The 72,089-nt window shown below is 49.0% G+C and overlaps 1 protein-coding gene across 1 annotated transcript; it reads left to right on the top strand.

Moving 5' to 3' along the window:
* The first annotated feature begins 16,302 nt into the window (after positions 1-16,302).
* LOC147102538 (protein ABHD15-like) lies at positions 16,303-67,488 on the top strand. The gene is made up of 3 exons (XM_085965059.1): positions 16,303-17,624; positions 61,519-61,871; positions 66,932-67,488. Exons 1-3 carry the CDS (start codon positions 17,166-17,168, stop codon positions 67,464-67,466), a joined length of 1,347 nt encoding a protein of 448 aa, XP_085821185.1. The 5' UTR covers positions 16,303-17,165; the 3' UTR covers positions 67,467-67,488.
* Positions 67,489-72,089: the final 4,601 nt, after the last annotated feature.

The following is a 72,089-nucleotide window of genomic DNA, read 5'->3' as shown; positions in this document are numbered from 1 at the left end:
GATTCCCTCGACTATTTGGAGGTTCTATGTTGTAGGTAATGCTGATTTTCTGCCAAAAAAAAGATATAACTTTGATGTTTTACTTTACCAAAACAATGTTTCACTGAAGTGTGCCTTCCTGTGTGTCTTCTCTTTAATTGCCAGTTTCTGACATTAACTGCCAGAGGGCTATATGCCACACTCATTTGCATCATTCCATTGTCTCGATTCTGCTTGTTAAAGCAGCAAATTTGAATAATTTCACCAACAATCTTATCTCATAGTTGCTGGTAAGGAAGTGGCACTGGGTCAGAATATTCAACACTCATGGTTCAATGGTAACGCCATAGAATGGTTGAGAGTGCCTTTACACCTGCCATTCCGAATGTCTGCTCTTGAAGTCTTGTACAGGCATTCTTATTTTTCTTCTCCCCCCCTACCTCCATAAATTCCTTACAACGACAAATTTATTGAACTAACCACATTTCTTCTTCAGCCAGAAGGATGGAGAAACTGCCAGAAAATGCACCTGAAAAAAGAAAGAACTTGCATTTATATAGCGCCTTTCACAACGTCGGGACGTCCCAAAGCGCTTTACAGCCAATTAAATACTTTTAAGAACATAAGAACTAGGAGCAGGAATAGCCATTTGGCCCTTCGAGCCTGCTCTGCCATTCAATAAGATCATGGCTGATCTTCTACCTCATCTCCACCTTCCTGCACTATCCCCATATCCCTTGATTCCCTTAATATCCAAAAATCTATCGATCTCTGTCTTGAATATACTCAATATTGAAGTATAGTCACTGTTGTAATGTAGCAAATGCATCAGCCAATTTGCACACAGCATGGTCCCACAAACAACAATGATATATTTGGCTGGATTTTGTCAATGGGGACGTGATGGAGGCAGGACACCCACTTTTTGGGTTGTAGTCCCGCTTCCATCGACTTGTGGTCAACCCACGTTATTTTCCCTTGATTGACCTTGTTAAGTCCACCCAGCGGGCTCAGCAGGCCAATTAAGGGACACCTGGTTACTGGTGATGTCAGCGATTGACATTTCATCTGTCAAGAGCTTTTGACAGATGAAGAATCAGCGTTTGACAGCTCGGTGAAGCTGTCAAACACTGACAATCTGTCTTCTAACTTGAGTCCTTCTACTCAGACTCAGTTAGCGATCTCGCCAGACCAGAAAGCAGAGGCTGCAGCTTTTGGTAGTTCAGCAGCCATTCTGCTTTCTGTGCCGGTGAGCTGAGGGACTCCCGAGAACTGAAGGGAGGAAGCCTGCAGGAGAAAGAAAAGGTAAGTAAAACTTATTAAAACACTTTACACTTACCTCACACACTTACCTGTGCACACATGCATCCATCACTCACCTGCACAATGGACATCTCGACCCCTCCAACCCCTTCAGACCGAAGTTCCACCTCGCTAACTTGGCGTGGTTCGGAGCCATCGGGAAGCCCACACTTCAGGGCTAAAGATAGGGATTAGGCAAAAAACTGCCTGTTAACAGGCAGTTAATTGGCACTAATACCCTTCCTGCCTCAGGGAGGCGGCTCCTAGCACAGGTCGGATACCCGCCTCCTGGGACATTGGCACGGAGGTGGGTTGGGGACGGGATGGGTTCCTGCCCCCCCGATTCTGCAATTTTCCCACCACTCCCGCCTCCACGGGGCTTGGAAATTCAAGCCCAATGACCGGATAATCTGTTTTTAGTGATGTTGGTTGAGGGATAAATATTGGCCAGGACAACGGGAAGAACTCCCTTGCTGTTCTTTTAATAGTGCTATGGGATCATTTGCATCAACCAGAGCAGGCAGACAGCTCTGTTTAACATCTCATCCAAAAGACAGTGCTCTGACAGTGCAGCTTTGCCTGAATACTGCAGTAAAGTGTCAACCTGGATTATGTGCTCAAGACACTGGAGTAGGACTTGATATCCTGTGGCTGACTTGATTGATGAAGGAATCGACTAGTTTAGAATTTCTAGGCTTCATTTTAAAAAGCGTAAATTCTAACTTTTATTTGTCCAAGATAATAATATGATCCTTAAGTTATAAGGGCCCCAATGTTTACGGGGAGGCGGGGAGAGTGCGGGTGAGGCCAAAAATGGCTGAAGAACCCGGCAAGGCCAGGGGTGTGGAGGTCCTTCCAAACTTAACGGCAGGACCTCATTAGCACTTTTTAGCTCCGTTTCCTGCCTGGCAGCCAGCGGGAGGGACCCCAAGCAGCAGGAGGCCACAGCCGGGGACCCTTGGGGGAGGTTGCCAATCCAATGGGGGGAAAAGGTCCGCAATCGGGAGTGGGGAGAGAGCATGCGATCGGGAGGGCTGGGGGGAGGTCGCCAGCCGGGAGGGCTGGGTGGGGGAGACTGGCGATCGGGGCCAGGGGAGGCCAAAGGCTTCCTTGAGGAGGTGGGGGTGGGGGGGAATCACTCCTGCTCCTCCTGACCCACAAGGAGTGCTGAAACAGCCACTTACTTTGTGGAGCTGGCAGCTCCTGCCTCCCTTTCACTGCCGAGTTTCCCAAACCCTGGGAAACCCCTGCAGCAACAGTAAATTTTAAATCAGGCTCCCAATTGCTATGTGGGAGACCGATTTAAATACGTTAATTAAGTGTCACGCCTCTCCACGCCAGGACACTCGGGTGCCCCAATATCCGCCACCCATCATGGAGGTGTTAATATTGAGGCCAATGTCTTAAAATAACTAACCAGTGCCTAATTACTGTTTTGCAGTTGTGTGTGAGAAAATGTTTAAACAGTTGGGCCTAGAAATAGGGCTGCAACCATTTTTGGGCACGCGGGGGGCACAGTTCATGCCTCCACCTGAATTGGCCATCCGGTCTATTTCAATGTTGCCAGCACAGCGTGAAGGGCTTGCCGGTGAAGAGAACGGATTTGATGGCAGGTGATGTGGCCAGCAATTTCCTTACTTCTGCAGCTAAAGTCATAAACAAGCTGGTGCTACAAGCCTGCTGGCTGCTCATCCACTAAGGAGAGCTTTGCTAAGGTAACTGCAAAAGGAAAGAGAGCTGTTCGGTGAAAACAAATGATCTTTAAAGTAGTATTTGAAGCCTCGCTGGAGCGATCAAGAGCTGCTGCAAATGTAGATTATGGTGCAGTATGTGAGGCCAGGGAGATCATTAGGGAGATGAAGCAGGATCAATACGTTCTGATCATCTGCAAGGGTGCTCAATTATACAGAAATAATCCTCAGTCAATTTTCTCTCGGCTAAAGTCTGTTGTCAGTGATGATCAAAAGGTTCATCTGGACTAGTACCAATGATTGACAAGTCTGGTGATCTCCCGCACAGCCATGGGGGGATCTCTGGGGTCTAGAGTGAGCGCTGTACTGAGTTGGCACATGACCTAACAGCCCAAAGCAAGGAGTTTTCTGCATAATAAAGGTAGTATAAATCGGTTCATGTGCACCACAATTAGGTGTTGGAGTAGAGTTTGCACTTTGGGCACAATAGGGAAATTGCACCCAAAATGCACTCAAAATTGCACTAGTGAGGTTACAGTTCAAGCTTCCGCTAAAATTCATTTGCATAATCACCAACGTAAAGTCTTCAATGAACCACGCAATCGAGCAGCACACGCCTGTAGCCTGGGTTATCATTTCTTTTTCTTCTTTCCATTAAAAAGTATTCCTTGATGTATTTAAGAGAGGTAACCTGGCGCAGTTTTATTACTACAGTTGAAATGGCAGAGTTTTATCACGTTAAAGTGCACCAGTACCATTGTGCACACTTGGGAGTTCCTAAAACTTGGCTCTGTCAACCTGCACCTAAGCTGTCCGGACTAGTTAAGTGGTGTGTGTCCCTAAGGGGAGAGAATATGCACTCTGCACAGATGTAGATTTCTCAGTAGCATGATTCGAAGATGCTTAAACATGGTTTATGCATATGCCAGATACCCAACTGACCCTCATTAATGTTGTATTGTACCCACAATGGATATTAACCAATAAGATACTGGACCAGGACAAGCCAACTGGACCAAGTCCAAACACAAAGGAGCTACTAATTAAAAAAACAAAAGCAAAATACTGCCGATGCGGGAAATCTGAAATAAAAACAGAAAATGCTGGGAATACTCAGCAGGTCCGGCAGCATCTGTGGAGAGAGAAACAGAGTTAACGTTTCAGAACTGACGAAGGGTCATCGACCTGAAACGTTATATATAACGTTCACAATATATATAAATGATCTGGATCAGGGAATTGGATGCAATATTTCCAAATTCGCTGACGACACTAAACTAGGAGGAGGGGTGGGCTCTGATGAGGATGTCAGGAGGCTACAGTGCGATTTGGACAGGTTGGGGGAATGGGCGGATACGTGGCAGATGCACTATAATGTGGATAAATGCGAGGTTATCCACTTTGGGGGTAAAAACAGGAGGGTGGATTATTATCTAAATGGCAATAGATTGGGAGATGGGGAAGTGCAGAGGGACCTGGGTGTTCTTGTGCACCAATCACTGAAGGAGAGCATGCAGGTGCAACAGGCGATTAAGAGGGCAAATGGTATGTTGGCCTTCATATCAAGGGGGTTCGAGTATAGGAATAGGGATACCTTACTACAGCTGTACAAGGTGCTGGTGAGACCGCATCTGGAGTATTGTGTACAGTTTTGGTCGCCCCATCTGCGGAAGGATACATAGATACATAGATACATAGAAGATAGGAGCAGGAGTAGGCCATTCGGCCCTTCGTGCCTGCTCCGCCATTCGATGAGATCATGGCTGATCCTTTAATTCAGTATCCCGTCCCCGCCTTCTCTCCGTAACCCTTAACCCCTTTTGCCCGTAGAAATATATCTAATTCCCTCTTAAATATATTTAATGAGCTGGCGTACACTGCCCTCTGTGGCAATGAGTTCCACAGGTTCACCACTCTCTGAGTGAAGAAATTCCCCCTCATCTCTGTCCTAAATGGTTTAGCCCTTATCCTTAAATTATGTCCTCTAGTTCTGTTCTCACCCGCCAAGGGAAACATTCCTTCTGCATCCAGTCTGTCTAGACCTGTCAGAATTTTATACACTTCTATGAGGTCCCCTCTCAATCTTCTAAACTCCAGTGTGTACATCCCTAAACTACATAGTCTCTCCTCATAGGTCATTCCCGCCATTCCTGGTATCAGCCTGGTGAATCGCCGCTGCACCCCCTCCATGGCAAGAACATCCTTCCTCAGATGAGGCGACCAAAACTGTACACAGTACTCGAGGTGTGGTCTCACCAGTGCCCTGTACAGCTGCAGCAAGGTATCCCTGTTCCTGTATTCTAACCCTTTTGCTATGAAGGCCAGCATACCGTTTGCCTTCTTGACCGCCTGTTGCACCTGCATGCTCGCCTTCAGTGACTGGTGTACAAGAACACCCAGGTCTCTCTGTACTTCCCCCTCTCCCAATCTATTGCCATTTAAATAATAATTTGCCCTCCCGTTCCTGCACCCAAGGTGGATAACTTCGCACTTGTCCACATTATAGTGCATCTGCCATTTATCCGCCCAATCGCCCAGTCTGTCCAAATCGCTCTGGAGCTTCCTGGTCTCTTCCTCTGAGCCCACCCCCCCTCCTAGTTTAGTGTCGTCTGCAAATTTGGAAATGCTGCATCCGACTCCCTGATCCAGGTCATTAATGTAAATTGTGAACAGCTGGGGGCCCAGGACAGATCCCTGTGGTACCCCACTTGTTACTGCCTGCCATTCAGAAAATGAGCCGTTTATTCCAACTCTCTGTTTTCTATCTGACAGCCAGTTCCCTATCCACGCCAAAACTTTCCCCTTTATCCCATGAGCCTCAATTTTCCATGCTAATCTTTTATGTGGGACCTTATCGAAGGCCTTTTGGAAGTCCAGGTACACCACATGTTCTTGCCATGGAAAGAGTGCAACGGCGATTCACCAGGCTGATACCTGGAATGGCGGGAATGACCTACGAAGAGAGATTAAATAGTTTGGGCTTGTACTCACTGGAGTTTAGAAGATTGAGAGGGGATCTCATCGAAACATATAAAATTATGGCAGGCCTGGACAGGCTGAATTCAGAGAGAATGTTTCCAATGGCCGGGGAGCACAGAACCAGGGGCCACAGTCTAAAAATAGCGGGCAAATCATTTAAAACAGAGATGAGGAAGAATTTCTTCACTCAAAGAGTGGTGAGCCTGTGGAATTCCCTGCCACAGAGGGCTGTGAAGGCTAATTCAATAAATATTTTCAAGAGAGAATTGGATATATTTCTGAAGGCTAAGGGGATTAAGGGTTACGGGGAAAAGGCGGGGACGGGGTACTGAACTGGTAAGATCAGCTATGATCTCAGACGAAGATCAGCCATGATCTCATTGAATGGCGGAGCAGGCTCGAAGGGCCGAATGGCCTACTCCTGTTCCTATCTCTATGTTTCTATGTTTCTATGTTAACTCTGTTTCTCTCTCCACAGATGCTGCCTGACCTGCTGAGTATGTCCAGCTACTAATTAAAATTGTTCGCTGGTAAACACAAGTGTTTCTGTTCAGCAGCTGTTCTCAGTAGTGAGAGGAATGCTTTTGGCAGACACCTGTAGCCTGAGTAACTACAGTTACTTCAAATGCTTTATTTTTTTTAAACAAATCCTGAAAGCCAACAATATGTGTAAATATTTAAACATGAAAATAAGAAATAATTTAATATGGTAGTGTTATAGTACATTTGGTCCAACTATGCTCGCATTGAGTGGTCAGGTGAACAAAACTGACTAAATATTTCAAAGTTCCAGCCCTTTGTTACAAACATCAAGAATTGCAATTCTATATTGATATAACAATCTAGCTAAGCACCTCTCGTCCTCCATTTTCTCCCTGACGATGTTGCTGGAGAGCCTGGGGATGGGAAGGAGGACTTGGGCCAAATAAGTCACCTTTGCCCTTTGTCAATGCTACTGTATGATTGGCCCAACAGAAGGCGCAGCATAAACACAGAAAAAAAAAATTAAATATGTTTCAAATTTACTGTTGGACGCTGTGCCGAAAAAAACAACCCATGCTTGCTGCTTCAAGTGATTCAACTGGTTTATGACATCATCCGAACTGTTTATGTAAAATGCTGTCTTATAACTACTCACTGGCAGTCACTTGTTATCATCTATATAATACACCGAAGCTACAGTATTCGCATGGATAGGATAGTAAAATGATTCTTGATATCACTGCACGCCACATCACATGGACAATGTCATTGATTTTCAAACTATGTAGTAGATTATCACAGTTTATCAAATCATTAATTGATTGGGTAAGATGCCATCAGTTGCTGCTTGCCATGATACCCATGACCTCTACCCACTTCGCTCCTCCCCAAAAACTAGGGGCCAAGAATGCGCAGTCGTTCTGATAGGTTCCCAAAGGGCCACACTGGGACACAGATTCACCGGATCCCAGCCGCAGGGCAAAGTTTCCGAGATGGCTTTGTGGGGGGCTGAGACTCGGCTCGTTCCTGCGAGGCCTCAACAGAAGGGGGGGTGGGGGCAGGGTATCTTCAAAGGTGTACCTTGCCAACAAGGGCGGATGTGGTGACCACCTGTGGGTCCAGAACACAATCTGGTCCTGGCTCCACCAAAGATGGGGGTGCAAATTTATTTAGGAAAGGTTACAAGTGGCCCCCTGAAACATAGGGGCCACTGAGGGCAACACTTTCCCCTTTCAGTGGGGAGGGGGGCGGGGGGACCCAGCAACTGCTCCCCTAGCCCGGCAAGTTTGGTTGAATTAAGTGACAGAGGATGCAGGCAGGTACATCTCGACATTTATGCCAGGATGCATTTAACAATTCACCATTTAGCCCTCTCCAGAATATAAATTTGGGAAAAGATATTCAACTTCAATGCGTTTATTTCACAGAAAATAAAGCCCTAGCTGTCAATATGTATCCTACGCACAAAGCTTTTAGCTTTGATTGAAAGAACTGAATAGAAATCACTGCATCAAATCAATAAGATATTACACTGCAATTTCATGGGACTCGATAATCTTTTTATCCCTTTCGGTTCATTTACTTATGGTGAATCCTATTTAATTGTGTCTTGCAGGAGCTTATCAGCTTCATTGTTCAGTCAAGTTGGCGAAATGGACAAAATAGCAGAAAGACTGAATTGAACTCTTTCCCCATGTTTTCGTATTGCATGTAGCAATTCCTAGTCAGATTCGATGTAAATAAATCATGAGTAATAGAAAATATGTAATGATAGAAAATTTGATAAAATGGTATGCTACTGATAGGATACGATCATTTTGATGATGGGGCGATGCAGTGGATTAGTAACCCTGGGAACTGGGCTTTGAATACTGTATTGGCAACTTGGATGAAAGTCTCTGTTTGCTGGCTGTGATGGCATTAAGTCAAATGTGTTTGGCTGGTCACAATACAATTTATAGCACTACAGCACAGAAGGAAGCCTTTCAGACTACTGTACCATAGGAACGTAGGAATTGCTAGATGAATAAAGACCAAGGTCCATCGAGTTTGCTTTCGACCATCCTGGTAGTCGCATGATATAATGATAATGGAGCTGTTAACTAAGCATAGCAATCAATCTCTATCAATTATTCTACAACAGACCCAGACATGAGGCGAGGAAAATCCCAATGGTGGAAAGCTTTGGGAACCATAGGTCCAAAGTCACCTGTTTATTTTAATTGATTCCTGTGATGTGGGCATCGCTGGCAAGGCCAGCTTTTATTGCCTAGCCCTAATTGCCCTTGAGAAGATGGTGGTGAGCCGCCTTCTTGAACTGCTACTGTCCGCGTGGTGAAGGTACTCCTACAGTGCTGTTAGGGAGGGAGTTCCTGGATTTTGACCCAGCGACGATGAAGGATCGGCGATATACTTCCAAGTCAGGATGGTGTGTTACTTGGAGGGGACCTTGGAGATGATGGTGTTGATATGCGCCTGCTGCCCTTGTCCTTCTAGGTGGTAGAGGTCGTGGGTTTGGGAGGTGCTGTCGAAGAAGCCTTAGTGAGTTGCTGCAGTGCATCTTGTAGATGGTACACACTGCAGCCACGGTGCACCAGTGGTGGAGGGAGTGAATGTTTAAGGTGGCGGATGGGGTGCCAATCAAGCGGGCTGCTTTGCCCTGGATGGTGTTGAGCTTCTTGATTGTTGTTGGAGCTGCACTCATCCAGGCAAGTGGAGAGTATTCCATCACACTCCTTACTTGTGCCTTGTAGATGGTGGAAAGGCTTTGGGGAGTCAGGAGGTGAAACACTCGCCGCAGAATACCCAGCCTCTGACCTGCTCTTGTTGCCACAGTATTTATGTGGCTGGTCCAGTTAAGTTTCTGGTCAATGGTGACCCCAGGATGTTGATGGTGGGGGATTCGGCGATGGTAATGCCATTGAAAGTCAAAGGGCGGTGGTTAGACGCTCTCTTGTTGGAGATAGTCATTGCCTGGCACTTGTGTGGCGCAAATGTTACCTGCCACTTATCAGCCCAAACCTGAATTTTCTCCAGGTCTTGCTGCATGCGGGCATGGACTGCTTCATTTCCTCTCAAGCATGTCTGTGCTAGCCCTTTGCTAGATCAATCCAAAACTAATTCCACTGCTCTGCTCTGTCCTCATAGCTCTGTAACTTTCTCTGCGACAAATATTTATGTACTCTTCCCTTAAAAAGATGCAATGGTCTCTGCCTCAACTGCTCCCTGTGGCAAAGCATTCCACCTCCCCCCTACCCTCTGTGTAAAGACATTTCTCCTAATTTCTCTCCTCACTTTCTTGGAGACAATCTTACATTGACGACCCATCATCGCTGACTTGTCAAGTAGAATCTCGGAGCTGCTCCTTCTCCAATGCCTTAACTACACCAGTTGTGCTGTGGAAACCCTATTTATGCACGTACTTCTCCGCTGCACTTCTGCCAAGGTTATAGCGATAGAGCGGGAGCAGCTCCAAGGAATTTCCCAGCCATAGTCTCAGTCTAGCTCAGTGGTGGCATTCTCACCTCTGAATCAGGAGGTTGTGGTTTCAATTGCCATTTCAGGACTAGAGCACATAATCTAGGCTGACACTTGATGCAGTACTGAGGGAGTGCTGCATTGTCAGTGTTGTCATCTTTCAAATCTGTGCCTGATGCTGATATTGTGAGTTCAATGTGGACGAGCCCGCCATTCCCCAGCAATGACATTCCTCGCTTTGATAATCAGAAAAATGCACCCCAAAATATAAAAATATGGAACACCATCATAATTTATCTGAACAAGGTGTTGATACACTGCCAAATCAAACATTTACCAATCTATATCTAGCTGAATATTATGCTTTAACAGTGAAATGTTTGACAATAAAATATTAGTTCAAATTAATTTTTCATAGAAGGTGCTACATTTATTTATCTGAAAGCCCTAACCTGTAATCAGGTTGCTCAGACTACTGCTCTTAAATTTTGAATGGCTTTTGTTTGTGGGAAGTAGGATTTATACTGAAGCACTTACTGTATACACATAATTCATCTAGACACCAAATATTCTTGTTAAGTGGCTGAAGATGATTTTTGATAAACCAGCAGGAATGATTGATGTTCCCACCTGAATGTCAGCAAGAAAAAGAAGTACATCGACAGTCACTGTCAGTGTGTCATGAAATCTGCACCAGTCTTCCCAGGACATTTACAAACCCATAAAGGCTTACAGCTAATTTGTAAACCCTGGGAAATTTGTACAAGAACTTATCGATTTATCCTTCCACACAAACATTAAAACTAGACAAATATAAAATGGGTCTTCTTCTTCTTCTTAGGCAGTCCTTCGGAACCGAGGATGACTTGCTTCCACACTAAAAATGAGTTCTCAGGTGACTGATGAGTCCAAGGCAGGACCGACAGTCTCTGTCACAGGTGGGGCAGACGGTGGTTGAAGGGGCGGGTGGGTGGGGTGGGTGGGGTGCTTGGGTTGATGTGCGCTCCTTGCGCTGCCTGCGCTTGGCTTCCGCTTGCTTCCGGCGAAGAGACTCGAGGTGTTCAGCGCCTTCCCAGATGCTTCTCCTCCACTTTGGTACAGTGTACATGATGAGTCAGTAATCCAAATTGCCCACGGTGCTTTCTCACAGTTTCGGACTTGATTGGGTGCTTTGCACAGCAATCCCCGTACAGTCATTTTTGCACTTAAACCTTTCCTCATAATAACTATTAGATTTGTAAATGCCTGGCAAATTTGCTTTCTAATCTGAAAAATAATCCCTGTTCTATGCTGCTGTGCAACTATAGTCTTGAGATGATTTTACTTAAAATCTCCAATCAATATAATTTCAACACTACTTTGTGCAATCATTAGCATTGCTTGTGTTTTATGAAAACATAATATATATATAAAATAATAAATGGTTGAGAGGGAATTAAAGGTTATGATTTAACTTCCTGATTCAAACAACATCCATAAATCACCCAAGCTTTACTGTTGTGGTGTACGGCAATGTAAATTCAGTTAAATAAAAGGAAATAAAAGGAATAAAAGGGACAGTGGCAGCATGGATATGAAATTGGCTAAGTGACAGGAAACAGAGAGTAGTGGTGAATGGTTGTTTCTCGGACTGGAGGAAGGTATACAGTGGTGATCCCCGGGGTTGGTAGGACCACTGCTTTTCTTGATATATATTAATGACTTGGACGTGGGCGTACAGGGCACAATTTTAAAATTTGCAGATGAAACAAAACTTGGAAGTATAGTGAACAGTGAGGAGAATGTGGAGGCCAAGTCACTGAATATATTTAAGAAGGAGATTTCTAGACACAAAAGGCATCAAGGGGTATGGGGAGAGAGCGGGAATATGGTATTGAGATAGAGGATCAGCCATGATCATATTGAATGGCGGAGCAGGCTCGAAGGGCCGAATGGCCTACCCCTGCTCCTATTTTTCTATGATTTCTATGTTTTCTAGGATAGTGATAGATTTCAAGAAGACATAGACAGGCTGGTGAAATGGGCGGTCACGTGGCAGATGAAATTTAACACAGAAAAGTGCGAAGTGATACATTTTGGTAGGAAGAACAAGGAGAGGCAACATAAATTAAAGGGTACTATTCTAAAGGGGGTGCATGAACAGGAAGACCTGTGGGTATATGTGTACAAATCGGTGACGGTGGCAGGGCAGGTTGAGAAAACGGTTAAAAAAGTATACGGGATCCTGGGTTTCATAAATAGAGGCATAGAGTACAAAAGCAAAGAAGTTATGAAGAACCTTTATAAAACACTGGTCCGACCTCAACTGGAGTATTATGTCCAGTTATGTCCAGAGTATTATGATCAGATCAGCCATGATCTTATTGAATGGCAGAGCAGGCTCGAGGGGCCGATTGGCCTACTCCTGCTCCTATTTCTTATGTTCTTATGTCCAATTCTGGGCACCGCACTTTTGGAAGGATGTGAAGGCCTTAGAGAGGATGCAGAAAAGATTTACAAGAATGGTTCCAGGGATGAGGGACTTCAGTTATGTGGATAGACTGGAGAAGCTGGGATTGTTCTCCTTGGAGCAGAGATGGTTGAGAGGAGATTTGATAGAGGTGTTCAAAATCATGAGCAGTCTAGACAGAATAGATAAAGAGAAACTGTTCACATTGGCTGAAGGGTCAAGAACCGGAGGACACAGATTTAAGGTGATTGGCAGAAGAACCAAAGGCGGCATGAGGAAAAACTTTTTTACGCAGCGAGTGGTTAGTATCTGGAATGCGCTGCCTGAGAGGGTGGTGGAGGCAGATTCAATCGCGGCTTTCAAAAGGGAGTTGGATAAGTACCTGAAGGAAAAATATTTGCAGGGCTGTGGGGAAAGGGCAGGGGAGTGGGACTAGCTGAAGTGCTCTTCCAGAGAGCCGGCACGGGCTCGACGGGCCGAATGGCCTCCTTCTGTGCTGTAACCATTCTATGATTCTATGAAATAAGAGCCTTATTATCCCTTACCAAACATCAATAATCAATGTTTAGAAAAATGTAAACATATATTGTTCTCATTTTTTGCACATACAGTGTATTAACATTGTAACTGCTGCTGTTCATATACAGCAACAATAAATATCACTCTGGACTCTGCATTGAATTCAACAATTTCAAACTATAACCCCTGCCCCCATTTTTCATGCTGTATGATTTTGCCATTCCCATTTGCAACATTTTATCTTTCCTGCCTCTTACAAAAGCACAGATTATTCCTTCAATTCCTCTCCCCCTCCTCCCCCTCCCTCCCCCCCCCCCCCCCCCCCGTCTCTGCACCTGCTTATCTGTTACATCTCCAGCTTTTTCCAGTTCTGATGAAGGGTCCCAGACCTGAAACGTTAACTCTGTTTCTCTCTCCACGGATGCTGCCTGGCCTGCTGAGTATTTCCAGCATTTTCTGTTGTTATTTCAGATTTCCAGCATCAGCAGTATTTTGCTATTGAATAAATATCACTCATTGCTACTCAATCAGTCTCCTGCCAAAAGCTGCTCACAGACAAAAATAGAAAAAAACAACAGTCTATTCTTGTAACGGTCTTTCTGCTTAATTCATAGTCTCTAATTCTATCTGCCTCCTCTCTCTCGCTGTTGGAATTACAGTTTTTTTTATTTTTCTTTGCTTGGCTCTCACACACTTTCCCTCACTGTCATCTCTGTACACCACCGAAGCTCCCTCTCGTTCTTTCTCTCTTTCTGTAAGAAAAATAAGCACAAGTACCCTTTTCAGCCATTTTAAAGGGACAGGGACAGTGCCTGAAGGAACAGATTGACAATGGCAGCAAGCATTAAGAGAAGGGGATGTTGTGTGGTAAGGAATTGTGTTTAGAAGTGGGTTGAAGGAAACAGGTGGTGGGCTTTTTAGAGGAAAGGGGTTGGGCTAGAGATGGGAGAGAAGCTTTGAAGAAAGAGCTACAGAGAAGGGCAAGCTACATAGTGTAGAGGGAATGGGGGCTGGTTTGGGAGGCAGGCTAGGAGCATTGAGGGAGGGGAGAAGAGCAGACAGCCAAGTAGCAGCTACAATGTTGAACAAAGAGGTTGATGAGAATCAGAAGTGAGGATAAAAGGTGCAGAGGGAGAAGTCTGAAGAGATGGTTACTGGTGGAGGTCTCCTGATCCATCATATTATGCTGAGGTTTCAGAAGGATTTGGTCACAGAGACCTGTTGCTGTGTGAGGTGGTTATGCCAGACTGACGATGAACAGACAGACCACTTGTAAGCCACATTCACTCTAGTCTTCAACCGATAGACTTGAGACCATGAAAGTAACTGTTATAGTGGGGGAGCATGAGGTGGGAGACCACCCAGGGTCTGTTGGGAACAAGGACATCAAACACAGAGACAGGGGAATAGAAACAGAAACTACTGGAAACACTCAGCAGGTCAGACAGTTCTGATGAAAGATCATCGACCTGAAACGTTAAATCTGTTTCTCTCTCCACAGATGCTGTCTGACCTGCTGAGTATTTTCAGCATTTGCTGTTTTTATTTCAGATTTCCAGCATCCGCAGTATTTTGCTTCAGTTACATAGACAGGGTGATTGCTCAGCAGTTCACCAGAGACATCAATGTCAGTGTGAGTGGCAAGCCAGGATGGAGGGGGCTGGGGAAGTGCTGGTGAGAGAAGTAGGGGGTAGAAAATAAGGGCACGAAGAAAGAGATGAAGAAAAGATCAGTCGGCCCTCTCAGAAATTGAGAAATTGGAGCTAGTGAAACCTTGTGTGATACCAAGCTCAAGAGGATAGTCTCAGTTTGAGTGGAAGAGTTTATGTGGATAGGAAAATAGATGCAGGAAAGGCAGCATAGAGGATGAGCTCAATTTTCCTCTAAATACTGACTCCTGGACCCTGCTAACTGTACTTAAACTGCACAAGTGTTTATATATCAGCCACATTGTATGCAGGCTGTTCATAAAACTGAAGTCAATGGGAATCAGGGGGAAAACTCTCCACTGGCTGGAGTCATACCTAGCACAAAGGAAGATGGTTGCGTTGGTTGATGGTCAATCATCACAGCCCCAGGACATCACTGCAGGAGTTCCTCAGGGCAGTGTCCTAGGCCCAACCATCTTCAGCTGCTTCATCAATGACCTTCCCTCCAACATAAGGTCAGAAATGGGGATGTTCGCTGATGACTGCACAGTGTTCAGCACCATTCACAACTCCACAGATAATGAAGCAGTCCATGCCCGCATGCAACAAGACCTGGACGACGTTCAAGTTTGGGTTGATAAGTGGCAGGTAACGTTCGCGCCACAGAAGTACCAGGCAATGACTATCTCCAACAAGCAAGAGTCTAACCACCTCCCCTTGACGTTCAATGGCATTACCATCGCCGAATTCCCCACCATCAACATCCTGGGGGTCACCATTGACCAGAAACTTAACTGGACCAGCCACATAAATACTGTGGCAACAAGAGCGGGTCAGAGGCTGGGTATTCTACGGCGAGTGTCTCACCTCCTGACTCCCCAAAGCCTTTCCACCATCTACAAGGCACAAGTAAGGAGTGTGATGGAATACTCTCCACTTGCCTGGATGAGTGCAGCTCCAACAACACTCAAGAAGCTCGACACCATCCAGGACAAAGTAGCCTGCTTGATTGGCACCCCATCCACCACCTTAAACATTCACTCCCTCCACCACCGGCGTACCGTGGCTGCAGTGTGTACCATCTACAGGATGCACTGCAGCAACTCACCAAGGCTTCTTCGGCAGCACCTCCCAAACCCGCAAGCTCTTCCACCTAGAAGGACAAGGGCAGCAGGCGGATGGGAACACCACCACTTCCAAGTTCCCCTCCAAGTCACACACCATCCTGACTTAGTATATCGCCGATCCTTCATCGTCGCTGGGTCAAAATCCTGGAACTCCCTCCCTAACAGCACTGTGGGAGTACCATCACCACACAGACTGCAGCGGTTCAAGAAGGCGGCTCACCACCACCTTCTCAAGGGCAACTAGGGATGGGCAATAAATGCTGGCATTGCCAGCGACGCCCTGATCCCATAAATGAATTTTTTTAAATCACGGAACCGAAACAGCTAAGTTAATTTTTCACACACCTAATTTGTATCTTTGGACAGATGTTTCCAGGATCTGTGATCAAAACAGTTGCTTTTTCAACGAAGCTCTGTCCTACAAATGGATTCCTTTCCCAAACTTTTGATGTTCCTGTAAAGCCTCTTTATACGCCAATGGTTACATGGGATAAAAGCGACTGAAGCTTGCATTGGAGAACAGGGCTGTACGTTACAGTCTGAGAAAGAGGAAAAGCTTGGCTGGAACCAAATGACCACAGAACGGGGGCTGGACATCTCTTAACTCTAGCTGCACGCACTCGAAAGTGGAGCTCGGGGGCAACATTTGCTCGCAACCTGTGAGGATGTCTTTCTAATATCAAGTTAAACTCTTCAAATTAGCTTTCTAACAGAACCCCCTCCCCCCAGTCCCCGGACTGGTTTAATTGAAGAAGTCACTTTATGATGGGAGTCACCGTGTCGAGGCTCCAGCTCCGAGCCACACAACTCTGAACACATCGCTGTCAGCCAGGAGGATGGCGAATGTCTGCAGAGCCGCCGGAGCTCAGCAAAAGACAGAACCCAAAGAGAAAGCCGCCCCATCACTTGTTTGGGGAGGGTGATGTGAAGCAGCCCGGAGCCCGGGGGGTCAATGACTTTGAGCAGCCGCGTTCCCATCTGCTTTGTACGGCGGCGCTCCCCAGTGAAACGTTACATAACCCCGGAGACTATCTGCAACGATACATATTTTCACGTACATCCAATAATAGTGTAAAGTGGGGAGCCGCCGCTCCCGGCGGCTGTGGGTGGTTTGGTCCAACGACAAGGGCAGCACTTGATTGATTGAGGGACCAGATGTTAAACGTCGAATAGGGAACCGGTGCGATCGCATCAACTTCCTTTCTGACTCTTTCGTGGGTGCAGGCAGAGGGCTTTAAAGTATCTGAGGTGTCGGAGCAGTGCCGCTGGTGTGTAAACACGGGCTGCTGTCTCTCCGTTCAGTTATTTCTATGAATGAAGGGGTGGAATCTGTCACCTGCCATTTGGAGCTGGCTGAGCCACTCTTCGCCTTTATGGTTCCATCAAATTCGACTCTCTGCAACCGAAAGGAAGGAAAATCTGGCGAAGGGACCAAGCAAGCGCTCATCTGCCTTTCGACTTGTTCTGCTGTCGTTCTCACTGCCTGGCAGTCGGTTGGGATTTTTTTGCAATGCCATTGTGGGGTCCCGCTATCTGCATCGTGTCCCTGGCCCTGCTCTACCTGTTGGCGAGGCTGTATTTCGGGCAGAGTTTGAAAGGGCGATTCTGCTGGACAAGTCCACGCGAGCGGGACCAGGGGGACCGCGACGCCCCCAGGCTGGTCTGCAAACCCTCGGCCCTCGCCAAGTACCTGCTCAAAAGCTGCCTGACTTTCAACTCGGGCTCCCAGTCCCGCTGGATCTGGAGGAAGCTGCCTCACCTGCAGACCGTCTGGAACGGGATCTGGCCGCCGGGCGCCGCGGTCCAGTTCGTCCGCGATTACCTGCAGTTGGCCGACGAGGGGTTGGTGGCTCTGGACTGGGCACTGCCCACCACGTCCAGCAGGAGAAGAGTATCCAGCAACTCGCCAGCGCCCATCGTCCTGGTCATCCCCAACTCCTTCGGGAAAATCACCAGGAATGTGGTAAAGGTGAGGTGCCCCCAGCTCGAATGTTACCCTATCCTAAAAAGAATATTCAAATAGAGTGATAATTATGGTCATGTAAGAACCAGCACTGGGGAAAGAGCAGGGGATCTCATTGAAACTTATCCAATTCTAACAGGACTGGACAGACTAGATGCAGGAAGGATGTTCCCGATGGTCGGGAAGTCCAGAACCAGGGGTCACAGTCTAAAGATAAGGGGTAAGCCATTTAGGACTGAGATGAGGAGGAATTTCTTCACCCAGAGAGTGGTGATCCTGTGGAATTCTCTACCACAGAAGGCAGTAGAGGCCAATTCATTAAATATATTCAAGAAGGAGTTAGATATATTTCTTAAGGCTAAAGGGATCAAGGGTTATGTGGAGAAGGCAGGGACAGGGTACTGAATTTGGATGATCAGCCATGATCTCATTGAATGGCGGCGTAGGCTCGAGGGGCCGAATGGCCTACTCCTGCTCCTATCTTCTAAGTTTCTATGCTCTCTCAGAGAGCTGGCACAGGCTCGAGGGGCCGAATGGCCTCCTTCTGTGCGGAATGGTTGTACGATTCTAAGAGACACCAAAGGGTGTGTATGGTGGAGTCTGGTGCTGCTGGAATGTGGGTCTGCTTGGTGTTGGTGCGGGACGGTGCTACCTCCTATTTTGCTCTTAAATCTTCAGAAAGGCACCAATGTGTCACCTCCATCCGCGCGTAGACCGTGGCCACCACTGTACATTCTGTGCAAAATTGCACCCGAAGCAGGTTTTTACACTCAGCTTCAGGAAAAGGGGGTCGTACTGTAGATGTGCACCAGGGGTGAGATATCTGGTCTCCACACACCCCCCCCCCCCCCCCTCCCCATATCATTAACTTAAACCGATTTTATACAGTTCCTCTCATTTGTATTCCGTGAATTTACAGGGCTCTCGGTCTTAGTGTCAATCACTGGGATATAGAAAACGGATTTTAACAGCACAGATGTAGAGAACCAACTTATCAAAAACTCGACGCCAGAATCCAAATATAAAGTAACTAAGCATAAAGGTAGCTAAAGGTGTTTTTTTAAATCTTGATGCTTGGTTCGATCACGGGAGAGCGATATCCGCGTGACAGCTCCCGGTTTTGACACTATGAAAATCTGACCGAATTGTGCTGTCGGAATAAGAAGCTGAAATCTTCTTGTTCTGCTCTCGGTACCATTCTAGCAGGCGGCGTGTGTATATCAGCGCTGTTTCATTGAAGATTGTGGGGGACTGGTGTCTGTGAGCAAGCTTCCTGGTGTTTGCAGTGCTAAATCCAGTTCCCTTATCTCAGACTTGTAGACAAATAAGTGTGTTCTGCACGGATAAAGGAGCCAATCTAGCAGTATAAACATTGACAACTGGATCTCGCATGCTGGGTTCTGCTGGACTACTTATTCCAAAAACAGCAGTACAATTCGGGGGAAATGATCCCTTAAACTGTACAATGCTTTGGTCAGAAGACAGCTTGAAGACTGTACACAAGGGAGCTGTTTAATCAGAGAAGAGCCACAATACCGATTCTCCCCCAAGGCTAGGATTTTCCACTTCAGCACTCCTGCCGGTGGCTGGGAAGTCCATATCAGGAAAGTTGACATCCCCTGCCTGTGATTTTCTGACCATTAAAAGTGATGGCCAGAAAATTGCTGTGAGGGTGTGCCGAGATTCCCACTGCCCCTCCCAGAATCAGCGCTGCCTTCACTGTCAAAGGAGTCCGCTGTGAGGCAAGGCCGGAGAACATCCTTCAAAAGATGTGACTGCGAACTGATCTTACAGAGGTAACTGAAATTGTAAACACCACAGAAAAGGTAAATCTGGAACATTACTCAAAATAAACCATGACTGTAGGACAGAGGGTTGTTCAAACTAACAACAGACAAATTCAGGCCCATGTCACCAAGCGCTTCTACCCACAGAAAGTGATCGGCATGTGGAATGGCCTTCCAGGTACAGTAATGGAGGCAAAATACAGGAATCGTTTAAGAAACAGGCGGATGCCATGATGGGGGGACGTGGCATCTTTTTATATGGTTGAGCTAAGGTGGTCCTCACCTGCTTCTGTCTTGTGATCATTAGAGATTTTTCTGTGTGGGTCTCTCTCATTCTTAGGGCTGAATTTTCTGGGGTGGTAACGGGCGAGATCGGTGGCGGGTCGGGTGGGAAAGTTATTCTTTTTGACAGCGGGTGGGGAACCCGCTGTCATCTCGCTCCACGTGCCTTTCCCCCAGGTGTGTCTGTCATCGCGGAGCTGACCTGACCGGCAGTGGTGGGCGACCCAATTGAGATCATTATCAGGTAGCTGACAGGCATTAAGAGCCTTTTTTCACTTACTTTTTTAATTTCCCTGCATGGCCACGGGATTCACGCTGCTCAGGAACCACGTCTGTCAACCTGAGGCGGGAGTTCTGTGGCCGTTGCTCCAGCTGATGACTTGACAACATGGAAAATAAACTAAAATAAAAACATGTTGATTACATCAGCTAACAGATTGATGGAGATTCTGTTCTACTTGAAACACTACCGGTAAATGTTAATTCAGAAATTTCTGAAGGGATGTGAGTGCTGAAGGCTCCCCTCCTACCCTGGATGGTGAGGGAAATACATTTTTCACTGGCCATTCTTGGCTGTTGCCTTCCTACTCAACAGTAATTGCAGTGAATTGATCTGTACTATAAAAAATGACATATACCATTTAAATAAGTTTCTGTGTTCTTTCTGGTCAGGTTTTTCTCACATTATACTGTGATTGTCCAGTTACACATTAAATCAAGTCATCAACTGTAACAATTTCAGTCTCATCACTCATTCCACTGGTTCAATTTGCTTTCAGTCCCTGAATATAAATAATAAATCTGAGACTTTAGGGTGAATTTCTGCAGAGGTTCTCTCACTTGTCCATTGTTAACTTCAATGGAAGAGCTGCAGAAATCCCAGAAACACATTGTAAGCACCACTTACACTGTTTGTCAGGGATTCCACAGCTCTTCCGCTAAACTTGCATAAGATTGTAAATCCACCCCTTTACATTTACATTTAAAATCTGCTTAACTTTATATATTACCTAGACACACACATCTTTTATTTGTACCAGTTACTGATACAAAATTTGAATCGCGCCCCCTTTGGGGTGCTAACTTCGCCAGGCCCGAAAAAATTAGTGCCCCCATGGCCAAAATTCATTAGAACCCCAGGAGGGAAGCAGGGCGCTACTGGAAGTGCCCTGCCTCCCTCTTGGGGTGCTGCGAGGGAATGTCGTGCCGCTACATGCGCTGTGGCGTGTCGCGTCGCGGTACTGCAGGCCTTCCTCCCCTTCTTAAAGGGGAGGGGCCTTGCGCAGCACGACCCAGGGCCCAGGGCCCAGCTGTGTCAACAGGGATCGGAGTGCCGGCAAAAGTGCAGCCGGCACTCCGCAGGGGGGCTGGTCAGGAGGCCGGAGACGGCAATGGGGGCAGGGCTGGCAGGCAGCCAGCAACAATAATGGCTGCCCGGCACCTCGCCTTTAATTAGTGCCGCCCCGGCCGTGGGTAGGCTCCGCTGACTCCGTCGGACGTAGCGTTCAGAGGTAAATCAGAGGGTGCTACCGAATTTTGCAACCAGGGCGCAAGCGGGGCGCTGCGCATGGTGATGATGTCATCACCGGCGGCGCAGTGCCGTGGGGCATTAACGGTTACCACCGCCACTAAACTCACGCTGAATTTCGCGGGAGGTGTTGGCGGCGCCGTGCCCGGGCGCTAGTTGCTTTGCGCCCCGTTAGCGCCCTCTTAGGACATTAACGGGAGATGCAAAGCAACAAATTTTTCCCCCTTGTGACTAAAGCACCAATAACTTCCCAATTAATGTACTTTTTAAATTATGTTCTTGATCGTATTTGTAGATAGCGTCATATTACTTAATGATATTATTTAAATATTTCTTTGTCACTCGTGTATAACTTTTATTATATTATTGTAGAGTAAAGATTCAACACCCACTTTGTTAGATTAAACTTAAAATGTAATGTGGTCATGGTCCCTTTAAGGATCCCAGCTGAAAACTCGTCATTGATGATGTCACCAGACCTGCTCCATCTAATTGGGCCGGGTAATGCACTGGCTGGGCTTAATAGGCCCAATTAAGGTAAGTTAATTTTCAGCAGTGGAATGGAGCCAGCAGCGAGGTTGTGAACTGCCACAGACACCTCCTGCACCGGACCTGGCCAGGTAGGCAAAATTCCGGTCTCAGAATCAATGGTTGGAAACCAAAAGAAAGAAAGACATGCATTTCTATAGTGTCTTTCACATTCACCAGACATCCCAAAGCGCTTTACAGCCAATGAAGTACCTTTTGAAGTGTAGTCACCGTTATAATGTAGGAAACGCGGCAGCCAATTTGTGCACAGCAAGCTCCCACAAACAGCAATTTGATAATGACCAGATAATCTGTTTTTAGTGACGTTGATTGTGGTATAAATATTGGCCAGGACACCATGGATAACTCCACCGCTCTTCTTTGAAATAGTGCCATGGGATCTTTTATGTCCACCTGAGAGGGCGGACAGGGCCTTGGTTTAACATCTCATCTGAAAGACGGTACCTCTGAACCTGCAGCATTCCTCTGTACTGCACTGGGGTGTCAGCCTAGATTTTTGTGCTGCAGTTCTCCAGCATGGGACTTGAAACCCACAACCTTCTGACTCCGAGGCGAGGGTGCGACCAACTGAGCCACAGCTGACACTCAGCTGAAACATCTTCGAAATAGTACCAAAGCACCTGACTGTTCTTACCTCTTCTCATCCCCGACCCCCACCCACAACTGGCCAGCCCAGCCAGTGGGCCTGTGATGATTGAGTTATGTAATCAGTAGCTCAAGTTAGAACTAGTCTCCACGTAACATCACAGTTGAGTCACAAAGCATCACGTCCACTTTAATTGGACAGGTAACTCACAAGTGTTTGGCTAGTAATTTACCAAATAGTTATAGTTCATTTTAAAACTGAAGAGTTCAATCATTGTGCACAAATGGTGAGTAGACTCCAGAAGCGCAGTTCCACCGGAGCGCGGTCTGCTCCTGTTTGCAGGAGGCGCATAGTTCAATGTCGAATGAAAGACTCACTATCACATCTGTCACTCCAGCTGGAGACAGGTTGCAGGAAGGTGAGAGCAATTTGATTGCTTACTTTCTTAAGTAAAAAAAAAAATTGGTTTAAAATGGGAAAGTGCATTAAATTCACATTACAAAACTTAATTAAAACAAGTAAAACTCCTCTCGGTTCCTTTTAAGATGCTGCCCAGCACAATTATTTTCTCTATTGCTCGGCACAAGTTTAAGGAACCTACTCATGAAAATATTTCTTCAAATTGAATCCATTTGAATCAGATTAATTGTATCACCCACTTTCAGTAATGGCCCCACTACACCTTTCTTGGTCACTGCTTCCTGACTCTCTGATTGACATGAATCTATCGCAGAAATCTTTAAAAAAAAATAGGGTGACAGTTCAGGAGGAGAAAAAGCAGACAGCATCCCACTCCCAACTATTATCCAGTGAGCGGAACTGGGAATTTGCACATGTGTTAGACATTTGATGAGAACAGAACGAGGCTCGGCTATTAATCCTCAACAGCCTGCTGACACTCATTTTCTGGACACAAACATGGAGTGATCTTCTTGATGAGATACAAGAGGGCTCCCAGCACCCATGGAACTGTACTGCTGCAAATATAATTGCCTTCAGGAGCAGAGGGGAGAAATTTGGGGGAAAATGGGATAACAGCAGCTTTAGTTCCACCCAGCAACACCGCCTCTACAACAGGGTGTGTTTTTGAAAAATTAATTCTCTCGATATGGACATTGGTGGCAAGGCCAGCCCATGCCCATCCTTAGTTGCCCTTAAGAAGGTGGTGGTCAGTCTTCTTGAACCGCTGCCATCCATGTGGTGAAGGTACTCCTACAGTGCTGTCAGCTAGGGGGTTCCAGGATTTTGATCCAGTGACGATGAAGGAATGACGATATATGTCCAAGTCAGGATGGTGTGTGACTTGGAAGGAAACTTGGAGTTGATGATGTTCCCATGCTCCTGCTGCTCTTGTCATTCTAGGATGTGGGTTTGGGAGCTGCTGTCAATGAAACCGTGGCAATTTGCTCAAGTGCTTCCTGTAGATGGTTAGCACTGCAACCACAGTGTGCTGGTGATGGATGGAGTGGATGCTTAAGGTAATTGGTTGTTGGGGTCGTCTTTAGGATGAGACATTAAACTGAGGCCCCATCTGCTCTCCCAGGTGGACGTAAAAGATCCCATGGCACTATCTTGAAGAAGAGCAGGGGAGTTATTCCTGTTGTCCTGGCCAATATTTATCCCTCAATCAACATAACAAAAAAAACAGATTATCTGGTCATTCTCACATTGCTGTTTGTGGGAACTTGCTGTGCGCAACTTGGCTGCTGTGTTTCCTACATTACAACAGTAACTTTCTTTCTTTTTTTCTTTCTCCAATAAGAGACAGTGTTTGGTTTGGATTATAATGGTCTCTACTTGATTACATTATAAATTCAGCTCAAATTAATATCTTGGATGAAGGTTTAAGTTTCCTACACTCTACTAATATCACAGATTAAGCTCTGGCCCTGATCAAATAAGGAAGATCGTCATGACTGTAAAATTATTTTTGTTCTCTGTTGAGGTAGGAACAACAGCCAAAATAATTCTACAACCTCATTTGGTTATGTAACTATTTTGGCCTAGAATTTCAGTTAACCAGGCTTTCGGGCATAACTGGAATGGAGGCTATTGGGAAATTCTTCAGCAACCGCTCTGCCAGCTCCCTGCTTGCTTCTGTCACTACCAGAATGTGACATACGGCATATCATACACTTGCCCAAGAATAGGTGACTGTACTTGAACCAGTTGTAAGTGACGGAAGTACATCATACAGTGTATTTCCAATCATTGGTGCTGAAGCCATGCTGGTCACAATGGACATCTCTGTTTCGCCAGTGTCCAGCATTGTATGGGTGGCAGGGGGAAAATTTAAATTTTAAAATCAACGAAAGGAATTGAACTGATTGCTGGGTAATTGATTAAACTTCCCAGCCGTGTGATGTGGAAAATGTAAAAAGAATTCAGCCCCCAGGGGCTGCCAGCCTTGCTACACTTTGACAAACCTCAAAAAGCAGGCCTCATTCTCAGGCTACTCTTAGGTGGGCAACTCAGCAGAGGCAGGGGAAGCTGCCAAAATGACCCTGACCCTGGAAATTCAGCCAGAGACAAGAGAGCATCCTTGTGGCAGGCGGGCCAGTGTGATGGCCGAGCAGGACATCTAGTGTCAGGGAGGCAGAAGCTGTGTACTTAGACCATTGACCGTTGCACTTTACGCCAGGACTTTACCCCAGGGCGCTGACTGGTCATGGAGCCTGATCCCAGGTCGGCTGAGTAGAGATCAGTTACACAAGCACACAAATTGCAAGTTCCTGAAATTGACCTCTTTTGTCATAAATTGATTGTTTTTAACAAGCAAGACTTTTTAAACTGCAACATTTCTTTAGCTGTTACTGAGATGGCAGGGAGTAAATCATTATTGGAACTCTATGGGCCAAGTACGCAGCTTACAGTAGTTGTAAATCACAGTGATTTGAATCAAATCCATACAAACAGCCAGTTTCAGCTCCCTGTATAATACAGAATCTGCATTGGGCAATAATTAGATGCTGTCCAACTCAGCCATTGTTTGTAGGACAAGGTGCCTTTGGCATCCAAATAATACATTTGACATCAGTTTGATCTGCTGTGCAAACAAAATCTGATTTCAATGATGAATTCCAATTTTCTGATCAAACAAAGCGTTTTTTGCCATTTATAAATTTGGACAGCTCCACATCTACATTAGGGAAGACAGTCCTCAGAATTAAGTTGAGTTCCAATCCCCCATTCACATTCCCATCACATCAAAGATATGAATTTAAATGAGATTGCATTGGTCTGAATTGATTGGGTTTGTTGGCTTTTATAATCATTTTCTTTTGAAAGAGACCATGTAGCTGCCGGGTTGTTGTTAAAACCTAACTGGTTTACTAATGTCCTTTAAGGGAGGAAACCTCTTCTTACTCGGCCTGGTCTTGATGTGACTCCAGCCCCACACCAATGTGGTTGACTCTTAACAGCCTAGTAAGCCACGTAGTTGTCTCAAACCACTACAAACACGGACTGCAGCCATGCAAGAAGGTGACCCACCACAACCTTCTCAGGGCAACTAGGGTCGGGCAATAAATGCCAGCGATGCCCACATCCCGAGAATGAATTTTTTGAAAGTACATATCAATTAGCGATAAATAGCTAGTCAGGCAGTGTCTGTGGAGAGAGAAACAGAAATGACCTTTCATCATAACTGACCTGAAACGTTAACTCTGTTTCTCTCTCCACAGATGCTGCCTGACTGGCTGAGTATGCATTTTCTGTTTTTTTCCAGCATCTGCAGCATTTTGCCTTTGTATTAGACATAAAGCCTACTTTTTTCAAATTGAGGGTGGATTTTCATTGTCCTGCTTTTTACAAACTCAATTGATGTTAAATTAAGGATAATCAGCATCATTCTGGGACTGTCAGGTAGTGGCTGTGGGAACATTTAAGTTAATTCACATTGTATTGTCAGTGCTTTAGAAAGCAATGCAGTGTAGGTTTGCACTTCTAGCTGTAGCATGAATGATGTGCAAGTCAATTTGGGTTAAAACAGAAGAGTAAATTAACTTAATCCAATTCAAATCGCAATTAAAAATCTATCTTCACAGTTATAAGTGTGGCCTGAATTACCTGTGCAATGACCCAAGGTTAAACAAGTGTAAATCTTTGCTCCAGATTCATGGTAGAGTTAGCACTGTACTGTGCTACTGGCATAGCTTGTGATGTATATACAGACCCCATGTGTCCTCTTCAGATTCATTTATTGTGCGATTTAGGCAATGAGAATTTACAATTCGGTGGCCGACTTTTCTCCGTGTAAAGTCTTTGGGGAGAACTTCCATGTGCTGAGTTGGGCTGCTGTTACAACATTAAAAAAAGCTTTCTGCCCACTGGTGGTCGGGAGAGGTATTTACACCAGGGTTTCCACACTTTGGGTTTGTGCCTTTTCCTTTTTTCCTCTCTCTCCCACATGGCAGCTGTCTTTCACTCTGCCAGCGCATTTCACACTTCATCTAGAGCCATCGTTTGTCTGTTTACCTTGAATATCTCTGAATGTCTCTTCTTTCATCCCCTCCCCCATTCCCCAGCCCCCAAACTGCCTTTTTGATCTTTTCATTTCCTGCCTTTTTTTTCTCAGTTCTGTAGAAGGGTTTCGACCCGAAACATTGACTCTGTTTCTCTCTCCACGGATGTTGCCTGGCCTGCTGAGTTTTTCCAGCGTTTTCTGTTGTTATTCCTGGAGCAGTCATTGGTGTAAATCCCGTGTAAATTGGATATAAGCTGCTGCAGTGCATAGAAACTGGGCTGCAGCTTTTAAAAAGACAGCTCAGACTGGACACCTCAACAGTAGACGGGGGTCAGTCAAGTAAGGAAGGAGCAGTGCTTGGCTCACCCACTTGAATCTCACATAACTTCATTGCACGTCTCATCAATCTTTTTCTCTTAACTTTTCAAGAATGTCCACAGCAGAACTCTCTGCAGCAAGCAGTCAAATAAGGCAGCAGGGAATGGCACCTAGGCACAGAAGAAGGACACTTTTTTTTTTTAAACTGAGACTGCCACACCTTTCTTGAGGACATTGAAATAAGGAGGCACAGACACCTAGGTGTCCATGTCAGCAAGCCTGCCAGGATACCACTTGTGCCACCTGGACGGAGATGACAGTGGCACCGAGTGGCAACTTTCTCACCCCCCCCGACTGCTGACCAGTGCCACAAGAAGTTCCTGTCCAGGCAGTGAAAACATGCCTTTAAGATCCCAATAGTCTTCTCGATGAACAAATCTTGTGGAGACACACGCCTTGTTGTAGCGCTCGAAAAAGTAACTGCACGTGTCTGTAGACAGAATGGCAAAAAAAAAATGTAAAAAAATATTGTTTCCCAGCTGCAGAAATCCCTATTCAAACTTCCCAGACACCTTCAGGTTCAGAAACTCCTAACTTCCGCTTGTATCAGCTGATCCTGGCAGCTGCTGTGCCATATCAATCTCAGTCTGAGTTACCCAGACTAGATTAGGAGTGTAAATCCAGGAAACTCGGAGCTGCTGCGCCGCTGGCTTCGACCGTTGACACGCGCGAATGACGTCAGTCGGGATTTGGTGAGCGGTTGGCAGGAAGGTTCAGACAGCACAAGGGAACTTGGGAGAAGTGATTTATTGGTGGAAATCTGCCCAATTTTCCCACCCCCCAAAAAATGTCCGGCACGGTTTATGTGGCGCCATCATTAGCTGCTGGACCTGCCCAGTGGAGAGAGTTACAATGGCCCCCCACCCCACATATCAGGTCACTCATCTGTCCTCTAGGCAATGTAGTTTCATGATCCAGCTAGGGGGAATACAAAAATCAAGGGTAACCTGGAAAGGCCCTACTCTTCAAAAATATTTTGGTGGCGAAATTCGGTTACGGGCCGCTTGGGGGCGATAACCGAAATAGTGCCTCACATTTGGCACCCGGGGCAGAAGTACTGCCCCAGCCGATAAATTGGGCTTACTGCCCCAGCGAGGAAGCAGAGCATTATCTCGGGCACTCCACTTCCTCTCGGGGCGGTGTGTGGGGCACAAAGCGCAGTAGCGCCAGAGCGCTACACGGCTGCTCCGCGTAGCACTAACGTGTTTCAGTGCCCCTCCCCTTCCGTTAAAAGGGGGGGTCGCTGCGCACTCTGCAGGCCGTTTGACAGCATCTACTAGCCCACCAGGGCGGCGTGGTGCCGTGGCCACAGCCCGTCACCGAGACGCGGTGCCAGACGGCGCGATGGCGGCCATGGACCACGCCAAGGGCCGCCAAGAGAGGCTGACCTAGAGGTCAGCCAAAATAAATAATGTCGACGCGGGGTGCAGCCGGACCGCCCCTTTAATTAGTGCCCCACCAGCAGTGTGCGGCCCAGCTTGCGACCCGCGAGGCTGTTGTTGACATTGCCCGCATCAGCCTCGCGGGGCACAGACGAATTTCGGCTGCGGGGCACTAAGGGGTCACGTCACTTGCCGATGTAGTCAGCACCGGCGGCGGCAGCAGCCTGGGGCGCTACCAGCGGGGGTGCGGAGCTATCAGCTAGCGCCTCAGTAGCGCCCTGTCGATATTTTTGGCAGATGCTATTTGTGTCCCCGCCTGGCCGATAAGCCCTTTACGCCCTGTTAGCGCCCTCCGGAGGTGCTAACAGTGGCCGCAAAGGAGGCAAATTTCGCCCCCTTTGTGTTTATGTTGTATTACAATGTAAAATGTCCTGTGTGTAATATATTTCGGGCTGGGACTCTCAGTACCTTTTTCAGTGTACACCATCTAATATACAAATGTCTGTCATTTCATACACAATATTAGAAGGGTTAGTGAGGTCACAAGGAAGCACAAAAAGGCAACACAACTGATTCAAATCTAATCACATTTTTGTAATGTTACAACTTTTTATTAAACATGCTTCCGAAAATAATGAAGCTTTTTTACACGACCAGAAGTGAAATCCAATCCCTTTGTTCTGCTTCGTTTCTAAGAAACTGGGGGAGTTGGTGAAACATAAAATTGCTATAGGGATTGTGATGCAACTTAATCAACTTCTTCCATGAGTTAACCAATGCCTCACTCCTGTGGTGTAGCTGGTCATTGTATATCACGCACTCTGACAAGAAATGGACTGTGAGAAACAGCTTTTTTACTGACCAGCTGAGTTCTTCACTTCTTATCAGAGCACTTCCTCTTAACCCCTAACTACTGGCATTCATCTCGGTCAACCCACCAAATGAAAAATGTTATTTGTTCTTCCATATTAAAGAGACAACTACAACTAAATCTGATATTTGATATTCATCCCAGTCAGTTTTGATCCAGAAGTGGTGGTGTACAGATTAACAGTGTAAAAACCAATGGTGTAGGTTGGTAGTGGTAAAATGAGTATAATCAGCCATATACTCATGAGGGCAGGTCCTGGAGTGAACAGTACATTGTTTGGGACCCCCACAGTCCTTGTGGGATGAAAGCTATAAAGTGACTGTACCTATCGCTACAAATCATGCAATATGAGCTGCCTGAAGTAGTACAACTACCTCATATTTCACTTTCATTCTGACAGAACTATGTAGAACTCCCACATCAGTGGCACAGCAGCAGCAAAGTCACATCAACTTCAGAAACCAATAGCGTGATCACAGCAAGACATACCTAGCGGCTGCACCATGGCCAGTTAGCCCTCACTATATTCTTCAGCCACAGAGAGCTATTTATGTCCCCACACATCTGATCACATGAGCAACCCCAAGGACGCACCTTAAAAAATACATTCAGCTAATGTTCCAGCATAGAAATAACAGTTTATTTTCCTTACCATAAGGTGTAACTATGCATGACTGGATCTGTGAAAATATAGCTTTGGTTTGATATGTGTAGTGTTATCCATCATTGATTAGTGAGATAACCCCATTAAATGTTAATTGTTGATAGATTGATGGTTATCAGAGGATGTGGAGTTCATCAGCAGTGACACCCAGACAAATACTGGCAGAACTAGACCACATGAAACACTTAATGTGAATGCCATGCATTTCAGATGACAGAAAGGGACTAGACTCAGCCTTATGGCTGTTCTTTTTTGGTGTAATTCTATTTTATTAGAGATTTGCATTGGTAACCTTTGTTGTAGTTGATTAGATTATGTATTTTTATGTTGTATTGGTTGCATGCATGGAAGTACAAGTGAAATAGATGAATTCAATGGAGCTGCGGTATCCTTTTGGGTTGTTTTGCCTGTTGACTCATTTGTGGTCTAGTTAACAACATCCATCCCCAGAGGGCAGGCACAACTGGTGTTGAGGAGCAAGTTTTACTGCAGCCAGGTTTGCAATTTGCATCTGGTACGTGATTAGTACAATTTGAATTGCAAGCAGCAAATTCACAAAATGCCTTAGTTTGATAATTAGTCTGATCTAGATCTCAAAAGTAAAGCCAATGCAATATAATTAATTTGATGCAGTGCAGCTTATTTTCTTCAGGTTTATTCATATCTGTGGCTCTAGTGCATGTTCCACAACTTAGTTGAATACTTTTATCAGCCCTCAGCCCTCTACTCCAGCATTGAGCGCAAGGAAAGAGAATGCTTTAGCCATTTGTATCTAACCTGCTGATAGCATCTCTTTTGAATTCAAATGTTCTTAGAAAAGCCGTGTTAGAATGCTGGTGATCAGTGCCGGCTGTCCAAACAATGTATAATTCATTTCCTAGTAGGAATTTCAAACCTAGCAAACTCTAATGGATTACTGTAATTCTTACAATGTTACTAATCTGTCTTATTGTCTGAGATATTAAGCTTTGAGCCTGAGACCAGCAAACAGGTCATTACTGCTCTACCTTTGTCACAATGCAACAGAGAATATCAAACAATACTGTAAGCCCACATTGGGCCAGAAATTCGGGTCGGAGGCTTCCCGCAGGTGCAAGCCCCCGACCTGCATTTACATAGCGCGCCGGCCGTTGTGCTGTGGGCCCGCGTGGGATTCCGATCCTGGGCCTCCTCCAGCTGCCGGTGTGCAGTGCTTGCGTATCCCAGCGGTGAAGTTAGTTCGCAGCATCCCCTGGGATCACGTGGGCCATGGGGAGCCAATCGGAGCAGGGAATCTCTATTCATTGACAGTAAGACCTGTCAAATCTACGAATAGAGATCGGCCCCAAAACCTAAGTAAAACTTCAAATACATTTTTTTTTAAATCACATTTTTAAAATAACTATAAATTACATAAATTAACTATTTTAAATAAAAATAAAAATTTTTGAAAAAATTAATTAAAGTTTTTAACGGGGCTAAAAATAAACTTACCTTTCTTGGAAGTATTTTAAAATGATAAACCTGTGGAAAAAATGTTTTAATTTTACTTAATTAACCTCTTACCTTGTTAAAAGCAGGCCTTGCGACTGCTTTTTTCATGCACAGCTGTGAGGGACTTACCCACACGGAGAAACCTGTAAAAAAATCGGAAGTTCCAGGTGTACGCGCTGCCTCTCTGGCGCACGCGTTCGACCTGTGAATCCCTTCCTTCAAGAGAACGGAAGTTCCGGTTTCCAGTGCATGCACGAAACCGGCACTTTCGTTGGCCCTACACGTGAGTACCCTGCGCGTACTCACCAGTGGCGACCCGAAATTCTGGCCCGATCCTCATGTCTACACTACTATGTAAAAACTTATTTATTACAGTAGTTTATTTCTTTTGGGAGGGGAAGGGGAAAAGTGTCATTTTAATTGCTATTACTGATTGATAAATATCCATGAAATTAAACGAACAAGGACCTGGTTTATCTTCCTTTGATTGGTTTTATGCCTGAAGTGCACTTCTGCCCGCTGGTGTTACACCTCCAAGAACCAAGGACATGTGTCAGCTGTGGCTCAGTGGCCTCTGAGTCAGAAGGTCGTGGGTTCAAGACTCACTCCAGGTACTTGAGCACAAAAAGCTAGGCTGACACTCCAGTGCAGTGCTGAGGAGGTGCTGCACTGTCAGAGGTGCCATCTTTTAGATGAGGTATTAAACCAAGGCCCTGCCTGCTCTCTCAGGTGGATGTAAAAGATTCCATGGCACAATTTTGAAAAAGAGCAGGGGAGTTATCCCCGGTGTCCCGGCCAATATTTATTCCTCAACCAACATAACAAAAACATTATCTGGTCATTATCACATTGCTGTTTTTTGAGACTTTGCTGTGCACAAATTGGCTGCCGCGTTTCCCACATTACAACAGTGACTATACTCCAAAAGTACTTCATTAGCTGTAAAGCACTTTGAGATATCCAGTGGTCGTGAAAGGCACTATATAAATGTAAGTCTTTCTTTCTTTTTATCTGTTGGACCTATAACAAAAACTAATAAAAATGGATTCTAATTTTGTATCAGCATGGTTTCTGATTTTAATCCTAAGGAAAGCTATTTGTCCAGCCCACTAACCAATACCTGCCCATTTCAACTTTTCAAAAACTCTCCCATAATATATATATTTATATGTAAGTCTGTGTGAGTTTTCTTAATTCTTAGACTTCCGATAAAGCAAGTATATCAAGATCGTGTTGTTAAAGAAATTTCAGAGAGAAAAATAATGAAACTGGTGATGCCAGCAGTCAAATCGTTAAAAGTAATACAAAGAGAATCGTTCCCACTGAGTGATTTAGTGAAGTGCGTGACTTTCACATCCGTCTAGATAGTTATTGTGTCAAACACAGTAAAGTGAGGTTCACAGTCTGTGCAGGTTAGGGAGATTAGTCTCCCAGCACTTTACAGAAATAATGATCAAGTTGCTTTCAAGCTGCTGATTCCAGTTTGTGGTCTTCTTTCCTATTGATGTGGTCTAGTTTATCTTCATTAGCGAGCCCTTGTACTGGTTGTGGACCCTTCAACTATGTTTTCTTCACAATTTATACTTGTATTTCAACATCTTCATTTTAATATTCTAGTATTAAATATTGTCCTCATACTTTACCTTTAGCATTTTGACCCATCTGAGATCAGCCATGGCTCAGTTGGTAGGTTAGAAGGTTGTGGGTTCAAGTCCCACTCCAGGGACGAGCACATAATATAAATGCTAGGCTGACACTCCAGTGCAGTGCTGAGGGAGTGCTGCACTGTCAGAGGTGCTGTCTTTCAGATGAGATGTTAAACTGATGCCCCATCTGCTCTCTCAGGTGGATGTAAAAGATCCAAGGATAAGGATGCACCTGCCCACCTGCTCAGATTCTTCACTGATGATTCTGCCAAACTTCACTGGGTCAGGGGGTGGTCCCTTTACTTGAACAGGAATAGCAGGTGCCTATGCCACTTGGGGCACAATGATGGTGCCCACTCACCAAAGATGGTACAAGTTGTGGTGTGAGTGGCTGACCAGAAGCGTGCCGTGTTCCCTTTGCACACACCAGAAAGAACTTTGACCTGCCTCAAGCACCCACCTTTAAAAGGAGGCCAGAGTTAAAATAATTTGTCGGGGTCCAGGCCATAATCCCAGCCTGGAACCCCAGTTGAGGCCCGTTCGGCAGCCTAGGATGCCAGGGCTCACCAGGTGCACTGCCACCAACAATATGCCGAGAGCCGAGGACACAGGAACTCTGGGCAATAGGAGTCCCCAGCCTCGTCCCCTCCTGCACTATTATTAAAATAATAAAGAACCAGATATAAACAACAGAAAAACAACTGAAAATGTGACCTCTGATAGACAGGGTGAGATTGTATAAAGGTGTGAGTGCCATGACGCTGTTATGAGTTTGCTCTGTAGCATCTTGACGGACTTTGTGGCAGGGAAAGGATTCTTAGTTTTTTTTTCTACAATTGTACCAAACAGCAACCCAGCAATATAAGTTGACAAATAACTTTCCAAATCTTGTGAGCTCAGGGCATTTGCTAAATTGCACTGCATTCTGGCCGTATGGTACATCATGGACTCGATTTTGCCAGGCCCGAGGAGGCGGGATTGGAGGCATGTGAAGTGTTCAAATTGCAAAAAATGGCGGGCGGCTCCGATTCCGCCTCCAGGCCGCCTTCGAGCAATTTTCCCAGAATCGGGGTTTCAGACCCCATTTCCATCCCACCTCCAAGAGGCGGGATAGGCCCTTAAGTCCCTTAACAACCAGTTAAGTGCCTCTATAATCCCATTTTGCGAAGCCTTTCTGAATTTACCACATTTCCCCCGTGCTGCATGTCTCTGGAACACGCCAGTTAAGCCTGGCGGCCTCACAAGTGGATTGCTTACGAACAGCTGCAGCTCCACCATTAAAAAGCAGTTTTCACCAATGATCATTTGCAGGTGGCAGAACTTTGTTGTCTCAGGTCTAGGGGAACTTTTAGCGGCCTACTCATTGTTGTGGAAGGTTGGAGCCTGAGACCCATCTCCAGTGTGACCTCCTGAGAAACCCTCTCCCCACCTTGACTGAGTGTTTCCTCAACTGAGGTATATACCAGAAGCATGGCGACCATTTATTTCCTTTCCTCCTGGACATAAGATTTGGATGAAGACCAGCCGTGGCAGCAGCAGAATCCTGACCAACAGCAGGAGCAACAACAGGAGTGCCAAGCTGCTGCTCACCCACCTGAAGCGGCACAGGCCAGAAGTGTGAGGGTGCCAGTCAGTTCTGTTGGTAACCTCTAGATGGCACCTTCACCTTGTTTGTCCTCTTTTTTGCGAAACAAATAAGTTAAACAAATAAACTGTAAACAAAACTCTAATAAACCTTTAAATAAACCTTAAAAAATCAAATTAAAATTTGGTTGTTTGAACTAATTATGCACTCCAGTCCCCGCGGCGCCCACCGGTCACGAAATTGCTCGAGCGCGCCGGTGGACACCGCGTGCTCCATCTCTAGGGCCACCCGGGCGCGAACATGGCCACGGAAGAGAGGGAGGCAATCCGGTCGGACGACCCCCTCGACCGCCCGCTGCCTGGACCAATTAATGGCCTTCTTGGCCAGGCCCAGGAGCAGACCCACGAGGAGGTCCTCCAACCTGCCCGCTCCCCTCCGCACCGGGTGACCGTAGATCAAGAGCGTGGGACTGAAGTGCAACCAAAACTTGAGGAGCAGCCCCTTCAAATAATGAAAGAGAGGCTGCAACCTCTCACACTCACTATATGCATGAAACACGGACTCCTCCAGACCGCAAAACAAACAGGTGGCCTGGGAGTCCGTAAACATACTTAAGAGTCTATTGCACGGGACTGCTCTGTGCAACACCCTCCAGGCCAAGTTCCCAATAGAACAAGGGAGGACTCCCGCATAGAGAGCCCCCCATTGGGGACCTCCGCCTCCGTCGGAAGGTAAAACGGCACGCCACGGCGTGTCCGGACGGCAGGCGAAGGTGGCAAAGTGGAAGGTGTGCAGGAGCAGCCCGTACAGGAAACCCCTCCGTGCAGAATGAAACGGCACGGAGGGCATTTCCTCGAGACGGCTCAGGTTGTGAGGCGCCGATCCCCGAGGGGAGTTTCGGGGCAGGGCGCCGATAAGGAACTCCGTCCGAACGGGGGTAAGCTCGGACGGAATCGCCCCACGCGCCTGAGCCGCCTCGATACACCTCGTGGCGCTGGGGGGCAGCATCGCTTTCACCGCCCCGATGGCATTGGCCGCGAGCCGGACGCTGTTCCAGGACATGCGCCGCGCCAACTCCTCTGGCGCCATCCAGCCCGCTCCTCCGCCATCGAGTAGGTCCCCGACTCTAGTCAACCTGGCAGGCACAGCCCTGCGCTCCGCCAGCCACCCGAACCCGCGGACGTGGAGGTGCGGATTCCTGAACAGCGGCTCCCGGAGGACAGCCGCCATTCCTGACGGGGGAGAGCTCCGCCTGGAGGCGACGCAGCTCCAAACCCATAGTAGTTCCTGGTAGAAGACAGGCAGCTCCCGCAGGCTGGCATGCCTGCCGCTCAGTTCCAAAAACAGGAGCTGCATGTCGTAATTGAGGCCGTGCAGCTGGCGGAAAAAATACGTCGCCAGCGCACACCATCTCGGAGGATTCTCGACGTACAGGTATCTCTGCAGCGTCTGAAGACGGAAAGTCGCAGCCTGGGTGCGGGGGCACACCAACGCCTGACCGCCCTCCCTCCCTAAGCGGGAGACTCAGAACCGCGGCAGAGACCCAGTGCTTCCTTTTGTCCCAGAAGAAGTCGACGAGCTTCTTCTGTATCTTGGCGACAAACGCAGGGGGAGGGATCAAAGTGACGAACCGGTACCACAACATGGCGGCCACCAGTTGGTTTATGACCATCGCTCGACCCCTGTAGGACAACACTCGGAGCAATCCTGTCCAGCGTCCTAAGCGAGCGGTGACTTTGGCCTCCAACTCTTGCCAGTTCGCCGGCCAGGCGTCCTCGGCAGGGCTGAGGTAGACTCCCAAGTAGAGGAGGTGTGTAGTGCTCCAGGCAAAGGGCCTGAACTCCTCCGGCAGGGAGTCCACCCGCCACTGACCCACCAGGAGTCCAGAACATTTCTCCCAGTTGATCCTGGCGGAGGATGCGTCCGAGTAAATCTGCTGGCATTCCCGCATCCTCCGCAAGTCAACGGGATCCGTGACCATGAGGAGCACGTCATCGGCGTAAGCCGAGAGGACCATCTCCACGCCCGGCCCTTGCAGGGCCAGTCCCGCCAACCTCTTCCGCAAGAGGCGCAGGAAAGGCTCTACGCAAATGGCATATAACTGGCCGGACATGGGGCATCCCTGACGCACCCCCCTCCCGAAGCGAAGGGGCGCCGCCAAGGACCCGTTAACTTTAATCAGACACTCCGTGGCAGCGTACAGAAGTCGGATCCGGGCAACAAAATGCGTCCCGAACCCGAATGCGCGCAGAGTCCCGAAAAGATACTCGTGATCCACCCTGTCGAACACCTTCTCCTGATCCAGGGAAAGGAAGGCAACCGACAGACCAGCCCTCTGGGAGTGGTGGACCAGGTCCCGGACCAGATGGATGTTGTTATGGATAGACCAGCCCGGGACCGTGTAGGACTGGTCGGGGTGGATCATGTGGGCCAGCACGGCGCCAAGGCGAGCAGACATGGCCCTGGCAAAGATTTTGTAATCCGTGCTGAGGAGGGAGACCGGGCGCCAGTTCTTAAGGAGGCAGAGATCACCCCTCTTAGGCAGCAGGACAATCACCGCCCTGCGCCAAGAGAGGGGCATCTCCCCGGTCGCCAAACATTCCCCCAGGACCCGCGCGTAGTCGCCCCCCAGGACGCCCCAGAACGCCCTGTGGAACTCCACGGTCAGCCCGTCCAGCCCCGGGGACTTCCCCCTAGAGAGCTGGCGGAGGGCGCCGGACAGCTCCTCCAAACTCAGAGGAGCGTCCAATTTTTCGGCGCCCTCCAGGCCGACCTTCGGCAGATCCTCCCACAAAACTCTGCGCGCGTCCTCACTGGACGGATCCGGAGAGAACAGAGCCCCGTAATAGGCGCGGGTTTCCGCGCGGATTCCCTCCGGATCTGAGACCAGAGATCCGTCATCGGCCAGCAGCTCCAAGAGCTGCTTACGGACCCCCCGTCTTTTTTCCAGCGAGTAGAAGAAGGGGGAGCCGCGGTCCAGGTCCCGCAGGAACTGGATCCGCGACCTCACGTACGCGCCTCGGGACCCGACGAGCTGCAGGTCCTTCAGCGCGCCCTTCTTCTCTTCGTACACCAGCCGCAGGGCCGGATCCTCGACGACTTGACCGAGACGGGACTCCAGGTCGAGCACCTCCTTCTCCAACTGCCCGACCCGGGCCTCCCGCCTCTTGGTCGACCCCTTCGCGTACTCCTGACAGAAGAGACGGATGTGAGCCTTGCCCACATCCCACCGTAGCCTCAAGGAGGGGAAGCCCCCCTGCTTCCTTCTCCAGCCGGCCCAGAACCGACTAAACGAATCCCGGAACCGTGCGTCCTCCAGCAGCAGATTGTTAAAGTGCCAATACGCGGACCCCCCCCCCGTGCGCGCGGCACAACGAGCTCCGCCCACACCAGGTGGTGGTCCGTGCATGGCACCGGCCGCATGGAAGCCGCCGGAACGCAGGAGACGTATGCCCGGGAAATGTAGAGGCAGTCGATCCTGGACGCTCCTCCCCCAGACCTCACGCAAGTGAAGGCGCTGGAGTCGGGATGGAGATTTCGCCAGACGTCCACCAAGTCGAGGGACCCGACCAGGTCCCTCAACTTCTCCGTCGCCGCCGGGCAAGGCAGGGCGCCCGTGCGGTCCCTCGCCTCGAGGGTACAATTAAAATCCCCCCCGAGGATAACGCACTCGCCCGCGTCGATGGAGCCCAAAAGAGTGGACACTTCTTCAAAGAAGCGCGCTTGCTGCGCACCGGCCTGAGGGGCGTACACGTTCACTAGATGGAGCGGCACGCCCCCCAGGCGAACAGTGACCTGGAGCAAGCGGCCCGGCACGAGCTCCTTGACCCCCAAGATCTCCGGCTGAAAATGCGGGGCCAACAAGATAGCCACCCCACTGGAAACACTGGAGAGGTGACTCATGTTGACCCCTCCTTGCCACTCCAGGAGCCACGTGGCCTCGTCTCCCGGAACGGTGTGGGTTTCTTGCAGGAAGCACACCGCATACTTCCCGTCCCGAAGGACCGAAAAGTTATTAAATCTGCGGCTAGCTTCCCTGCTGCCGTTGATGTTGAGGCTGGCTATGGTTATCTTCATTTCAGAAGCATAAACCAACCCCTACTTGTAACTAACGGGGGAAGGGAGGGCGGCCGCTAGTCAACCGCCACTCCCTTAGCAGCCCAGTGAGAAATAACCGGAACTGATGCAGCTCGAGCGGGTTCACGCCCGCGTCCTCGCCCATGGTCTTGTAGGCGACACGGGCCGACCCGATGAGCAGCGCCAGCCCCGACCATCTGTCGAGGGCCCGCCGGGTGCTGTGGCGACCCTGGCACGTGGCCACAAAGTCCCGGAGTTCCCTAATGGGAATAAGAATGAGGGGGGTCCCGGCGAGGGGCGCGAGGTCATCCATCGCCTCATCGGCGACGGAATCCCAATACTCCTCCGCCCCCACCACCGAGTCCCCGTCCTCCTCCGGGGGGTCACCACTGGCGGCCGAACCGTCCGCCACGCAGTGCGCATCGGGCGGCTCGGCCGCGACGGCCGGCCCCGCCTCCGCCCGGATCCCACCCCCAGGATCGGTAGCGGAGGATTCCTCCCTGGGCTCCTCTAGGGGGGCCGGGCCAGAAGACGGCGGCGGTTCGGAGACCCCCTCCGCCCCAGGCGCCGGAACGACCGGAGAAACCGGAGAGACAAGAGAGTACGTAGACCCGATCTCCTCCAAGTCGCCCGGCGCTGGAGACACAGACAGAGGGCCCTCCTCTACTACGCCACCGGCCTCCGACCCAGCAGATGGGGTAAATTTTTTACAAACCTCGACGAAGTCAAGCAGCACCTGGGAAAAGTCCGGGCCGCTCTGGGCGAGCTCATCTTCCGCGAGCTCGCCCGACCCAAACCCCAAGCCGCCCGACTCGTCGAGGGGTAAAGCCACTGATAGGGGGTCAATTTCTGCCGCGGGTTGTTCCGCAACCCCCCCCACGGGCAGGGTCGTGTCCCCATCCCCGGGAGGCACGAGCTGGGCAGACACCTCTGCCTCAGCCTCCCCAGGGACAGGCGACCCCTGCCGATCGCTAACGATGTTAACAGCGGTGGGGTGGGGCGCAGTACCCACGGCGGGCGACGACTCCTCCTGACCAGAGGGACCTTCCTCCTCCCGGTCCTCCTCCTCATCCAGGGGGTCGCGCCTTCTTTTGAGTGCGGAGGTGTAGAGGGAGACCTCCATTTCTGCAGAGGCCTCCCCTGCTCCCTCCGGTGGAGCGAGTTCTTCGGGTCCCCCGGGCCCAAGCCCGGCCGCAGGTTCTGGCGCTGCCGCCTCGGCGGTCGCGGCCACAGGCTCGGGCACGAGGGCCCCCCCCCTCCGCACTCCGCGATTAACGCGGCGACGCTCTCGGGCGTCAGGGGCTCCATATTATGGGGCACGCCCTCCACGGGGGGACCTGCCCCACGGTTTTTAGTCTTACACCGCGCCTTCTTTCCAACCAGACGCTCCTCCTCCCCCCCGCCGGAGGCCTGGATGGCAGTGACCTCCGACGACGACCGTACCCCGGTAGCATTTGTTTGGGAGGGGGCACGGCTAGACCCGGAGGGAGGAGCGGCGGCGGCGCCAGCCTTAGCCACGCCAGTCACCCTGGCGGCTTTGGAGGTGGGGCAGTTTTTCCGTACGTGTCCCACCTCCTTACAGGCGTGGCACCGCACGCCGTCCGTCGTCCAGAAGACGCGGTATGGGGTCCCCTCGTGGAGGACTGTAAAGGCCCCGTCCGTCTCCCCCTCCCGCGCCAGCTGAACAAAGGCCTGGCACCGGAAGGAGAAGACATGGCGAAGGCTGGCCTCCCGGAATCCGAGCGGGATCGGCGAGATACCCGACCTCACCTCCCCAAGTTGGTGTAAGTGGGGGAGGAGGAGCTCACCAGAGATAAAGGGCGGGACGTTGGATAATACGACCCTCTGCGCGGTGGCCTCAAGAGGGTCCACCGGCAGGAAGGTCCCGCCCACGGTGAGCCCCTGGGCGATGGCCAGGGCCACCGCCCGCTCGGACTCCAGGAAGAACACAGCCTTCCCATACATCTTCGAGGTGGCGACTATGGCCGGAGGGCCGACAACCCCAGCCACAGCCTTAACGCACGCCTCGATGGTCATGTTGGGGTGGGTGTAGCTCTTCACCCCAAGCTTCTTGGTCAATAGGCGGAACGGCGACGGGGCAGCAGCGGAAGCGGGAGTGGCCGCGGCTTTACTCGCCACTGCCGCGTATGTTCTCGCCAGCCCCGCCGTCGCCGCCGCAGATGTAGACGCCATAGTGGGGTGGGTTTTCAAAGAGCTACACACACCCCAAAAGTCACAGGCCCTAGGTAATAAGGGTCTTCCCCTGAGCAGAGGGAGTGTAAATTAACTGGCCCGCCTCTCCCCTTGATGGTGTTTATTGGGAGGGGGGCCCTTTCTTCCCTCTGCTCAATGGGTAATTAGTTAATTAAAAAAGAGGTGCCTTTTGGAGAGGCAGAGAGAGAACAAGGAGAGAGAGAGAGGGGGGTGAGAAGGAGGGGGGTGCCGCAAAGGCAGGGTCCCCACTCACGATGTTGTTCGGTGGGTGGGTGTCGGCAGGGTGCACTCCCCCGATGGTAAAATAAAGTCTTAAGTTGGTCTTCGGGCAGGGGGAGAAGATGTCTTCACCTGGGCAGGCTGGAGACAGCCCAGGCTCAGCCCCACACCAGGTCTTCTTAATGCAGAGGAAACAAGCTTCACCTGGGCAGGCTCCAGCCAACCCAGGCCAGGCTTTCGGCCCGTCTTCTTTCCTCCCCCCGCCTAGAATGTAAAGTCTTTAGGGGGAATGCACAGAGACACCCACCTGCAGATGGTAAAGTTGCAGCTCCTCCCCTCCTTCCAAGTGGAGCTGTTTGGTATCCTCTCTCCCTCTCTCCCTCTCCTGGGCTGGAGGCCAAATGGGAGGCAGTGCTGGAAAAGGCCTCTCCCGATATAATGCTGGCCTCCTCCTCTGTCCTCCACTCCTCCCTCTCCAGGCACCTCTGTAGATGATAGTGGTTGGTTGGTTGTAGGTAGGCCTCCTACACCACTAGCAGCAGCTCAGGAGCACAACCTTCTCCTCTGACAGCAAGGTCCAAAATGAGCTTGTGTGAGGGTGCCAGTCAGTTCTGTTGGTAACCTCTAGATGGCACCTTCACTTGTTTGTTCCTTTGTTAATTGTTCCTAGCTTCCTCTTGTGTTTAAACCAAAAATACATTAAACAACTAAACTGTAACTCAAAAATCTAATAAACGTTTAAATAAAACTTAACAAATTAAATTAAAATTTGGTCATTTAACCCGATTATGCACTTCAGTCCCCATGGCGCCCACCGGTCACGAAAGTGCTCGAGCTCGCCGGCGGACACCGCGTGCTCCATCTCCAGGGCCACCCGGGCGCGAACATGGCCACGGAAGAGAGGGAGGCAATCCGGTCGGACGACCCCCTCGACCGCCCGCTGCCTGGACCAATTAATGGCCTTCTTGGCCAGGCCCAGGAGCAGACCCACGAGGAGGTCCTCCAACCTGCCCGCTCCCCTCCGCACCGGGTGACCGTAGATCAAGAGCGTGGGACTGAAGTGCAACCAAAACTTGAGGAGCAGCCCCTTCAAATAATGAAAGAGAGGCTGCAACCTCTCACACTCACTATATGCATGAAACACGGACTCCTCCAGACCGCAAAACAAACAGGCGGCCTGGGAGTCCGTAAACATACTTAAGAGTCTATTGCACGGGACTGCTCTGTGCAACACCCTCCAGGCCAAGTTCCCAATAGAACAAGGGAGGACTCCCGCATAGAGAGCCCCCCATTGGGGACCTCCGCCTCCGTCAGAAGGTAAAACGGCACGCCACGGCGTGTCCGGACGGCAGGCGAAGGTGGCAAAGTGGAATGTGTGCAGGAGCAGCCCGTACAGGAAACCCCTCCGTGCGGAATGAAACGGCACGGAGGGCATTTCCTCGAGACGGCTCAGGTTGTGAGGCGCCGATCCCCGAGGGGAGTTTCGGGGCAGGGCGCCGATAAGGAACTCCGTCCGAACAGGGGTAAGCTCGGACGGAATCGCCCCACGCGCCTGAGCCGCCTCGATACACCTCGTGGCGCCGGGGGGCAGCATCGCTTTCATCGCCCCGATGGCATTGGCCGCGAGCCGGACGCTGTTCCAGGACATGCGCCGCGCCAACTCCTCTGGCGCCATCCAGCCCGCTCCTCCGCCATCGAGTAGGTCCCCGACTCTAGTCAACCTGGCAGGCACAGCCCTGCGCTCCGCCAGCCACCCGAACCCGCGGACGTGGAGGTGCGGATTCCTGAACAGCGGCTCCCGGAGGACAGCCGCCATTCCTGACGGGGGAGAGCTCCGCCTGGAGGCGACGCAGCTCCAAACCCATAGTAGTTCCTGGTAGAAGACAGGCATCTCCCGCAGGCTGGCATGCCTGCCGCTCAGTTCCAAAAACAGGAGCTGCATGTCGTAATTGAGGCCGTGCAGCTGGCGGAAAAAATACGTCGCCAGCGCACACCATCTCGGAGGATTCTCGACGTACAGGTATCTCTGCAGCGTCTGAAGACGGAAAGTCGCAGCCTGGGTGCGGGGGCACACCAACGCCTGACCGCCCTCCCTCCCTAAGCGGGAGACTCAGAACCGCGGCAGAGACCCAGTGCTTCCTTTTGTCCCAGAAGAAGTCGACGAGCTTCTTCTGTATCTTGGCGACAAACGCAGGGGGAGGGATCAAAGTGACGAACCGGTACCACAACATGGCGGCCACCAGTTGGTTTATGACCATCGCTCGACCCCTGTAGGACAACACTCGGAGCAATCCTGTCCAGCGTCCTAAGCGAGCGGTGACTTTGGCCTCCAACTCTTGCCAGTTCGCCGGCCAGGCGTCCTCGGCAGGGCTGAGGTAGACTCCCAAGTAGAGGAGGTGTGTAGTGCTCCAGGCAAAGGGCCTGAACTCCTCCGGCAGGGAGTCCACCCGCCACTGACCCACCAGGAGTCCGGAACATTTCTCCCAGTTGATCCTGGCGGAGGATGCGTCCGAGTAAATCTGCTGGCATTCCCGCATCCTCCGCAAGTCAACGGGATCCGTGACCATGAGGAGCACGTCATCGGCGTAAGCCGAGAGGACCATCTCCACGCCCGGCCCTTGCAGGGCCAGTCCCGCCAACCTCTTCCGCAAGAGGCGCAGGAAAGGCTCTACGCAAATGGCATATAACTGGCCGGACATGGGGCATCCCTGACGCACCCCCCTCCCGAAGCGAAGGGGCGCCGTCAAGGACCCGTTAACTTTAATCAGACACTCCGCGGCAGCGTACAGAAGTCGGATCCGGGCGACAAAATGCGTCCCGAACCCGAATGCGCGCAGAGTCCCGAAAAGATACTCGTGATCCACCCTGTCGAACGCCTTCTCCTGATCCAGGGAAAGGAAGGCGACCGACAGACCAGCCCTCTGGGAGTGGTGGACCAGGTCCCGGACCAGATGGATGTTGTTATGGATAGACCAGCCCGGGACCGTGTAGGACTGGTCGGGGTGGATCATGTGGGCCAGCACGGCGCCAAGGCGAGCAGACATGGCCCTGGCAAAGATTTTGTAATCCGTGCTGAGGAGGGAGACCGGGCGCCAGTTCTTAAGGAGGCGGAGATCACCCCTCTTAGGCAGCAGGACAATCACCGCCCTGCGCCAAGAGAGGGGCATCTCCCCGGTCGCCAAACATTCCCCCAGGACCCGCGCGTAGTCGCCCCCCAGGACGCCCCAGAATGCCCTGTGGAACTCCACGGTCAGCCCGTCCAGCCCCGGGGACTTCCCCCTAGAGAGCTGGCGGAGGGCGCCGGACAGCTCCTCCAAACTCAGAGGAGCGTCCAATTTTTCGGCGCCCTCCAGGCCGACCTTCGGCAGATCCTCCCACAAAACTCTGCGCGCGTCCTCACTGGACGGATCCGGAGAGAACAGAGCCCCGTAATAGGCGCGGATTCCCTCCGGATCTGAGACCAGAGATCCGTCATCGGCCAGCAGCTCCAAGAGCTGCTTACGGACCCCCCGTCTTTTTTCCAGCGAGTAGAAGAAGGGGGAGCCGCGGTCCAGGTCCCGCAGGAACTGGATCCGCGACCTCACGTACGCGCCTCGGGACCCGACGAGCTGCAGGTCCTTCAGCGCGCCCTTCTTCTCTTCGTACACCAGCCGCAGGGCCGGATCCTCGACGACTTGACCGAGACGGGACTCCAGGTCGAGCACCTCCTTCTCCAACTGCCCGACCCGGGCCTCCCGCCTCTTGGTCGACCCCTTCGCGTACTCCTGACAGAAGAGACGGATGTGAGCCTTGCCCACATCCCACCATAGCCTCAAGGAGGGGAAGCCCCCCTGCTTCCTTCTCCAGCCGGCCCAGAACCGACTAAACGAATCCCGGAACCGTGCGTCCTCCAGCAGCAGATTGTTAAAGTGCCAATACGCGGACCCCCCCCCGTGCGCGCGGCACAACGAGCTCCGCCCACACCAGGTGGTGGTCCGTGCATGGCACCGGCCGCATGGAAGCCGCCGGAACGCAGGAGACGTATGCCCGGGAAATGTAGAGGCAGTCGATCCTGGACGCTCCTCCCCCAGACCTCACGCAAGTGAAGGCGCTGGAGTCGGGATGGAGATTTCGCCAGACGTCCACCAAGTCGAGGGACCCGACCAGGTCCCTCAACTTCTCCGTCGCCGCCGGGCAAGGCAGGGCGCCCGTGCGGTCCCTCGCCTCGAGGGTACAATTAAAATCCCCCCCGAGGATAACGCACTCGCCCGCGTCGATGGAGCCCAAAAGAGTGGACACTTCTTCAAAGAAGCGCGCTTGCTGCGCACCGGCCTGAGGGGCGTACACGTTCACTAGATGGAGCGGCACGCCCCCCAGGCGAACAGTGACCTGGAGCAAGCGGCCCGGCACGAGCTCCTTGACCCCCAAGATCTCCGGCTGAAAATGCGGGGCCAACAAGATAGCCACCCCACTGGAAACACTGGAGAGGTGACTCATGTTGACCCCTCCTTGCCACTCCAGGAGCCACGTGGCCTCGTCTCCCAGAACGGTGTGGGTTTCTTGCAGGAAGCACACCGCATACTTCCCGTCCCGAAGGACCGAAAAGTTATTAAATCTGCGGCTAGCTTCCCTGCTGCCGTTGATGTTGAGGCTGGCTATGGTTATCTTCATTTCAGAAGCATAAACCAACCCCTACTTGTAACTAACGGGGGAAGGGAGGGCGGCCGCTAGTCAACCGCCACTCCCTTAGCAGCCCAGTGAGAAATAACCGGAACTGATGCAGCTCGAGCGGGTTCACGCCCGCGTCCTCGCCCATGGTCTTGTAGGCGACGCGGGCCGACCCGATGAGCAGCGCCAGCCCCGACCATCTGTCGAGGGCCCGCCGGGTGCTGTGGCGACCCTGGCACGTGGCCACAAAGTCCCGGAGTTCCCTAATGGGAATAAGAATGAGGGGGGTCCCGGCGAGGGGCGCGAGGTCATCCATCGCCTCATCGGCGACGGAATCCCAATACTCCTCCGCCCCCACCACCGAGTCCCCGTCCTCCTCCGGGGGGTCGCCACTGGCGGCCGAACCGTCCGCCACGCAGTGCGCATCGGGCGGCTCGGCCGCGACGGCCGGCCCCGCCTCCGCCCGGATCCCACCCCCAGGATCGGTAGCGGAGGATTCCTCCCTGGGCTCCTCTAGGGGGGCCGGGCCAGAAGACGGCGGCGGTTCGGAGACCCCCTCCGCCCCAGGCGCCAGAACGACCGGAGAAACCGGAGAGACGGGAGAGTACGTGGACCCGATCTCCTCCAAGTCGCCCGGCGCTGGAGACACAGACAGAGGGCCCTCCTCTGCTATGCCACTGGCCTCCGACCCAGCAGATGGGGTAAATTTTTTACAAACCTCGACGAAGTCGAGCAGCACCTGGGAAAAGTCCGGGCCGCTCTGGGCGAGCTCATCTTCCGCGAGCTCGCCCGACCCAGACCCCAAGCCGCCCGACTCGTCGAGGGGCAAAGCCACCGTTAAGGGGTCAATCCCCGCCGCGGGTTGTTCCACGACCCCCCCCATGGGCAGGGTCTCGTCCCCATCCCCGGGAGGCACCAACTGGGCAGACGCCTCTGCCTCAGCCTCCCCAGGGACAGGCGACCCCTGCCATTCGCCCGCGATGGTGTTAGCGGTGGGGTGGGGCGCAGTATCCACGGCGGGCGACGACTCCCCCCGACTGGAGGGACCTTCCTCCTCCCGGTCCTCCTCCTCGTCCAGGGGGTCGCACCTTCTTTTGAGTGCGGAGGGGTAGAGGGAGGCCTCCATTTCTTCAGGGGCCTCCCCTGCTCCCTCCGGTGGAGCGAGTTCTTCGGGTCCCCCGGGCCCGAGCCCGGCCGCAGGTTCTGGTGTACCCGCCTCGGCGGTCGCGGCCACGGGCTCAGGCATGAGGTCCCCCTCACCTCCGCACTCCGCGATCAACGCGATGACGCGCTCGGGCGTCGGGCTCCAAATTAAGGGGCACGCCCGCCGCGGGGGGACCTACCCTACGGTTTTTGGTTTTGTACCGCGCCTTCTTTCCGACCGGACCTCCCTCCTCCCCCCCGCCGGAGGCCTGGATGGCGATGGCCTCCGACGACGACCGCGCCCCGGTAGCATTTGTTTGGGAGGGGGCACGGCTAGACCCGGAGGGAGGAGCGGCGGCGGCGCCAGCCTTGGCCACGCCAGTCACCCTGGCGGCTTTGGAGGTGGGGCAGTTTTTCCGAACGTGCCCCACCTCCTTACAGGCGTGGCACCGCATGCCATCCGTCGTCCAGAAGACGCGGTATGGGGTCCCCTCGTGGAGGACTGTAAAGGCCCCGTCCGTCTCCCCCTCCCGCGCCAGCTGAATAAAGGCCTGGCGCCGGAAGGAGAAGACATGGCGAAGGCTGCTCTCCCGGAATCCGAGCGGGATCGGAGAAATCCCCGACCTCACCTCCCCAAGTTGGTATAAGTGGGGGAGGAGGAGCTCACCGGCGATAAAGGGCGGGACGTTTGACAGAACGACCCTCTGCGCGGTGGCCTCAAGAGGGTCCACCGGCAGCAAGGTCCCGCCCACGGTGAGCCCCTTGGCGATGGCCAGGGCCACCGCCCGCTCGGACTCCAAGAAGAATACAGCCTTCCCATACATCTTCGAGGCGGCCACTATGGCCGGAGGGCCGACAACCCCAGCCATAGCCTTGACACACGCCTCGATGGTCATGTTGGGGTGGGTGTAGCTCTTCACCCCAAGCTTCTTAGTTATTAGCCGGAACGGCGACGGGGCAGCAGCAGCAGCGGGAGCAGCCGTGGCTTTGGCCGTCGCTGCCGCATAAGTCATCGCTGGCCCCGTCACCGCTGAAGAAGTACTGGCCATAATGGGGTGGTTCTTAAAAAAGAGCTACACACACCCCAACTTCGTCACAGGCCTGGAGATTTTAATGGCCTCGGTAAAAGAGTCCTGAGCAGAGGGAGTGTAAATGTACTGGGCCGCCTCTCCCCTTGATGGTATAAATTGGGAGGGGGCCCTTCCTTCCCTCTGCTCAATTGGCAAATAATAAATAAGAAAGGAGGTGCCTTTTGGAGAGGCAGAGAGAGGACAAAGAGAGAGAGAGAGGGGGGGGGTGGGAAGGAGGGGGGCCGCAAAGGCAGGGTCCCCACTCAAAGATGGTAGACGGTGGGTGGGCGTCGGCAGGGTGCACTCCCCCGATGGTAACACACAAAGTCTTTAAGCTGGTCTTCGGGCAGGGGGAGAAGATGTCTTCGCCTGGGCAGGCTGGAGAACGCCCAAGGTCAGCCCACACCAGGTCTTCTCGATGTACAGGAACAAGCTTCACCTGGGCAGGCTCCAGCCAACCTAGGCCAGGCTTTCGGCCCATCTTCTTTTCCTCCCCCCGCCTAGAATGCAAAGTCTTTAGGGGGAATGCACAGAGACACCCACCTGCAGATGTTAGAGTTGCAGCTCCTCCCCTCCTTCCAAGTGGAGCTGTTTGGTATCCTCTCTCCCTCTCTCCCTCTCCTGGGCTGGAGGCCGAATTGGGAGGCAGTGATGGAAAAGGCCTCTCCCGATATAATGCTGGCCTCCTCCTCTGTCCTCCACTCCTTCCTCTCCAGGCACCTCTGTAGATGATGTAGATGGCTGTAGGCTGCTAGTAGTGGTGGCCTGGGGTCCCAGGCCAAGGCAACCACACACTCACCCCACAGCAGCAGGAGCAGCTCAGTAGCACAACCTTCTCCTCTGACAGCAAGGAACAGACTGAGCACCTTCACTTGTTTGTTCCTTGGTTAATTGTTCCTAGCTTCCTGTGTTAATTCTTAATGGCCTGTTAGCTGTTTATGGGTTTCACCTGTTTTCTTGGTATATAAGGTCTGTGGTTGTTTCACTCTGTGCTCAGTCCTCACTAGGGTGAACCAGGGAGTTAGTCTTGACAATGTGCTCTGTCTTGACTAGGTGCTCTGTGTGACTAGCCTTTGCTCTATGGCAGCTTGCCTTCACAAGCTGGTTGCCATGGTTCTTGCTTGCGTTTTAAGATGTATTTAAGTCTGTTGTTCTGTTAAGTTGCTTGTCTTGGTAAGGTGCTGTTTGGACAAGCGTGTTGCTATGTGGGAGCCGTTGGGAGCTTGTCTTGAGCTTTGCATTGATAAGCCGATTACCCTTGGGGTAGCTTGTCTGGAGTCTTGCCTCGGCAAGCCGCTTGCCCCTTGTGGTAGCTTGTCGCAAGCTCAGTATAGACAAGTGGGCTTCCTCATGGAAGCTGTCCTGAGTTCCTATCTTGACTAGCTGTCTTGTAACTTGTCTCTAGTTCTTATGTATGCTTGTTGTGTTTCTGTCTCGAGTTCTCTTGTCTTTAGTTCTTATGTATATTGCTGTGTCCCTTGTGTTAATCTAGTTATGTGTGAATCTAGTAAAGTTCAAACAAAGTACGGTATCTTTGTCTCTTGTTTGGTTTCTGCACTTGGGTCCAGAACCTACCTTGCCCGGAGAGCACGGCCCCTTATTTATACGGCCCCGTGGCTCCCCAACCCTGACAAGAAGGCACCAGCGCACAGAAGCACGTCGCCGCAGGAGATACCCCAAAAACAAGGTCTACAGACAGAGGATGAGCTATCTCAACATGACTGAGCAGCAGTGCTAAAGGAGGCTCAGACTTTCGCGAGAGGTAGCGGGTGACATCTGCGCAATGCTGCAGCAAGACCTGGAGCCTAGAGGAATGGGTGGACACCCCTTACCAGTGGCCGTCAAAGTCACCACCGCACTCAACTTTTTTGCTTCAGGCTCATTCCATGGATCAACAGCAGACATCAGCGGCATCTCCCAGGCGACCGCACACACTTGCATCACGCAGGTAACCAATGCCTTCTTTGCCATCGCGCACAATTACATCAGATTCTCCAAGGATCAAGCCAGTGTAACCGCGCATGCAGTTGGATTTGCTAATCTGGCAGGTTTTCCAAGGGTGCAGGGCATCGTTGACTGCACAAATGTGGCCCTTAAGGCACCCCATCACAATCCAGGTATTTTGTCAACCGCAAGGGCTTCCACCCCCTCAACGTGCAGCTGGTGTGTGACCACAAGAAGGAAATATTGCGTGTTTGCTCCAAGTACCCTGGCAGTTGCCATGAATCCTTCATCCTGCGGCAGTCTAGTGTGCCTCCACTCTTCAGTCCACCAGACCAACTTTTCGGATGGCTACTTGGAGACAAGGGCTATCCCCTGAAGACGTGGCTAATGACACCGTTGAGCCCATCCAATGAAGCTGAGGAGCGCTACAACTCCAGCCACATTTCCACCAGATCCATAATCGAGCAAACCATCAGCTTGCTGAAGATGCGATTCAGATGCCTTGATAGATCAGGTGGAGCCCTGCAGTACTCAGCAGCCAGGGTCTCCAGAATCATCGTGGTCTGCTGTGCACTTCACAACATGGCACAGCATCGTGGCTTGCAGCTGGTTGAGGTACAAGTGACTCATCGCAAAGCCTCCTCAAATGAGGAGGAGGAGGAGATCGACAATGAACAGCTTGCGGAGGCGCATCAACCAGCGGCAGCAGCACACGAGCACATTGTTGCCCGGGATGCAAGGGATGCACTCATCTTGGCCAGATTTGCTTAGCCTGCTCAATCAAACACTTTTGCCTCGCACCTTCTTACCAGAGCATCGACAATGGCCAAGAACCTATGGATTCCTATCACTCTGACCACCATACTGACAATTGCAAGTCGCCCTAAGCCCTCAATGTGGAAGTCCCATTTGCAAAATGACACAGGCCACAATTTCAACAGTTTGTCATCAAGTTTCTTTATCACATCAAATCATGGATGGCTTTTCAAAAATAAACACAACAGAACACCCAAGTGACTACCCTTGTAACTACTTGTGCTTTATCTTCCTCTTACGCATGCTCCTACGTGGTGCTTCCCCTGTGGTTTCAGCAAATGTGGAGGCCCCTTGCTCAGTTTCCTGCTGCTCCTGCCTCAACACCTTTGGCGGGTGTCCTCTGGGGTTGCGAGCCTCTGAGGGCTCGGCAACAGTCTGCTGCTCCTGCAGCTGTGCAGGGGCTGAGACGCCAATCTCAGTTGGGTGAGGACTCTGGTGGGGCTCTGACTGAGGGCTCTGCAGTGGCATGGGAGTATGAACATTTGGAGAGGAGCCCCCACTTCCTTGTTCTCTGCCACCAACATCCCTCTCATGGGTCAGCCCCACTTCAGAGCTAGCAAGTGGCTTGACAGCACCTTGCTGCACTTGGGGGGGCTGCCAGGAGGACCTGATTCTGCACTGGAGGACTTCCATGAAGGTCTGGTTTCTCTCCTCAATAGCTGACCATCGCTCCTCCAGAGATGTCAGTCTATTCTGAACCATGACCATGTTTTCAACACTCTGGCGACTTAGCTCCTCCATGGCCGTAGCAATCCTCTCCTCTACCATAGCCATCCTTTCCACGGAGGTTGTCATCCTTTCCGTGGTGATGCGTTCATGTGCCAACACCTCCACAAAGGCTCTGCTCATGTTAGCGATGGACTCCTCCATTCGCTCCACACTCGCAGCGACCCTGGAGACAAAACCTGGCAGAGACTCCTGCACCTGTTCCTGGAGTTCCAGCACCGCTCTCATTCTGGATGGACCCGGAGGCACAGGGTCGACTAGCAGTGGAGCTGAGCTGGGAGAGTCCTGCACCCTGCGACGAGGACTCTCCACTGCTGTCCCTGTCTCCACTATCTGCTGATGCTCACTTGTGAGCTGTGATACACCAGGTGACAACTCTACTCTATCTCCCGAAGGTCCCACCGAGGTGTGAGTGTCTGCGCTGGTGCTGGGTGCGCTGAATTCTGCTGACGCTGTGCCCTCAGAGGTTGCAGCTTTCTCTGAGGAGTCTGAGGGCTCAGGCTGTTCCTCCTGGACAGTGGGGAGGGGGGCTGTCGCTGGTCCTGTGGGGGAGTAAAGGAAAGAGTTAGTCATGTGAGGTAAACGTTGCATGCACATTGAGTTGTCAATCTATTAGAGCATCAGAATCAATCTGTTTCAGCATCAGAAGCCATATCAGTCACTCATGCAATGTCAATGAGAGAGATGAAAAACTATTCTCCACCAGCTTGCTCTGATGCACCCGTCTGTCCGTCCCCCACTTGCGCATCCTCCTCAGCTCCCACGGTCTCCAGGGCGGCCACCTCCGCAGTGGTGAGCTGGGCTCTTGAGGGTGGCCCTCCTCCTGTCCTTGCCCTCTCACTCTTATTGTGGGCTCTCTTTTCCTGCAATGAGGGAGACAAGTGGAGTTTGAGTGAGAATGAAGGAGTGAGTGTAGAGAATCCATAGCATAGATGTTTAGAAGGAGACAAAGATGGAGTGAATTGCCAAGACCAAGGGCCCTCCCTGTGTGTTGTAAGTTGTTGTCATTGCATCACAGTGATAGGGAATGTGAGGGCTGCATAATCGAATAGTTAAGTGAATGTGAACATACAGAGAGAGGGAATGGTTAAGGGTGCAGGGATGTAAGGGTCAAGTGGGATATGGAGGAGGAGGTTGATATAGCAGAGTGCTGGTGATGAGAGGCGATGGGGATCAGATTGAGGGTCAAGGGGATGGAATACTCACTTATCCTGTGCGGAGAAGGTCATGAAACCTCTTTCTGCACTGCAGCCAGGTTCTGCTGCACATTGAGATGGCATTCACCTCCTGAGCCACTTGCAGCCACACAGCTTTGGTCTGCTGGGGAGGCTTTTTCCTCCCTGAAGAAGGAAAGAGCACTTCCTTATTTGCTCTTGCTCCCTCCACCAGAGCTTGGAGGGAGTTCTCATCGAATTGGGGTGCACACTTTGGTCTGGTGCTGGACATGGTTGCAGTAGGAATCCCTCAGAAGTATGATGCTAAATTTGTAAGGCTGAAAAAGAGCCAAGGCTGCTTGCAGGCCTTAAATCCAGCTGCATAGATGATGTCATTGGAGGCGAGTTTCAGCATCAAAAGACTCATTGGACCAGGGGTTCTCACACGCTGGAAATCAAGTGCCCAATTAGGGCAAAATCGCCCTTTTGTCCTGCCTCACATCGGAGGCGGGGTCCTGACACACCCCTGACCCGCCCCCAGCCCGCCCCCAATGACAAAATCCAGCCCCATATATCAGGGCTTTCATGTGAAATTAAATATCTCATTAGAAGACAATTAGAACAGTAGCATAGTGGTTATGTTACTGGACTAGTAATCCAGAGGGCTGGACGAATGATCCAGCCACGGCAGCTGGGGAATTTAAATTAAGTTAATTAAATAAATCTGGAATAAAAAGCTAGTATCAGTAATGGTGACCATGAAACTATCGGATTGTCGCAAAAACCCAGGGAAGGAAATCTGCTGTCCTTACTGGTCTGGCCTATATGTGACTCCAACGTGGTTGACTCTTAACTGTCCTCTGAAATGGCCTAGCAAGCCACTCAGTTGTAACAAACCACTACAAGAAACACTAATAAGAATAAAACCAGACGGACCACCCACCATTGACCTCGGCACGAAAATGGCACACCCAGCCCAGTCGACCCTGCAAAGTCCTCCTCACCAACATCTGGGGACTTGTGCCAAAATTGGGAGAGCTGTCCCACAGACTAGTCAAGCAACAGCCTGACATAGTCATACTCACAGAATCATACCCTTCAGCCAATGTCCCGAACTCCTCCATCACCATCCCTGGGTATGTTCTGTCCCACCAGCAGGACAGACCCACCAGGGGTGGCGGCACAATGATATACAGTCGGGAAGGAGTGGCCTTGGGAGTCCTCAACATTGACTCTGGACCCCATGGGCAAGGAAACATCCTGCTGATTACCACCTACCGCCCTCCTCAGCTGATGAATCACTACTCCTCCATGTTGAACACCACTTGGAAGAAGCACTGAGAGTAGCAAGGGCACAGAATGTACACTGGGTGGGGGACTTCAATGTCCATCAACAAGAGTGGCTCGATCACATCACTACTGACCGAGCTGGCCGAGTCCTGAAGGATATAGCTGCCAGTCTGGGCCAGCGACAGGTGGTGAGTGAACCAACACAAGGGGAAAACCTACTTGACCTCGTCCTCACCAATCTACCAGTCACAGATGCATCTGTCCATGAGAGCACTGGTAGCAGTGGCCACCGCACAGTCATTGTAGAGACGAAGTCCCGTCTTCACACTGAGGACACCCTCCATCGTGTTGTGTGGCACTACCACCATGCTAAATGGGATAGATTCAGAACAGATCTAGCAGCTCAAAACTGGGCATCCATGAGGTGCTGTAGGTCATCAGCAGCAACAGAATTGTATTCCACCACAATCTGTAACCTCATGGCCCAGCATATCCCTCACTCTACCATTACCATCAAGCCAGGGGACCAACCCTGGTTCAATAAGGAGTGTAGAAGAGCATGCCAGGAGCAGCACCAGGCGTACATAAAAATGAGGTGCCAACCTGGGGAAGCTGCAACACGGGACTTCATGCAGGCTTAGAAGCAGAAGCAGCATGCTATAGACAGGGCTAAGCGATCCCACAAGCAATGGATCAGATCAAAGCTCTGCAGTCCTGCCACATCCAGTCGTGAATGGTGGTGGACCATTAAACAACTAACGAGAGGAGGAGGCTCCAGGAATATCCCCATCCTCAATGATGGTGGAGCCCAGCACGTGAGTGCAAAAGGCAAGGCTGAAGCGTTTGCAACCATCTTCAGCCAGAAATGCCTAGTGGATGATCCATATTGGCCTACTCCTGAGGTCCCCACCATCACAGAAGCCAGTCTTCAGCCAATTCGATTCACTCCACGTGATATCAAGAAACGGCTGAGCGCACTGTATACAGAGGGCCCCGACAACATCCCAACTATCATGCTGAAGACTTGTGCTCCAGAACTAGCCGCGCCTCTAGCCAACTTGTTCCAGTACAGCTACAACACTGGCATCTATCCGACAATGTAGAAAACTGCTCAGGTATATCCTGTCCACAAAAAGCAGGACAAATCCAATCTGGCCAATTACCGCCTCATCAGTCTACTCTCAATCATCAGCAGAGTGATGGAAGGTGTCGCCGACAGTGCTATCAAGCGGCACTTACTCACCAATAACTTGCTCACTGATGCCCAATTTGGGTTCTGCCAGGACCACTCTGCTCCAGACCTCATTACAGCCTTGGTCCAAACATGGACAAAGGAGCTGAATTCCAGAGGTGAGGTGAGAGTGACTGCCCTTGACATCAAGGCAGCAATTGACCGAGTGTGGCATCAAGGAGCTCTAGTAAAACTGAAGTCAATGGGAATCGGGGGGGGAACTCTTCACTGGCTGGAGTCATACCTAGCACAAAGGAAGATGGTTGGAGGTCAATCATCTCAGCCCCAGGACATCGCTGCAGGAATTTCTCAGGGCAGTGTCCTAAGCCCAACCATCTTCAGCTGCTTCATCAATGACCTTCCCTCCAACATAAGGTCAGAAGTGGGGATGTTCGCTGATGACTGCACAGTGTTCAGTGCCATCCACAACTCTTCAGATAATGAAGCAGTCCATGCCCGCATGCAACAAGACTGGGATGACATTCAGGCTTGGGCTGATAAGTGGCAGGTAACATTCGCGCCACAGAAGTGCCAGGCAATGATTATCTCCAACAAGCAAGAGTCTAAACACCTCTCCATGACATTCAACGGCATTACCATTGCCGAATCCCCCACCATCAACATCCTATGGGTCACCATTAACCAGAAACTTCACTGGACCAGCCACATAAATACTGTGGCAACAAGAGCAGGTCAGAGGCTGGGTATTCTGCAGCGAATGTCTCACCTCCTGACTCCCCAAAGCCTTGCCACCATCTACAAGGCGCAAGTCAGGAGTGTGATGGCATACTCTCCACCTGCCTGGATGAGTGCAGCTCCAACAAAACTCAAGAAGCTTGACACCATCCAGGACAAAGCAGCCCGCTTGATTGGCACCCCATCCACCACCAGAAACATTCGCTCCCTCCACCACTGGCATACCGTGGCTGCAGTGTGTACCATCTACAAGGTGCACTGCAGCAACTCGCCAAGGTTTCTTCGGCAGCACCTCCCAAACCCGCGATCTCTTCCACCTAGAAGGACAAGGGCAGCAGGCGCATGAGAACACCACCACCTCCAAGTTCCCCTCCAAGTCACACACCATCCTGACTTAGAATTATATCGCCGATCCTTCATCGTCGCTGGGTCAAAATCTTGGAACTCCTTCCCTAACAGCACTGTGGGAGCACTTTCACCACACGGACTGCAGCGGTTCAAGAAGACGGCTCACCAGCACCTTCTCAAAGGGCAGCTAGAGATGGGCAATAAATGCTGGCCTTGCCAGCGACGCCCATATCCCATGAATGAAAAAAAAATCATCACAGCACTATCCATAATAATGCCACAGCAAAATCTAATGCTTTGAGAATTTATACTTGCCAAAACTGCATGGAATGCCATAATTATGGGCGAGGATGTGGCCTTCGATTCACACATGTTCACATATGAGTGAAATTAGCAGTACTATATCACTTCCTGTGTACCCTGTGATTCACAACATCATCAGTAACAGAATCTGAAAGTTATAAAGTCCCCTCAGAGGCTCCTGAAATGTGTCTAGTCTGTGTTGAGAGGGACTCATTTTCCCTGTGCTTTTTACACACTTTCTTTGATTTGAGATGGTGTAACGTGGTTTTTCCTAAGATATTTAATTTTTAAAATCTGACTACGAGGTTGGGAGTGCTTTAGAGCAGTCCATTTACATCAGCCCTACCTAATTGACTGGCGATGGTAAAATATTTTACCAAAGTTTTCTTAAATGATGATAGCGTGGGTTCAAAGTGATCGAGTATTTTGATGAGGTAACAGAGAGGGTTGATGAGGGTAATGCGGTTGACGTAGTGTACATGGGTTTCCAAAAGGCGTTCGACAAAGTGCCACATAATAGGATTGCCAGCAAAGTTGAAGCCCATGGAATAAAAGGGACAGTGACAGCATGGATACAGAATTAGCTAAGTGACAGGAAACAGAGTAGTGGTGAATGGTTGTTTTTTGGACTGGAGGAAGGTATACAGTGGTGTTCCACAGGGGCCGGTTCTAGGACCACTGCTTTTCTTGATATATATTAATGACTTGGACTTGGGTGTACAGGGCGCAATTTCAAAATTTGCAGATGACACAAAACTTGGAAGTATAGTGAACAGTGAGGAGGAGAGTGATAGACTTCAGGAAGACATAGACAGGCTGGTGAAATGGGCGGACACGTGGCAGATGAAATTTAATGCAGAAAAGTGTGAAGTGATACATTTTGGTAGAAAGAATAAAGAGAGGACATATAAATTAAATGGTACAATCCTAAAGGGAGTGCATGAACAGAGACCTGGGGGTATGTGTGCACAAATCATTGAAGGTGGCGGGGCAGGTTGAGAAAACGGTTAAAAAGATTTACGGGATTCTGGGCTTCATAAATAGAGGTATAGAGTACAAAAGTGTGGAAATTATGATGAACCTGTGTAAAACACTGGTTCGGCCCCAACTAGAGTATTATGTCCAATTCTGGGCACCACACTTTAGGAAGGATGTGAAGGCCTTAGAGAAGGTGCAGAAAAGATTTACGAGAATGATTCCAGGAATGAGGGACTTCAGTTACGTTGATAGACTGGAGAAGCTGGGGTTGTTCCCCTTGGAGCAGAGAAGATTGAGAGGAGATTTGATCGAGGTGTTCAAAATCATGAGGGGTCTGGACAGAGTAGAGAGAGAGAAACTGTTCCCATTGGCAGAAGGGCTGAGAACCAGAGGACACAGATTTAAAGTTGCAGGGCTACGGGGAGAGGGCAGGGGAGTGGGACTAGCTGAAATGCTCTGGCAGAGAGTCGGCACAGGCTCGATGGGCCGAATGGCCTTCTTCCGTGCTGTAACCATTCTATGATTCTATGAAAGTGAAACTGGTTGATATAGTTCCTAAGTTGAGATATGAGAGCAAATCTTGAATATTTTGTTGGTTTACAAGTCATGAAAGATAGCTTTGAAATTATTTATGAAATCGTTAAAAATGTCCTACCCTATACCTGTATGAAGTTATATATGTCACAGGGAATTATTGGAATTGTCGTGGAAAAATATTAAAGGTTGGTTTCCCCAAGTCAGTTCAGGCCCCATTATAAAATAATCCTGATAGCATCCAAGAGGTGAAACATTTTCAGAAAGATATGCAGAAGAAAACCCAGTAAGATACGTGAACCTAAGAAAGGGGTAGAATTGTTACATTATTTGTGGCCTTTATCTAAACTTAGTACAGTGTAGAAAAGAATGTGTTAACAATACTCCAAGGTGAAGGCTCCTAGAGCTACAATTGCTTAATCCTCCCTGCTCAAGCAAGCACCACAGGGCATAAGATGTTCCTGCCTATACCACTTCCGTTTAATTATAGTCTGGGTGTAGCTATAGGATGTTTATTTTTTACTGAGTTTGCAAGTGCAAATTGTAAAACATTTAGTCATTGGCATCGTGCTTTGATTGAAGATCACCAGACAGCCTGCGACCACAAGGGAAATATTAGCAGATAGTACAATGACACAATGTGCAATAAAAGCCAGCTTTTCAGTATTGAAAGAACTATCCACCTGAAGCAGCTGATTAATGCAATGCTTTCTCATCCTTACAGATGCTAATCTGTCAATTATTCATTTGAACATGACAGTAACTCATTTAAGCACAGCATTATTTGTGATTCATTTAAGCCTAATTAGTGTTATACTGTTGTTGCATGATGAATTTGGGGCGGAATTTCCACCAGAATCCTTATAAATTGACCACACGTTCTTAGTATGATATTGGCAAGTTGCAACTTAGCTCCCATACACCACCACTGACCAGACTCATTGACTGCCAATGGTGATCTGACCGCAGATTCACGTTAGGTCGACTCCAGTATAACACAAGCAGCGCACACAATATTTGGGCTCTAGCTGCAGTCCGTGACAAAGAAGGAAATGTTTTATTAAAGGTTCTTAAATGTATTTCTTTCTTTAATCTCACATTGAGCCCACACCGTAACATTTTATTCAGGCTGGGGATTAGACTTTAATCAGATTGTATTTCTTTAATATTAAAGATAATATCAGCCAATAAAGAAAGCAAAAGACTGCTCTGAAAATCATAAACATTTTAACTGACTATAGTTGCTTACATTTGAATGCAATGCATGTTAATTGTTCCCTTTTACTGAATTATTTGACGCTTAAACATATCCCTGTTACAAACTAGTAGATAACAAATCACTAAAGGTGCAAACAATATGACATTATATTAATTTACAATACATATTCTCGCTCCATTTTTATATATAATGTGTATATTTCATATTCTACACTTCATGATTGCTTTAAAACAAAAATGATGTTGTAGAATGAGCATAACACTGTTCTAATTTAGTGAAGTATTGCTAACAGTTTTACTGGTGCTAGTCTAGTATATAATGTCCTTTTTAAGAACTCATAACTGCCAGAATTGTGATTCAAAACATAATTGTCGGTCTCCACAAACCACTGCCTGAATAAGATGTGATGTTATGTTTTGTTATGTACTCAGGATGAGAAAATGCCATCAAGCCTGCTAATAAACTCAAACCTGAATCCCTGCTCTTCCTGCCCCTCCTCCTAACCTCCTGGGAAAGGCAAAAGCTGAGACGCAAAGCCAATCAGGAATCTCTGTCAAAATGTCCTCAAACCTCAAAATTCCTCAACCCCTCAAAGGTGATAAAGTTAGCCCCAGGAGGCCCAAACCCAGCAGTAATAACACAAGATCTTACCTTACTTCTGATGTTATCTCATAGGTTTCCAGAAATCCGTTGAATGCCTTCTTGAAGCACTGCAAGGAGTCAGTCCTCACTATCACATTTGAAATGCCATTCCACAGGTTAATTGCCCTCTGTGGAAAAATTAACCTTCCACACATTCAACTTCACTCCTGCTTCCACTATTTAAAAGGATGGTCCATAGTTTGGGATTGAATTATCGATGAATACCTTAAAAATACTAATAAATGTTTCCCATGATGATGATTTTCCTATCTACTTGATACTTTGTTTTGCTCTTACACAATTTCAAGATGGCAACCACAATGACCACAGCGATCGAGGTTGAATCCTCCCCTTTTTACACTGTCAAGTCAGCCTAGTCAAATGCTAGCGCACTCCTATATAACACAGCTGGTGGAGAAGAAAATTAAATGAAAGAAAGACTTGTATTTATATAGCGCCTTTCACGACCACCGGACGTCTCAAAGCGCTTTACAGCCAATGAAGTAGAGTCACTGTTGTAATGTGGGAAACGCAGCAGCCAATTTGCACACAGCAAGGTCCCACAAACAGCAATGTGATAATGACCAGATAATCTGGATTTTTTAATGTTGGTTGAGGGATAAATATTGGCCAGGACACCGGGAATGTCTCCCCCTGCTCTTCTTTGAAATAGTGCCATGGGATCTTTTACATCCACCTGAGAGCAGACGGGGCCTCGGTTTAACATCTCATCCGAAAGATGGCACCTCTGACAGTGCAGCACTCTCTCAGCACTGCACTGGAGTGTCAGCTTAGCTTTATGTGCTCAAGTCTCTGGAGTGGGACTATGAACCCACAACCTCCTGACTCAGAGGCGAGTGTGCTACCCACTGAGACACAGCTGACACTAAGTAAAAACATGTGATGGGAGGGAAGTGTAGGAGAGCTCATTTCAACTAAGACTTGTCATTGAGTACAATAGCAAAGTATCATTTTTGTTAAACCCCTTGAAACCATCTTATTATTGAAACTATAAAATGGAGTTTATGTTGAATAAAAGCAACATGTAGTGCCTGGTAGCACATGAGCAAGGAAAAGTTGAGTTTGGAGTAGTTCTCTGTAATTCTTTGTCTGGAATGTATTTCCATGCATGAAGAAAGAACACAAGCTGGACCAATATGGCACCTTACTAGGTTGGAGATGTATTTTCTGAAACATTATCAACTGGCCTTAAGAGGCTGCTGATAAATGCTCACATTACTCACTCTGATCAAATTACCTGATGACAGAATATGGACAGATACTGAATTGTATTTCTTGGCAGTCAAGCGCTTGGTGGTAGAGAGTGTGAGGCCAGAGCAGTCCACAGCCCTGATTGTGTGCACTTTAGTGTCAATTGCCCACAAGTGGAGAAAAAGTCCTGTTCTACTAAACTATGTTCTAAATCATACTATTCATTATTTTGTCTTTGAAGCTTTGTGCCTCAGCCCTGGATCGTGGCCATCGCCCAGTGATTTTTAATAGAAGATGCCAGAATGGAAGTCTTTTAACTACACTGAAGCTGCAACAGTTTGGTGACCCATCTGATCTGAGAGAAGCAGTCAGATACATTCGGTACAAACATCCAAATGCCAGACTTTTCACTGTAAGTGAGAGCACAGGAGCTGGGCTGTTGCTTTCCTATCTTGGTGAGTGTGGATCCTCCAGTTATGTGACGTCGGCTGCCTGCATTTCGCCCATCTTCAGGTGCCAGGAATGGTTCGAAACGGGACCACCCTGGCTTTATCACTGGTTCCTACTCCTTTACCAAAAAACTTGGCTTAGCAGGTGAGTCAAAACCAGATCAGTAATGTGAAGTAGACAGTGACTCATAATTACTGTTCTTTCTATTGTCCATTCTGCAGATGAGGTCACTTCTTAACCCGTTGCAGGCCCTCCTCCGGATAGCTATGGTCCACCTTCTGTTCAATGCCTCTTTCTCCAGCACAGACACATTAAACTTTCATCGATATATGCAGCACCAGGACACCCCAAAACATTTGCACGTCCCTTTTCCTTTAAGAGTGAGGCGAAGTGACTGTGTCACTGCTTTTTCATGCATTACATCCTTGCGTTGTGTGCACTTTCTGTGGCTTGTGACCTGACACTGTTTCCTATTTGAGTACGAGGCTGCACCAAACAAAATGTTATGTCACCAAACAAAGAACCGTGTGTGACAGGATGTTTCGTGTGGGTGTAGCCACAGGTCCAACAATTTTACTCTTGTGCAAAGGTTTGCACCTACTTTCCCCTCCTGCTAAACGCACTAAACTTTTTCCAGCACTGCATCCATGTCCTTGGCATAGTGCTGGTGCTACCGATGGCCTCAGCCACCTCTTGTCACTACCTTTAAGACCTTTCTTCCAGCAGCTGCTCAATGGCTTTGTGATCAAAGCAAGATTGCCCTTATGTGAGCTACCCTCTTGCTTGGCATTCTGAATGATTCCACCCTGCTTGTCCTCCTATTTTGTCTTTGGCACTGCCAATTGTAAAATGATCTACTGGCATAATTACGTGCACAGAAGCACCCCAGAATATTTCTTTGCAATTTGTGAACTTGATAAATTTTCACCCAGGCTCAGGGTTCACTATTTCCTCCATAGGCTCTGTCAAGGCCCCAGCCTTTAAAGCATGTGCAGCCCTTTAAGTCCTGCTGCTCTGCTTTTAGTTCCTGGGCTGTCATCACTGCACCCAAGAGGAGGTCTCAGTGTCCCTCCACATAGTGCCTAGGAGATGCAAATGAGGCCTGAGACAAAATCCAGGCACACAGTACTGATGTCTAACACAGCACTATTTTTGTGCACTGCCCACATGTTGCACTCATTTATGTAACGAGAAAGGATTGATTAGCAATCTTGTTGTACGAGGCCCCTTGGGTCGGAGCGATCATAATATGATCGAATTCTTCATTAAGATGGAGAATGAAGTAGTTGACTCAGAGACAAGGGTCCTCAATTTAAATAAAGGAAACTACGATGGTCTGAGGAGCGAGTTGGGTAGGATTGAGTGGGGAATGGCGCTCAAAGGGTTGATGGTGGATAGGCAATGGCAAACATTCAAAGACCGAATGGATGAGCTACAGAATTTGTTCATCCCAGTTTGGCATAAAAATAAAACAAAAAAGGTGACTCAACCGTGGCTAACAAGGGAAATTAGGGATAGCATAAGATCCAAGGAGAGGACATATAAATTGGCTAGAAAAAGCAATAATCCTGAGGATTGGGAGCAGTTTAGGAGTCAACAAAGGAGGACAAAGGGATTAATTAAGAAAGGGAAAATAGAATATGAGAGTAAGCTAGCAGGGAACATAAAAACTGACTGTAAAAGCTTTTATAGATATGTGAAGAGAAAAAGATTAGTGAAGTCAAGCGTAGGTCCCTTACAGTCAGAATCAGGGGAATTTATAATGGGAAACAAGGAAATGGCAGACCAACTAAATACATACTTTGGTTCTGTCTTCACAAAGGAGGACACAAATAACCTCCCAGAGATGCCGGGGAACATAGGGTCTGATGAAAGAGAGGAACTGAAAGAAATCAGTATTTGTAGGAAAATGGTGTTAGGAAAATTGATGGGACTAAAGGCCGATAAATCCCCAGGGCCTGATGGTCTACATCCCAGGGTACTTAAGGAAGTGGCCCTAGAGATAGTAGATGCATTACTGGTCATCTTCCAGAACTCGATAGACTCTGGAACGGTACCCATGGATTGGAGGGTAGCTAATGTCACCCCACTATTCAAAAAAGGTGGTAGAGAAAAAGCGGGGAATTATAGACCGGTAAGCCTGCCATCGGTAGTGGGGAAAATGCTAGAGTCTATTATAAAAGATGTAATAGCAGAGCACTTGGAAAGCAGTGACAGGATCGGACAAAGTCAACATGGATTTACAAAAGGTAAATCATGCTTGACTAATCTACTGGAATTTTTTGAGGATGTAACTGGTAAAATAGATAGGGGAGAACCAGTGGATGTGGTGTATTTGGACTTTCAGAAGGCTTTCGATAAGGTCCCACACAAGAGATTAGCGTGCAAAATTAAGGCACATGGGATTGGGGGCAAGGTATTGACTTGGATAGAGAACTGGTTGGCAGACAGAAGGCAAAGAGTTGGAATAAACGGGTCGTTTTCTGAGTGGCAGGCAGTGACTAGTGGGGTACCGCAAGGATCGGTCCTAGGACCCCAGCTGTTCACAATATATATTAATGATCTGGACGAGGGAATTGGATGTAATATCTCCAAATTTGCAGACGACACAAAGCTGGGCGGGAGGGTAAGCTGCGAGGAGGATGTCAGGAAACTCCAGTACGATTTGGACAGGTTGGGTGATTGGGCAGAAACATGGCAAATGCACTATAATGTGGATAAATGTGAGGTTATCCACTTTGGTGGCAAAAACAGGAAGGCAGATTATTATTTGAATGGCAATAGATTGGGAGAAGGGGAAGTGCAAAGAGACCTGGGCGTCCTTGTGCACCAGTCGCTGAAGGTAAGCATGCAGGTGCAGCAGGCGGTTAAGAAGGCAAATGGTATGTTGGCCTTCGTAGCAAGAGGGTTCGAGTACAGGAACAAGGATGTCTTGCTACAGTTGTACAGGGCCTTGGTGAGACTGCACCTTGAGTATTGTGTGCAGTTTTGGTCACCTTACCTGAGGAAGGATGTTCTTGCCATGGAGGGAGTGCAGCGAAGATTCACCAGGCTGGTACCTGGGATGGCAGGAATGACGTATGAGGAGAGATTGTGTCGATTGGGCTTATACTCACTGGAGTCTAGAAGATTGAGAGGGGATCTCATCGAAACCTATAAAATTCTGTCAGGTCTGGACAGACTAGATGCAGGAAGGATGTTTCTGATGGCCGGGGAGCTCCTATCTTCTATGTTTCTATGTAAAACCGGCCCATTTCTCTCACTTATGCAATGACAATGGAAGATGTGGCAGATACAGGAATTTTAAGGGTTTGAAACAGGGGAAAAATAATATAAATCACTTACAAATAAATCATTAAAAAATTAAAGTAGTCCAAAGTAAAATCATATTGGAACCTCAGTGATGAGCAATTATTAACAATTTGTGAGATTTTATTCGATATAAACACATAGAGCAAGTGCCCCAAACAAGACCTTCTTAATATCTGTACAGATAGAGACTTATAACCTATATGGGCCAAAGTTCAACTAACAGCATTTCTTTGTTGGATCCAATATTGATTTAAACAGTCACTGCGTGAAAGTACTTGGAGACATTTTGATGTAGTAAGGCTCTATATAAATGTAAGTACCATTCACCCATGCTCACTGCTGTTTCTGAAGCAACATGGAACCAATGCTACATGACACTTGCTTCAGTTTTTCTGGTTATGTGACCACTGCTTAAAATCATAACCTACTGTGCCTAAGAATCCGTTTTCACTGTTTGACATTGTAGATTATAGAGTATGATAACAATAGATAACAACAACAAAGTGCATTTATATAGCGCATTTAGCATAATTAAATGTCCCAAGGCGCTTCACAGGAGCGTAATCAGACACAAATTAACACAAAGTCAAAAAACAAGACATTAAGACTGGTGACAGTCAAAGAGGTTGGTTTTAAGGAGGGTTCTTAAAGGAGAAGAGAGGTGGAATGGAGGAGAGGTTTAGGGAGGAAATTCCAGAACGTAGGGCTTAGACAGCTAAAGGCATCGCCTCCAATGTTGGGGAAAAGGGAGTGGGGGATGCACAGGAGGCCAGAGTTGGAGAAACAGAGACCTCTCGGAGGGTTATAGGGCTGGAGAAGATTACAGCAACAGGGAGGGATGGGGCCATAAAAGGGAATTTTTAATTTGAGTTGTGAGAACGAAAGCCAATGTAGGTCAACAAGCACAGGGGTGTTGGGTGAGCAGAACTTGGTTGGGATAGGATACGGGCAACAGAGTTTTTGATGAGTTGAAGTTTATGGATGTTGGAGGATGGGAGTCTAGCCAGGACTGCATTGGAATAGTTGAGTCCGGAAATGACAACGGCATGGCTGAGGGTTTCAGCAGCAGATGGGCAAGGTTACAAAGGTGGAAGTAGGCAGTCTTTGTGATGGAGAGGATATGGGTTTGGAAGCTCAGCTTGGTGTTAAATAGCACGCCAAGGTTATGAACAGTCTGGTTCAACCTGAGACAGTGGTCAGGGATGGGAGTGGAACCTATGGCAAGGGCACGAAGTTTGTGGCAGGGGCCAAAAACAATAGACCCTTGTGGAACTCCAGAGGTAACAGTGCGGTAGTGGGAAGAGAAGCTATTGCTGGAGATGCTCTGACAATGATTGGATAGTGGAACCAAGCGAGGGCAATCCCACTGAGCTGAACAATGGAGGATAGGCATTGGAGGAGGATGGTGTGGTTGACTGTGTCAAAGGCTGCAGAGGGGTCGAGAAAAACAAGGACAGCTAATGCTCCATGGTCACAGTCACAGACGACATAATTTGTAACTTTCATTGGGCCTGATTCTGTGCTGTGGCAAGGGAGGAAACCTGATTGGAGAGATTCAAACATGAAGTTGTGGGAAAGAGGGGCACGGATTTGGGAGGCAACAACATATTCAAGGACTTTACAGAGGAAAAGGAGGTTGGAGATGGGGCTGTAATTTGCCCTTCTGCAATCAAGGTAATTGGTTGTCTATTAATTTTCAGGGTGGTGGGCAGCATCCTGGTTTTGATGCAGGGTCACTATTGCAAGGATCAAATCCAGTTGACATTTTTCCAACTGAATGTTGGATCTTAGAAATAGCATCTGTAGAGAATTTTCACAGCTCCATAAAGTAATGAAGTTTGAATCAACTATAGCATTAAAAGTCTAATTATTAATAATCTTGCCAACTCTAGGTACACCACCGTGCTGGGAGAAATCATAGACATGGATAAATTGTTTGCCACTCGGACTCTGAGGGAGGTGGAAGAGGTACTGTTCTGTCACACAAAGAAGGGCAGTCCGTGCTGGGACTTGTACTGGGAGAAGAATGATCCTTTACGGGATGTGGATGAGGTTGCAGTGCCGGTGCTGTGTATTTGCAGTCAGGACGACCCATGCAGAGGGGACCCAGACACAACCTTGCCATTCGAGCTCTTTGAAACCAACCCACATTTTTTTCTATTGTTAACTAAACATGGCGGCCATTGTGGCTTCCTGAAGAGCAGATCCTCTATATGGAGCCATGAGGTAATACTGGAGTATTTTAAATCTGTCAGTGACTTCTTCGTGACAGAGGAAAGGACGAAAAGTTTTTCAAAAAGAAGATGTGCAGGGGCTGGAAACTCCATGTCTTATAAATGTGGCAGAGGCAACAGCTTCAAAAGAGACTCTTTTTGCTCTCACAATATCCATGACATTTTCAACTGGCAACGATCCTATACCAGGTGATAAAAAAAATTAGGACCATTCAGGAAATGATCGTTCTTATTGACCCTGAAGGTCAAATTAATGCAGCTCTTTTTTATGTGGATCGTAAAGTGGAACTTCGTTAGCATAGACATGGGGGCAGCAATTCTTTTTTATTACCAGGGGCTCATGTTGTTGAGGTTTGAACCCCTTGCCCGACTACTTAATTTCCAGGCAGCTAGAAAAAAGAACACTCCTTTTTTTTTGATTGTTGGTGGAAATGCATCTACAAAATTTGAATAATATTAAATAGTCCCTATGATTTTAAGTTACAAATTAATTTATAACTGGGCTAAGATGGTTACAAGCCATGTAGTGGGACCTGCCGATGTGTTTATGAGTCTGATCTTTGGTTTAAGATTTCCTACAAGGACCCGGTAAAGTTTCCTACAGCAACCAGAGCTGTGTTAACAGTTTTGTAAAGTCCGCGCCTCAATAATACACGGACTTCGGGAGAACAGTTTAACAGGTACTTTACTGAACAGGAGGGTAACGTCAGACTGAAATACAGAAGCCTGCTAGGGCCTTTTATACAGGGGTGGTCACTGCCGGTACTGCAGTCTAAAACCAGTTCTTCCCTTAAAGGTACATACACAATTCCTCCCCTTTTAGATAAACAGTACATAACATTCATTTAACAACTAAATAATAACTAATTACAATTTTCTGGGTACTATATACATTAACTGAAATAATCCTTTATAAGTTCAGTCTTTGAGGAGGCTTCCTGATCCTGACTGGATAGCGCCTTTCTCGAGTATCCTGTTCTTGCGGCGGAGTTGATTCTGGTTCATTGTCATTGATTGGTTCGTCAGCTTCCAATACCACTGCTTCTGAGGTAGACGCAATCTGTACTTCGGGTTGATTACCAGGTGCACCTGCTCGTGGTATGGGATTGGCTTGTTCCTGTGACTCTAGAATCTGGTCAGCATGGTGTCTCACGATGCTCTCTCCAACGTCCACTGTGTACATTAGTGGTCCCTGCTGTGTGCATATCGTTCCTGGCTGCCATTTTTGTGGTGTATGTGCCTTTAAAAGCAATTGTGGTGTATGTGCCTTTAAGAGCCCCAGGTGTGCGCAATGCCGGTAATTGCCACTTGGGCTATATAAGCCTGTGTATTGTGTATATCCTTTAGAACCCCCCCCAGACTTGCTTAGTAAATACCTATGAACCAACTCCTGTCTTCAGTGTCTTTATCTACACACGGACACTACAGTGGCGACGAAGTGGAAACGGACTTACCTGCAATTCGGCAGCAGTTCAAGGACATCGATTCCTCCAGCGTCCAGAAGACTCAAGGAAGTAATAGAAACTGTGGTTTCACCAGCTGGCCAAGCTGGTGGCAGGTACTGCGCTAATCCTTCCTGGGCGTCAGGCTGGGGCTCCAGCGGCGGGCTCTACAGCTGAGACAGGCAGCGAAATCGGAGGCAAGCAATAACGGACTGGGAGGGTGCACTCGGGAGACGGCCGGCGCGGCAAGCAGGTCAGCGTTTAGACCTCCGTCGGGAACGAGTCTCCAACAGTGAATAAACGGAAACCACAGTAAAACAGCATTGTTATCGGTAGCAGCGGCGGGAAAGCGCAGGAAGCGCCATATCGTTGCTACAGAGAGAAAAAAAAAAGCGCGGGAAGCGCCATATCTTTTTTTGAAATGCCTAAGTCTGGCAATATTGATGCTTTTGAGAACGAAACAGAGCCTAACTTTGGCAATATTGATGTTTTTGATAAGATAGAGGATTGGACCACATATGTAGAAAGAGTGGAGGTGTTTTGCACCGCAAATGGAATAGAAGATGAAAAAAAAGCTTCAGTGCTTCTGGATCTAATGGGCGCAGAAACATACAAGCTGTTACGCAACTTAATCACTCCAGCCGAACCGATGGACAAGAATTTTGAGGAGATTGTTGATACCCTACACTGCCAATTCGAGGCAGGACTGGCAGATTCTCTGCAAGACAAATTCATCTGCGATCCCCTAAGTGTAGAAACACAAAAAAAGGTATCTTCTGGAAAAGATTTAACACTGGACAAGGCTTTCAGTGCAATAGGAGCGGCAAAGATACAGCAAAGGCCACAGGACTTCGGCACCCATGAAATGACACGGGGTTTCAAGAGATGTTATCGCTGCGGCAGATCCAACCATGACCAGAGGGATTGCTGGTTCAAAGAAAAAGCATGCAGGCGATGCGGAAAGATGGGACACATTCCACGTGTATGCCGATCTGAAAATAAAAAATCCACTAATGGGAAAAGAGTCAATAAGGAAAAGCACAGAAAGGTACAAATGATGACGGACAGTAGCTCCAAAGACCAGAAGAGCGATAGCGACTCCGGGAACAAGAGACTAAGCTCTCTCAAATTACATAATGTAATTGCCAATGAAGATTACCAGACCATTTGGGTTACCCTCATAATAGCAGGGTCCCCAGTTAAAATGGAGCTAGATACAGGATCAGCTCTAACCGTAATAAATCGACGAGATTACGAGAGGCTATTTTCGCATATACCTCTAAAAGACACATCCATTATCTTAAAAACATATACGGGGCAGAAAGTATACCCCAAAGGAAAAATAAAGGTGCCTGTGGTATACAACGGCAAAGAAATACAAAAGTTGTATTTATACATTCTACAAGATGGTGGTCCACCGTTGTTGGGACGTGAATGGATAAGGAAGATACGTTTAGACTGGCACTCCATTCAGGCACTGACGGTGACCAGTAAGGAAAAAAACAATGATGACATCATACCTGAACGATTAAAAGACATCTTGGCCAACGCCAAAGAAGTGTTTCAAGAGAAACTAGGAACCTTGAAAGGCATCACCGCCTCAATAAAAGTGGAAGATGCAGCAATACCAAAATTTTTTAAGGCAAGACCGGTGCCATACGCAATACGTCCGGCAGTCGAGGCAGAGCTGGAGAATTTGGAAAAGGCAGGCGTATTATCCAAAATAGATTGGAGCGAATGGGCAACGCCCATCGTTCCAGTCATGAAAAAAGCATTGAAAAATAACTCTGAGGAACAGAGAAAAATTCGCATCTGTGGGGACTTTAAGGTGACTGTAAACCCGGTCCTTCACACGGTACAGTATCCTCTTCCGAGGATAGAAGATATTTTCGCCTCACTATCCGGAGGAAAACGTTTCACAAAAATTGACTTGGCCCAGGCATATCTACAGATGGAGGTTGAGGAGACCTCTAAAAAGTATCTCACAATAAACACACACAAAGGCCTGTACCAGTACAATTGACTGGTTTTTGGAGTAGCATCAGCTCCAGCTATCTGGCAAAGAGCTATGGAGCAAGTCCTGCAAGGGATTCCGGGGACTCAGTGTTACCTAGACGACATCCTTATAACAGGAGAAAACGACAACGAGCACCTTGCCAATTTGGAGCAGGTGCTCACTAGGCTGAAAGAACGGGGCCTACGAGCAAATCGCCCCAAGTGTGAATTTTTCCAAAATCAGATATCATATTGTGGCCACATAATTAATAAGGAAGGGTTGCATAAGTCACCTGAAAAAATTGAAGCAGTTATAAAAGCCCCAGCACCTGAAAATGTTTCACAATTGAGGTCATTCCTGGGATTAATAAATTACTATCATAAATTTTTACCGAACTTATCAACTATTCTACACCCTCTTAATGATCTTCTACGCACAGGAGTGATTTGGAAATGGAACGAAGACTGTAAACGTGCCTTCCATAAATGTAAAGACTTAATCACATCCGAGAAAGTTTTGGCTCATTACAACCCATCACTACCAATCAGACTGGCGTGCGATGCATCCCCTTACGGCATAGGAGCGGTATTGTCCCATAGATTCCCTGATGGCTCGGAACGGCCGATAGCTTTTGCGTCACGCTCATTGAACTCAGCTGAGCGTAACTATTCCCAGATAGACAGGGAAGCCCTCAGCCTGGTATGGGGAGTGAAGAAATTCAACCATTACCTACACGGACAAAAATTTACCTTGCTGACTGACCATCAACCCCTCATCTCCATATTCAACCCTAGGAAAGGTGTCCCCATTATGACGGCACAAAGACTACAGAGGTGGTCCCTTTTTCTAGGGGCACACCAATACAACATTGAATGCAAAGGGTCAAAACAGCATGGGAATGCTGACGGTTTATCGCGCCTGCCGTTGCCAACGATAGAAGAGGCACCTACAGTAGACCCAGTAGAGATATTCCACTCTACCATAGTGGAATGTCTACCGGTGACAAATTCTGCCATTGAAAGGGAGACCAGAAATGACCCTACTCTCTCACGGGTCTACGATTTAACAATGAAGGGATGGCCAGCACACGGCGAACCACTGTTGCCAGCATTCTCGCAAAGAAGAGAACAGCTGTCAGTGTGCCGAGGAACCTTGATGTGTGGATCCAGAGTGGTGATTCCACCCAAACTCCAGGATAAAGTGCTAAAGGAGCTTCACGAGGGGCATCTGGGTGGAGTGAAAATGAAGAACCTAGCTAGGGCGTTTGTATGGTGGCCAGGTATCGATGGAGACATCGAAGACATGACCAAGAGCTGCCTAGGATGCCAGAAGGTCCAAAATGCTCCGCCACAGGCCCCTCTACATCCATGGGAGTGGC

The sequence above is a fragment of the Somniosus microcephalus genome, chromosome 22 (assembly GCF_052327205.1).
Source record: "Somniosus microcephalus isolate GS21.2 chromosome 22, FLI_Smic_1.0, whole genome shotgun sequence".
Lineage (NCBI taxonomy): Eukaryota > Metazoa > Chordata > Chondrichthyes > Squaliformes > Somniosidae > Somniosus > Somniosus microcephalus.
Note: the sequence above shows the minus strand (reverse complement) of the source record. Positions and strands in the feature narration are given on the sequence as shown.

Bases quoted from the DNA above. Each gene is read 5' to 3' on its own strand.
- LOC147102538 (XM_085965059.1), top strand. From the start codon at position 17,166: ATGCCATTGTGGGGTCCCGCTATCTGCATCGTGTCCCTGGCCCTGCTC. The intron at 17,625-61,518 runs GTGAGGTGCCCC...TTGTCTTTGAAG, and splicing joins TCACCAGGAATGTGGTAAAG to CTTTGTGCCTCAGCCCTGGA. The intron at 61,872-66,931 runs GTGAGTCAAAAC...TGCCAACTCTAG, and splicing joins CAAAAAACTTGGCTTAGCAG to GTACACCACCGTGCTGGGAG.